At 37.2% G+C, this 56,724-nt stretch overlaps 1 protein-coding gene across 1 annotated transcript; it reads right to left on the bottom strand.

The window, feature by feature from the left end:
* Nucleotides 1–8,924: 8,924 nt before the first annotated feature.
* On the bottom strand, nucleotides 8,925–55,694 carry LOC140157709 (uncharacterized). Its single transcript, XM_072180950.1, has 14 exons — nucleotides 55,526–55,694; nucleotides 41,041–41,226; nucleotides 39,454–39,516; nucleotides 38,462–38,661; nucleotides 28,272–28,437; nucleotides 27,869–28,240; nucleotides 22,957–23,030; nucleotides 20,444–20,527; nucleotides 19,035–19,167; nucleotides 18,212–18,334; nucleotides 15,819–15,953; nucleotides 12,078–12,208; nucleotides 9,162–9,415; nucleotides 8,925–9,043 (listed from the first exon to the last, which is right to left on the bottom strand). The coding sequence occupies exons 1-13, from the start codon at nucleotides 55,617–55,619 to the stop codon at nucleotides 9,260–9,262; spliced, it is 1,917 nt and encodes a 638-aa protein (XP_072037051.1). The 5' UTR covers nucleotides 55,620–55,694; the 3' UTR covers nucleotides 8,925–9,043; nucleotides 9,162–9,259.
* Between the last annotated feature and the right edge of the window lie 1,030 nt (nucleotides 55,695–56,724).

Raw genomic sequence — 56,724 nt, 5'->3', positions numbered from 1 at the left:
AAAAAACCTCCCAGGCATTATTGACACCTAACAGGTAATGAGTATAGGTGTGCAACGGAATCCATGTAATAAGGTAAATATGTGAAGAAAACAATGCAGAGTACCCATGTCAATCACATTTTACACTTTTTCCATATGATTAGATAGCATAGGGCTGCTCAAGAGTTGTATTTACACTTTTCAGCCTCTTTCAGTGTTTGCAAACTTTTTTCATCAATGGTGTCACCATTTATCCCAGTGGCGGCATTGGGATTTATTTCCGAGGGGGTGGGAATGTGAAATATTTTTGCCCAAAATAGTAGGATTTCAGGGTTTTTTTTGGTTCTGACTGGGGAAGAACCAAGTTTGGTGGTAATGCCTCCCCCTTGGCACCACCACTAATCTCTCCCATCATCAGCACTGGGGTCCAAAATTATGAGAATGATCTTTTGAAAAGCCAATCAATCTTAAATGCGACTACACACTGCATTCATACAAATTACTCAAAAGCTGCAAAATAATTTAGTAATGGTAGGAACAAAAAAACATGGTACATTTTCTTCCACCAACTGATGAAATTGATAATACAGGCTGTATCAAAATTCGTACCCATCAGTTTCCAATAAGTATGGACAAGACTGTCACATCAAAATACAACAAAAGTTTCATCAAATCAATGTTTAAATAATAAAGGTACAATTTGGTCAAATTACAAATTCTGGTAATTTCTAAAGAATTCATTGCACACTTTGGGATAGATATAGCAGGCTTTACAATCATCAACAAACCCTATGGGTACAAATGACTTAAATTTGATACAGCCTGTACACCTAGCTTATTGTGTCCATTTATGTTTGTAATCCTTGAATGCACTTATTTTACTCAAGTTCTTATTGCTTTATCATGTATTGCCTTATATTTCATTGCTTTTTGATCCACTTACACACAGACATTTGACAGACATAGTCATACTGGCTTACTTTAGGCCAGTGTATATTCCATGCTTTTTCCAGGCATGTTTACGTTGCAATGCGTTTCAGGTTTTGGTTGTTCGTTGCAACCTTCTGTTCTTTCCACACAATTGGTTAGCTTTCATATTACACTCCTATATATATCAAAGCAGCCAATCACAAAAGCGGTTAAAAAAGTATGCAGAGTGCACGGAATAGCACTGTGTACTACGCGCAGTGCTTTCGCACATGTTCATAATCACATAGGATTTCAAGCAGGTTGATGCAGATTTGGTTCAATTTTCCAACATTTTAGTGATAATTTTGTTATAAAAACTGAAAAAAATCATTTTTTTTCTTGTGTATGAAATAGGTTATTAAATGCGTATCACTTGTTGCTCGAGAAATTGCACAAAATAATGCATGCATACTGAGATGTTGATTAGGATTAGATGCATCAACATCTTACTACATGTGCATTATTTTGTACAATTTCACTTCCTACAAGTGATACACATTTATTACCCTATAATTGTTGACAACTTTGTTTGATTTATTGACGTCATCTGTAGCAGACGACGCTACAGACATTTCTAGCAGCAGAAAATTATCTGCTGCATCTACTACAACAGAAAAACTCCTGCAAGATGTCAACCAGACACAAGAGACACAAGCATTTACATCCCCACCCACCCCCCACATACATATACTAGTAATTGCTATCAACATAACATTAACTGTCTACATTGCTTTAACTATCAACATAACATGAACTTTTTACATAACTTTGGCATATAACAAAAGATGAAGAAAAGAAATTTGGAATACTGTCGTAACATTTTCACATGTAAATAATATGTGACACAATCAGGTCCGTGGGGGGGGGGGGGGGCAAAGGCAGCAAATTTTAAATTGAAATCAAGGACAAAAATCTGCAGTAAACAAAACAATCAATTACATAAGAAAATACACATCATCAAACTTCAGAATCAAGTATGCTACACCTTTGGTGTTTTCAGTTTATGATAGCCTAAAGTTTGTATAAGGTAATAATTATTGTAACTCACTTTTCAAACATCCCTCCTTTGCTGCCCCCATCCCCACTCAAATGGAGCAGATTGTGTCACATATGAAATGATAAATATATTCTTAATTTCAATTTATAATTCAAATTGTTCTTTTAGGAAAACATTTCAGGATTTCATATTTGGTATATATATTTCATAATTTGCCACTGATCAATATTAAATAAATACAAACTAATTTATAGAACTAAATACCATTTTAAAATATTTGATATAAATTATAATATACCTCATATATAGATTTTATATACACAGTGCATAATTAAATTTATGATAAATTATATGGTATACCTGTACATGTAGGTATAAATAATTAAATAACAATATAAATGTTGCATTAATTTCAATAATTACACATATAGGAATTTTGAATTCTTTGCATGGTCCATAATCCTTAAAGGCCCATTCAGTGATTTGCTCATCCGGACGATCGTAAAAATCATCAAAATTCAGATTTTGGTACCTTTGTAATTGGCATAGATGTGCTAACATAGCCTGCTAGTGGTTCGGTCGAAAGCCGTGTATTTTAAACAAAATAAAGCATTTACATGAATCTGGACTTTTGATACTGACAGTACAAAAGTCCGACTCGAGATCGAAAAGAAGCTCACTCTCCACCATACCAACACGCGCTATGTATTGTTTCTACTACTTATTACATAAATAACTACTATTTTAAACAAAATACACAATTTTAACTGTTTTTCATATTTAAATTGACCGTTAGTTTGCCTCGGTGACGTTTAATTGCTTATTTTGTTTTCTACTACAAAAATTAAGCGTCTGTTACTCTGTTTTAAATCAATTTAGACTCTACTTCCCCGTGTTAGAAACACTGGACTAGGAAGTTTTTCCAGTCGATTGGTGGCGACTGTACTGAAAATCTCGATTTTTCTCGAGTCGATCTGAGTTGAAGTAGAAAACCTTTCTAAAACTTCTGTTTTTGACTAATTTGTCGATGTATTCAGGGGAAAAGTGGTTTAATGAAATTCTGTAGAATTATTCTTTATTTCTAAGCAACTCTGACAAATTTCCATTTTTTTAATGTTCCTGTGAAATCACTGAAAGGGCCTTTAAAGAACAAACAAAAATAACAGCATGTACAAAAAAAGATTATCAAAAAATAATTGCCACGTACAAAAACAAAACAAGATACAAAACATAAAAAGAAAACAAATCAGACCCAGTATTCTGTCGGTCCGTGCCACGTCACTTCCGGTTGATGATGCGACTCACGGTCGAGTGAAAACAAGTCCCTGATTCGATTTTTGTTGATGATTTCTGTCATTGGTGTTATGTAAATTTCGATCGCAAATAGTCAGTGGAATCAAACAACCGTTTCTAAGTCTAAGTGGAAGAAACTTACTTGATTTACCGTTTATATACTGACAAACTTAAAATTAAATTCCATGGTCGAGTGTCGTTTTTTCGAAATTGAATGTCACTCCAACAACATCGTTATTTAGCCTCCTTCACAGCCGGTTTCTGTTGTTCATAATAAACCGTGAGCCACATGCAGTTTGGGCCCGAGACTAGAGATAGCCCGGATGTTGGACCGACAGAATAGGGTTATGGGATCAAACCAGAAGTTTGATGACGTCTTATACAATGTAAGCAAAAATGCTTTCGTTAGGATGCTGACACCCACACTCCTCCCTGAAACATAAGACATAATTCCAAAAGATCAACTATTTAAAAAAATGTAATCAGACTTTTTGACCCCGCTAAGGAAAGAACTTTTGGTTTGTTCCCTAACCAAACAAACAAGTTGTGTTTGTGTTCAATTTTGCTTGAAGGAATGTAGAAAATATTACTTTTAATTTATAATACAATTTAAATGCATCAAATGCCTACATATAATTTTCTTCCTATAGTGTGTTTACAGATGAGATGCAATCAATAACCTTTTTGTGCGTTTCTTGACATATTAAAGTGTTACATGCATTTTGTTACGCCCATGCTTTCAGATATCATAATTATTGAGCTATTCCATTCAATCTTTGACTTTTAATTGTGATAACTATGTAATTCAGCCTTTTGCTGCTACTTATGTGACATGAATAAATATACCTGAAATGTACCTGAAATAATGTTTCTAACCTGTTCAGGGTATTAGCTAGCCACCAGTCCCACCACCAGTCAACCCACCATTTTGGACAGGCAGTTTGCTCCTGAGACAGGCAAATTATTGGCTGACATATGCTTAATTCTAAAAATTATGCTTGAATAAGTTCTGTGAACTCAAAAAAGTTTTGATTTTGAACTTTGAACCTAGAATCTGGGGAACTTATTCTATACCTATTCAATTTTAGTTGCACTTTACTCCCAGAATCTGGGGAACTTATTCTATACCTATTCAATTTTAGTTGCACTTTATTCCCAGAATCTGGGGAACTTATTTCGTACCTATTCAATTTTAGTTGCACTTTACTCCCAGAATCTGGGGAACTTATTCTATACCTATTCAATTTTAGTTGCACTTTACTCCCAGAATCTGGGGAACTTATTTCGTACCTATTCAATTTTAGTTGCACTTTACTCCCAGAATCTGGGGAACTTATTCTATACCTATTCAATTTTAGTTGCACTTTATTCCCAGAATCTGGGGAACTTATTTCGCCTATTCAATTTTAGTTGCACTTTACTCCCAGAATCTGGGAACTTATTCTATACCTATTCAATTTTAGTTGCACTTTATTCCCAGAATCTGGGGAACTTATTTCGTACCTATCAATTTTAGTTGCACTTTACTCCCAGAATCTGGGGAACTTATTCTGTACCTATTCAATTTTAGTTGCACTTTATTCCCAGAATCTGGGGAACTTATTCTGTACCTATTTAATTTTAGTTGCACTTTATTCCCAGAATCTGGGGAACTTATTTCGTACCTATCAATTTTTAGTTGCACTTTACTCCCAGAATCTGGGGAACTTATTTCGTACCTATCAATTTTTAGTTGCACTTTACTCCCAGAATCTGGGGAACTTATTTTGTACCTATTCAATTTTAGTTGCACTTTACTCCCAGAATCTGGGGAACTTATTCTGTACCTATTCAATTTTAGTTGCACTTTATTCCCAGAATCTGGGGAACTTATTCTATACCTATTCAATTTTAGTTGCACTTTACTCCCAGAATCTGGGGAACTTATTTCGTACCTATTCAATTTTAGTTGCACTTTATTCCCAGAATCTGGGGAACTTATTCTGTACCTATTCAATTTTAGTTGCACTTTATTCCCAGAATCTGGGGAACTTATTTCACTACCTATCAATTTTTAGTTGCACTTTACTCCCAGAATCTGGGGAACTTATTCTGTACCTATTCAATTTTAGTTGCACTTTATTCCCAGAATCTGGGGAACTTATTCTGTACCTATTCAATTTTAGTTGCACTTTATTCCCAGAATCTGGGGAACTTATTTCGTACCTATTCAATTTTAGTTGCACTTTACTCCCAGAATCTGGGGAACTTATTCTGTACCTATTCAATTTTAGTTGCACTTTATTCCCAGAATCTGGGGAACTTATTCTGTACCTATTCAATTTTAGTTGCACTTTATTCCCAGAATCTGGGGAACTTATTTCGTACCTATCAATTTTTAGTTGCACTTTACTCCCAGAATCTGGGGAACTTATTTCGTACCTATTCAATTTTAGTTGCACTTTACTCCCAGAATCTGGGGAACTTATTTCGTACCTATCAATTTTAGTTGCACTTTATTCCCAGAATCTGGGGAACTTATTTCGTACCTATTCAATTTTAGTTGCACTTTATTCCCAGAATCTGGGGAACTTATTTCGTACCTATCAATTTTTAGTTGCACTTTACTCCCAGAATCTGGGGAACTTATTTCGTACCTATTCAATTTTAGTTGCACTTTACTCCCAGAATCTGGGGAACTTATTCTGTACCTATTCAATTTTAGTTGCACTTTATTCCCAGAATCTGGGGAACTTATTCTATACCTATTCAATTTTAGTTGCACTTTACTCCCAGAATCTGGGGAACTTATTCTGTACCTATTCAATTTTAGTTGCACTTTACTCCCAGAATCTGGGGAACTTATTCTATACCTATTCAATTTTAGTTGCACTTTATTCCCAGAATCTGGGGAACTTATTTCGTACCTATTCAATTTTAGTTGCACTTTATTCCCAGAATCTGGGGAACTTATTCTGTACCTATTCAATTTTAGTTGCACTTTACTCCCAGAATCTGGGGAACTTATTCTGTACCTATTTAATTTTAGTTGCACTTTATTCCCAGAATCTGGGGAACTTATTTCGTACCTATCAATTTTTAGTTGCACTTTACTCCCAGAATCTGGGGAACTTATTTCGTACCTATTCAATTTTTAGTTGCACTTTACTCCCAGAATCTGGGGAACTTATTTCGTACCTATTCAATTTTAGTTGCACTTTACTCCCAGAATCTGGGGAACTTATTTCGTACCTATCAATTTTTAGTTGCACTTTACTCCCAGAATCTGGGGAACTTATTTCGTACCTATTCAATTTTAGTTGCACTTTACTCCCAGAATCTGGGGAACTTATTCTGTACCTATTCAATTTTAGTTGCACTTTATTCCCAGAATCTGGGGAACTTATTTCGTACCTATTCAATTTTAGTTGCACTTTATTCCCAGAATCTGGGGAACTTATTTCGTACCTATTCAATTTTAGTTGCACTTTACTCCCAGAATCTGGGGAACTTATTCTGTACCTATTCAATTTTAGTTGCACTTTATTCCCAGAATCTGGGGAACTTATTTCGTACCTATCAATTTTTAGTTGCACTTTACTCCCAGAATCTGGGGAACTTATTCAGTACCTATTCAATTTTAGTTGCACTTTATTCCCAGAATCTGGGGAACTTATTCTGTACCTATTCAATTTTAGTTGCACTTTATTCCCAGAATCTGGGGAACTTATTTCGTACCTATTCAATTTTAGTTGCACTTTATTCCCAGAATCTGGAGAACTTATTTCGTACCTATCAATTTTTAGTTGCACTTTATTCCCAGAATCTGGGGAACTTATTTCGTACCTATTCAATTTTAGTTGCACTTTACTCCCAGAATCTGGGGAACTTATTCTGTACCTATTCAATTTTAGTTGCACTTTATTCCCAGAATCTGGGGAACTTATTTCGTACCTATTCAATTTTAGTTGCACTTTATTCCCAGAATCTGGAGAACTTATTTCGTACCTATCAATTTTTAGTTGCACTTTACTCCCAGAATCTGGGGAACTTATTTCGTACCTATTCAATTTTAGTTGCACTTTACTCCCAGAATCTGGGGAACTTATTCTATACCTATTCAATTTTAGTTGCACTTTATTCCCAGAATCTGGGGAACTTATTTCGTACCTATCAATTTTTAGTTGCACTTTACTCCCAGAATCTGGGGAACTTATTTCGTACCTATTCAATTTTAGTTGCACTTTATTCCCAGAATCTGGGGAACTTATTTCGTACCTATTCAATTTTAGTTGCACTTTACTCCCAGAATCTGGAGAACTTATTCTGTACCTGTTAATTTTCAGTTGCACTTTACTCCCAGAATCTGGGGAACTTATTCTGTACCTGTTAATTTTCAGTTGCACTTTACTCCCAGAATCTGGGGAACTTATTCTGTACCTATTAATTTTAGTTGCACTTTACTCCCAGAATCTGGGGAACTTATTCTGTACCTGTTAATTTTTAGTTGCACTTTACTCCCAGAATCTGGGGAACTTATTCTGTACCTGTACATTTTTAGTTACACTTTACTCCCAGAATCTGGGGAACTTATTCTATACCTCTTAATTTTTAGTTGCACTTTACTCCCAGAATCTGGGGAACTTATTCCGCACCTATTAATTTTCAGTTGCACTTTACTCTCAGAATCTGGGGAACTTATTCTGTACCTATCAATTTTTAGTTGCACTTTACCCCCAGAATCTGGATAACTTATTCTATACCTCTTAATTTTTAGTTGCACTTTACTCCCAGAATCTAGGAAACTTATTCTGTACCTATTAAGTTTCAGCTGCAGGGCCTAGATTTCGATGAGAATCAGAGAATTGATTCTCATAAGATTCGGTTGCAGTATGGTAAGTGCAGTGACTATGATTGATCTTGATTCTCACAAACCAAGATGAAATCTAGGCTCTGAGTTGCACTTTACTCCCAGAATCTGGGGAACTTATTCTGTACCTGTTAATTTTCAGTTGCACTTTACTCCCAGAATCTGGAGAACTTATTCTGTACCTGTTAATTTTCAGTTGCACTTTACTCCCAGAATCTGGGGAACTTATTCTGTACCTGTTAATTTTCAGTTGCACTTTACTCCCAGAATCTGGGGAACTTATTCTGTACCTATTAATTTTAGTTGCACTTTACTCCCAGAATCTGGGGAACTTATTCTGTACCTGTTAATTTTTAGTTGCACTTTACTCCCAGAATCTGGGGAACTTATTCTGTACCTGTACATTTTTAGTTACACTTTACTCCCAGAATCTGGGGAACTTATTCTATACCTCTTAATTTTTAGTTGCACTTTACTCCCAGAATCTGGGGAACTTATTCCGCACCTATTAATTTTCAGTTGCACTTTACTCTCAGAATCTGGGGAACTTATTCTGTACCTATTAATTTTTAGTTGCACTTTACCCCCAGAATCTGGATAACTTATTCTATACCTCTTAATTTTTAGTTGCACTTTACTCCCAGAATCTAGGAAACTTATTCTGTACCTATTAAGTTTCAGCTGCAGGGCCTAGATTTCGATGAGAATCAGAGAATTGATTCTCATAAGATTCGATTGCAGTATGGTAAGTGCAGTGACTATGATTGATCTTGATTCTCACAAACCAAGATGAAATCTAGGCTCTGAGTTGCACTTTACTCCCAGAATCTGGGGAACTTATTCTGTACCTATTAATGTTTAGTTGCACTTTACTCCCAGAATCTGGGGAACTTTTTCTGTACCTATTAATTTTTAGTCGCACTTTATTCCCAGAATCTGGGGAACTTATTCTGTACCTCTTAATTTTTAGTCACACTTTACTCCCAGAATCTGGGGAACTTATTCTGTACCTATTAATTTTTAGTTGCACTTTACTCCCAGAATCTGGGGAACTTATTCTGTAGGCCCCCCTACCTCTTAATTTTTAGTTGCACTTTACTCCCAGAATCTGGGGAACATAGTCTGCACCTTTGAACCAGCTAGCCTTACAGATTTCACTTTTTCCTCAGTACTCAGGCTTCCACATCATCTTCTGTGGCATTGATCAGCAGTGGTGCTGTTTCATCGTTGCTGTCATCCTGAGATGGTACCAAGTTGGCTTTAGCAGCCTCCTTCTTTGCAATATCAGCAGGAGCTTCCAGTTTGGACCAAGATAGTGCCATCAAAATCTAGAATAGAGAGAGACAGGAATAATGGTATAGAGTAGAAGGTGGTGAAGATATGTTGTAACCACAGAGTTAGAGGAGAACTGGGCCTCCCTATTCCGCCACGTCCAATCGCACTGCCAGCTATGGGGAGAAAATTGGGAGTATTCGGGTCCTTGCCGACAGTGCGCAGAGAGGAATTAAAACAATTCTCACTCTGTGTCTCATCTTAGCATCTTGCAATTGACATATTTCACTATGAAGCGGGTCAAATTATGCTTAGTATGCAATGTCACCAAGTACCCTCAATTTTTGCTCCATGCCTGTATCAAGATGGCGTCCCGGTTCTCCTCTAATTCTGTGGTTGTAACCGACATGAATTATAGACCATCCATGCTAACTCTAATATTTTGATTATATGTAAACAGCCCGACCTATAGAAATACTGTGATTCCGATAATGTTTCAGTTTCAGTTTCAGTTTCAGTTTTATTTACCATATAAATTTATCATATAAATCGAAACAAGCGCAATTAATGGAGGGATGACCAAAAAGAGCACAAGGCTCGTATAAGTTTGGCCACTCTGAAAGAAATTTATGAGAGAGCTAACTTAAATACTACGTGCAGAGACAAGAGACATTATAAAGCGACAAAACTACAATGTGCAAAACGAGACAGGACAACACAGGTGAGACAGACAAGTATGTTGGCAATGGCAGTATAATCATGATAATAAATATTGAATGGTTTACGAGACACAAATCAAGAAAATATTGATTAGAAATCAACATGATCAATATATAAAACCCCAAGCAATCTGATTACAACTCATATTGTGATACAAGATCATCTTTATACAGGTTACTAAAGCATTTAAAACGGTGTTACAGTTACGAATATTGAGATCAATAACATTCCATCTTAATGGACCCTGTCTTTTAATTGTGTTATTTGCAAGATCTGTTCTGAAGTTGTGAGGTCTATACAGATCAGATGACCTGGTTCCATAAGAATGGAAGGTATTACTCTTCTTAAAATAATCAGTGAAAATATTTGGGAGTAAGCCGCTTTTGAACTTATACATAAAGAGGGAAATTTGATATTTGTAAATATCAAAACTGTAAGTGTATTTAATCTCTTAAACAAAGGTTGTGTGTGTGCAAGGTAATGTGAGTTGGTACATAAACGGACAATTTTCTTTTGTTTGAGATAAATAGGTTGTAAATTGCAATTATTCTTGTCGGCCCAAATGATATTACAATATTGAATATGTGGTAAAACCAAACTAGAATAAAGAGAAAATAACTTGAGCCAGAAAGTATGTGTTTAATACGATAAAGGATACCTGAATACTTTGAAACAATATTTGTAATATAAGTGTTATGTTGATGCCATGTTAGAGAATCATCAAGAATTATCCCGAGAAATTTTGTGTGAGAGACCCTTGAGATAGGTTTGTTTTCAATATTTATTGAAATGGTGTCTGGATATGTTAAACGTGTGTTGTGAGTATAATGTGAGATAAGCCCAACCTGCGTAAATCTTTGTAATGTTTAAGCATTATGACACAAATGATTGTTTCACTGAAAAATGTCACAAATAGTTTTGGTCCTGATGAGTCACAATCCAATATGGCATAATTTTCCAATAGCCCTATGCCAAGTATGCATAGGGCTGTAACATTTCCTTTGTCTCATTTCTTTTGGGTACTTTATAAAGGGCAAGCCTACATGCCTCAATACTTATTTGGTTTAGGTTCATCCCATGTTAAGTAAATCACACAATGGCGTAGCTGGGATTTTTTCCGGGGGGGCAAGTCTGTATGGGGCGGGGCCCAAATCCACCAAACAAATATTTTGCTGCTCCTTCCTCAACAGCCCGAAAAGGTTGACCCAATTTTTTTCCGTGGTTTGAAAAAGTGAAGAGCAAAAAAAAATAATAAAAAAGGATTATAGGCGCTAGCGCCCTAAAAGCAACACATTTTGATATATAATACCATTTTTCCCTCCTCTCCTCTCTCCTCCCTTTTTCCTCTCCCCCTTTTCCCTTTTTTTCCTTGCGCTTAGGGGCGGTGGCCCAAATAGCTTAGGGGCAGGGGCCCAAACAGGCCATTTTTGCCAATTGCCCCCACTGCCCCCCCGGCAGCTACACCACTGAAATCACACCTTACACATATGTCTAGTAAATATAGGGGCATCCAGGTATGTTCTGCACTTTCCACAATATTTTGCTCAAGCAAATTTTCAACAAGCAAGACTAGGTCAAGTTGATCATAATATAGCCCAAATATATGTCCCAAAACATTGCAAATTGGTTGTGCAAGTAATAATGACAGTATTTCTTGTTCATGTTGTATGTTAGCCATGGATTGAGTCCAGGGTTGTCTATTCTTCCAGAAAATCTAAATTATTCCCTCACGCTATCGTGCTGTGGCCACATCCTTCCCTAGATTCTTTCTCAACCTGAATCCCACAGAAACAGCAATGGACCCAAACAGGAAAATAGATCCATTAATTTGATGATGGGGTGACAATCAATATCATGCATGTCTTGACTTCACTTTCCATATTTATTTACAACCCTTCTTAATCTTGCTTTCGTTATATCATAATACAATGTGATATTGATGTTCACCCCATCAATGGCAGGAAAGTGCCAATTATAGGAATGGTCTATAACACTTACTAAGATGAAGGTAAAGAGAAAGGTCATGACCCCAAACATGACATATCCCATCAAAACAGTTCCACCTGCCCACAGTGGTCCCAAGATGGTAGCCAGGCCTCCTACAGCTCTTCTGATACCCTGACTAAAACCTATAGGAAACAAAAGCACAACATGTAAACAAAAGATTAAAATGTAGTGTGCACTGGGCAACGAGGTAGAACCCAAGAGTACAGACTCCACCATGTTTGCTCGTCACTCATGGAGGGCAAATAGTGTACCTCCGGACAATTCCGCTATGTACCCGGCAAACTTTGATTATGTGTGAATGCACAAACTTTTGTAACACTCAAGCTTAAATACATAAGCACACAATTCATATTGAAGTTTGCCTGGTGCATGGTAAATAATCTGGAGGTACGTGCCGCAAATATGGGTAGCATTTTCAGCCCTCTGGTATATCAATGGCCCCCTTTTCAAGCCTATTTTGGTATATGAATGGGTCCTTTTTTCAAAATTTTCTCAATATTTTCGGAAAACAGCCCAATTTTTCCTTAATCTAGCCAAAATTTTCAAAATTTTCCCAAAATTAAAAACTAAGACAATTTTGGGTAAATTCGGCCGAAAATTTTGACTTTTGGTATATCAATGGGTCCAAATTTCTTGAAAAATTGGTATATTTATGGGTCTACTTCCAAAATCTCAGCGGCACGTCCCTACCAAAACCAAACTTGAGTACCCCCCCCGGGTATTTTGTTCTTCGTGATACACGGATATGGCAAATGGTCCAGACTCTTGGGAGTCTAATAATCTCTTTGGCCATATGATATGTCATTGGTGTTGTTCAAAGCCAATATACTCACCTTGTTTAACTGTGTTACATCTTTTATTTTACTTGGTTAGTATGCATGCAGTGCAAGCAGTTAAATAGGTGTTTTGCATACATATACGTAAGCATACATGTACATAATGGTGCGCACAACTACATAAGGGCTCATATTGAAATACCCTACCATGTTTTCACACAGAAAGAAGGCAGGATTCCCCTCGCTAAGTGCGCGCCTCAGGAAAGCTCGGTCATAAAACGGATGGATTATATGCATCAGTGATACACCCTGCCCAGGATTTTAACAAAAAGAAGGCTAGCACAGGAAAGCTGCAGGATGGCGCACACCTTCCTGTGAAAGAGAATTTCAATATGAGCCCTAAATGGGAATATTCCCTTCTGCACATCCAAGATGGCCGGCATGGCATGAGCATCTTTGATGTTCAGTAAGGCAAATTTAAAACTGTTTCTGAGTAATGTGGAATAAGCATTTGAAATGTTTATGAAGTAAATGTAGTATTATGTTTTCCTCACTCGCATATTCTAGATGGCTGCCATGAACTTGTGTCATCGGCGCAATTATGGACTGTGAGTGAAGGATGTGGTCAAGGCAGCATTATAATTGTTCAGAGTTTGATACAAACTTGCAACAATCATGACTGACAGTGTACTTGCACCCCATTGTTTAATACAACCACATACACAAAACACGCTCAACACAGTGCAACCCAGGAGTGCAACCACCTTTGAACAATTATAAAAAGATACTGTGAAATGAATGCAACAAGCAACTAAAACACATCTTCCGATCTTAAAAAGTAGATTGAAAGTACTGATCATATATCCAACTGGTACCTTAGGATTAGGGCTGCTCGTGCTTAAAGGTTATGGTTAGGATTAGATTAGAGTTAGGATTACTTACTATCATGATGCAGGTATAATAAAATATTCCAATGCCCATTAATTAAACATTTCTTCTATGCAAGTCCAATAGAAACATTTACTGTATGGGACATTTCAAGAGCTAAGGTCTGCTCTTTTCATCAGCCAGGTGATGAGAGTGTTACTTTAATCAATACCAACAAGAAGTCAACTGGTAACAACTTAAGCAGATCAGTGCATCATCTGGCTGATGAAAAGAGCAGACCTTAGCTCTTGAAACATCCCATACAGTAAGTGTTTCAATTGGACTTGCATAGAAGAAATGTTTAATTAATGGAATACTCGTCCTGAAGAACTTAATCAAGAAGTCCAATGCCCATTTATAATCCCAACACCTTATGGTAAATAAAAATCCAGAAATTAATAAAAATCCAACTACATGTATAATCCAATCCACAATTTTGCCTCAAACCCTCTATGTGTTCAGTTGTATACTTGCACAGTGCAAATTAATCCGAGATGGAATTAAATGGTTTTGTTCCTTTGCTCAGGGGAATTTTTGGCCAATGTGCACATGGGTAATCAACAAAATGCAAATAAAATTTAAAGCAAAACAAAACAAAAATTCTGGGGGAGGGAGGTGGGAAGATTTGTACAATCATCCTGCTGACTTGCTACCAAAAATGACTTGTGGTATGTCTTTTGTGGTATTGTCACCTTTTTGTAAAAATCATTGTTGTTTGTGCTTTTAATATTGTTATAAATTGTCTCAGGGGCTGAGACATTACGGATTTAACAAGTGGTGTACCAGACAGGGGTAGCATGAGCATAAAAAATCAAGGGGTCCAATTAAATTTTTCTGGACCCTTTGGTACCTGCAAAACCAAAATTTAAGGGGTCCAATGAGAATTTAAGAGTCCATCTGTCCGAAATTCTTAGCTTTGGAACTTGTTAAATATTCCAGTGAAATTATTATTATCATTGGCCTATGGTGATTCGGAAGATTTACTGATCTTTTTATTTTTTTATTTTTAATTGACGATTCTTGTCGCCGCCGTGCATCGTAAATAAGGAGTCCATACAGTTTTTATCGGACCCTTTGGTCACTTTCAACTTGCAATTTAATGAGTCCAAACTGGCCAAAATCAAAAAATAAGGAATCCCTGGACGCGCAGACTCCTTAAATGCGACCCTTGGTACCAGACAAAAATTCCAAGGGGGCAAAATTGCAAACCATCCTACTGAGCTACCAAAAATGACAATATGACAAATGCACAAAAAGTGAGAATAACAATGGCAAAAAACAAGCTAAAAGGAAGATGCGCATCACAAATTTGGGTGAATTTTGTCCCAGTATTTCCAGCCACTGGGCAGACAACTTACACTCCACCCCATTGGTACACTACTGCACTATACCCTTCACCTTTGATTTGTACAAAATATACAATACCTTGAGTTTCCTTGGATGTGATCTTTGAATAAAGTGATATGTTAGCCACAGCAAGGAATGGAAGTCCAGAAATTTGCACAGGTATGCAGGTAGCAATGAATATGAAGTTTGCTTTTCTGTCATCTAAGAAAAGCAATATAAATAATGGAAATATACAAATAATGTGCACTTGGTTAGCTATGTCGTGCAAACAATCCCAGGTTCAGCAAAGTTCAACTAGAATACATTCAAGGGAAGTCACAGAGGTGCAAGATGCAGTAAAAAGTTGAAAATCGACTGTTGTTGGCAATATCATGGCTGAATGTTAGGATAGCATCATACTTAGTTTGATAAATCGTGTGAAGTCAATCAGTTTTTGTAAAGAGTGAAATTTGTTATATTTTGATCAAAAAGTACAGTGTGCATGAACATGGTTGGATTCTACAGCCACCTCAACACACAAGGTGATACTACTAATATCAATATATCATCTTATGTCAAAGCATTGCCATTGATTGATTAACTGATTGATTGATTGATTGATTGATTGTTGATTGATTGATTGATTGAATAAGTTGAACATTGCTCTGAATCTGAGATTGCTCCAGTAGTTAGTACTTGATACCTTGTGTATCCATAGATGTTACTTTTGAATAGAGTGAAATTACGGACACTGCTATAAATGCCAATCCAGATACTTCTACGATTACACCAATGGAAAACCACATCAAGTTGAATGCTCTTGCATCTACAACAAATTCAAATCATTTCTGGCTCAGTGGTTAGTTTGTTATAGTGGACTTTGTAAGATAACTGACTACCCACATGCAACAATTGTGTTGTACCAATTAGCTGCTATTCACCCTCTGCATGGTTCCGCCATATTGGGTAGAGCCTCAAACTGGTAACAGACATGAAACAAACAACTATGTCACTTTACACAATCAGTGACGTACCGTGGCCGCTCCTACCCCAGGGGGCTGAAGAAAATTCAATTTTGCCGCCCCTTCATCAACAGCCTAAAAAGGTTGACCCAATTTTTTTTACGGTGGTTTGAAAAAGTGAAGAGCAAAAAGATATAAGCGTTAGTGTCCTAAAAGCAACACCTTTTGATGTATAGTACCATTTTTTTTCAAAATTTATTATGATTTTTCAAATTTTTTGGCCGCCCCCTGCTTATACCCCGGGGCTGGCAATGTTATATGACTGGTTTAATTCCCATTCATGCATGCTGCCAGATCGAGGCTCTACCTTCAAACTTGATGACCATACAAGAAGTGAATTCATAACTGCCGAAAGAAACTTGATGATCATGGGTATTATTGCAACAGATATTTAGCTCTGAATGCTTCTGACCAGCAAGTAGTTTTCCCAAAAACAATTTTCTGTATTTAATGTTCAAATTTTGAGTGTGTTTTAAAGGATCATCCATTGCAAACATTCAAAACAAACATCTTTTGGAATATATAATGCTGTGGATACAAAATTAGTTGGTAAACGTACATATGTACAAGCTTAAGCAAAGTTTAAGGTAAGCCAGCAGAAATTTACTAATGGATGTAGCCTGATAATTAAGTCTTGATTTTCTTCTGTGTTTTGATTACTGGTATACCAAACATATATTTCAATGTAACATGTAATCAATAATCATTTCAATTATAGCTTATTTACAACTTTGCAGCAAAGCTGACACAATAATGATGTGAAGTTAGTGATTTTGTTATTAATATCTTGTATTCTTTTATCATTAATTTGGAAAAGAGTGACATTAATGGAGTGTTACTGCAGGTAGACCAGACACTTGTACTACAATGCCATATACTTTTGAAAACCACATAATAGGCCTATGATCTGGGAGGAAATAAAAAGAAATTTCAATTATTTAGTTGTTATTAAGTTTCATGACAAAAGTATGCTTAGATTTGGCAACACGCTAGGATCCACAACATGCTCATCTATCAGGGAACAGTTCTTTAACTCCAATACATTTGTCATTCATTGAATGACCTTTGAAAATTTAGATACAAAAACTCATACTCTGCAATTTGAGGTCAAATTTTGCACTACCAGTGTTTAATTGAGGTTATTGAATTATGGTATTGGGATGAGGCCATTGTGGTCCATAGTGACAGCATCATTCTGTTCCATGTGAAGTTAATGGTTATTGACAAACTGCTGACAGGTGTATTCAGGTTGGCTGTATTCAATGTTGGTTCTTCATGCTATAGTTTTCGGCAAGGTTCTTCAGCGGTATGCACATTTTGCACTGTTTAGAGTATAAACACAGAAGTGGGGTTCTGATTGGCTTATTGAATCACGTCATCATCACATCGGCACCTCATTTGCCGATATAGCTGCATAGCTTTGAGTGACCCAGGTGTGACCTAGTTCTTTTTAATCGATAATCAGGAAGAGCAGTTGGACACCGCTGAAGGACCTTGCAGAATACTATAATAGTTGGTGCAACGGTTTCCTGCAGACTGCTACACTGCCACCTTATGGTGGTCTGGGGGTAAAGTTTTAAATGTATAAATGTTAGCTTTGTGTGATTTGGTACCTTTATGTATTGCAATTGATATCTTGGGATTTGTGGTGCATACTTGGGGTCAGGGTTAAGATCTTATGGTTAGGTAGGGTTAGGATTTAGTGTTAAAGGTTAGGGTTAAGCTTATGGTATGAAACTAGAGTTGTACATATAATACATATAACACCAAAACTTACACAAACTGACAAAGAACTTTCTTAAAATCTGAATTCCAAGAATTTCTGAAGATTGCCCTCAGACTGATGAAAGTAAACCTATTTGACTTAAATCACATACTGATCAATACCATGTTGACAAAGTAATAATAAACCTAGACAAAATTGTTAATCAAATAAAATGTGAAAGACAACCAACTTTAATCACATAGATTTGTTAACTTAACAGGTTTACGATGTTATGTGCTACCAGGCAACATTTATCTTTTGTGCAATACATACTGACTACAGGACTGACCAGCCAGTTTTAACTACTACCTTGGGTTTCAAGACTGGTCAGTTTGGAATACAAAGATATACCGGACACCATAAGGCAAGGTAGGCCTGCAACCACAGACAGAACACCAATCAATGCCCACGATAAGTTTTCATAAGGCTCATCTGATGAGGGAAAATATACATCATAATATTTCATTTCATTTGTATGAATATTGTTAGATAATAAAATAAAATAAATTTCGGATTTATATAGCGCCTTTTTTCAGCTAGATCTTGAGCGCTGTAATTTCGCTGCCATGGTGAATCATCACAATCAGATCGCATCATCTAGGCCAGTTGCAGCCGAACCTGCCGCAGACCTATCCGCACTAAGATTGTAACATCCACCAATTATCTGTGCAGCTCCCCAAATTCCATCAAGTTTTGATTCCATGAAGATTTTTTTGAAAGCAGGAGGAAACCGGAGATCCCGGAGAATACCTGCGAGAGCGAGCATGGAATTGGGATAAACCAAATGCACATACAGTCTTTGGGCACGGCCGGGGCTTGAACCCGGGACCTCAGTGGTGCAAGGCGAGGGAACTATCGCTGTGCCAACTTGCTCTCCCTTAGGATTCATCTCAATGTTTTCAGAACAGTGAATGTCCTAAAGCTGAATTCCACTGGGTCTCTTTTGGCAAAAAGTATTTGCATGCATCAAAGAGAATTGAGCCTAAATATTGATCCGTAATTGTTGATTTTGTCAAAGCAACATTGCTTCTCTGAGTTGCACAAGAATTTTATGATTCGGGCCAAATAAGTTTATAAGCAAAATAACAAAAAAAGTATGACAATAAATCAACCTTATTCCAATAAACCTTACCTGGATTAGCATTAGGGTAGAATATAAGAAGCCACACAACTGAAATAAGTTCGATAATAAATCCAGCCAAGAGTAGAGCTCGATCTGATGTAAACTTGCTTAGGTATTTGACCACTATAAAACCAAGAACGACCTGTACATGTGTGAACAGTAAGAGAGACACAATGAGGGAACAAATAGTGGCAAAATGGAAATTCATCAAACAGGTGCTTTCAAGTAAGGGAACAAACAATCAATACACTTTAACTACAATCCCGGTCATAATTGTTCGAACACTGTAACACGGGTACTTCAAATATGCCCCCCCCCATTCCTCCGATCAATGTTGGTAGTTGTTTTTATGGCCATGCACCCCTAGAAACATCCAACATTGATTGGTGGGGCAGGGGGAGGGTTCAGGGCCGTTCCTAGGGATTTTGCCTAGGCAAAGCCTCTCCTTGTCGCCCCACCAAAGCATACCAATAAAGTGTTAAGGGGGGTTACCCCCAAAACTCATCAGTTTTGACTAATTTGTATACTGCCCACGACTGTTTTCATTCTTTTTCTGCCCTAATTTTTCTTCCCTTTTCTTTCTCCATGCCCGTTTTTTTTCTTTTTTCGCTTTTTTTTTGCGCCCCTCTGTGTTTGCCGCCCTAGGCGACCGCCTTACCTGGCCTAATGGTCAGAATGGCCCTGGGAGGATTGTAGTAGTAGGGAAGGGTTCAGACTTCACACCAAAGACACCAGTCCTACTTTGACACATGTGTTCGAACTACTTATGACCGGGATTGTAGTTTCTTTACAAAGGCGACCCCTCCTTCCTTACTGAAACACAAACAAGGGGGGAAATAGATAGTCCCATGGGGGATTACCTGGGTCGTAGAATCAGGTAGTCTATAATGAAAGACAGAGATAAAAAGACTAGTTCGAGTCTGACATCAGGGCAAATGCCCGCAGTGATTGGTTGCCGACCCGCACAGTATGGCATTTTCTGTCTAGTTGTCAGAGTTTTAGACGCGATTTAGTCTTTTTATCTCTGTCTTTCATTATATTAATATTTTTGTTTTGGAAGCCAAGTACAGAATATCCCAGAAGTTATTTTACCCATATCTTTTATTATAACTCAGGTAAATAATTTCAGATTTCAAACATTTCTTGAAACTATATATATAAAGAACTATTTGTTATAAATTATTTGATCCCAAACTTCACAAATATATGGGTAAAATGGCTTTTGGTATACCCTGACCCTGTACTTGGTTCAAGATGTGGTGCCAAATTCGATTTGCAGCCAGAAAAGCATAAAAAGACCCTAGTTTTCTTTTCTTTTTTAATCTGACATTTGCTCACATTTGCTGAGTTCCTAGAAAGGCAAATTTATATCTATGGCCTAATGCCATTATAGCATTATTATTGATGATGATACTTACTTCTACACCACAGATGCAGTACAAAATACTGTTTTCCAGCTCTCCAAAATTAAGAAGTCTCTGAGTCATTGGAGTAAGAGCAGTCTGCAATTTACAACAAGAGAGAAAAGTAGTTGTATGTGCTGAATTCATCATAACAATATTTTTTTAATTGGTGAACAATTTTCCAACTAAAACCCTAAAGTCTTCAGACATATGATTGTATGGCTGCATAATACCCGCTCACCAGACAGTTTACTGTAAAAGTCAATATTTTCGCGAGAAGATATATTCGCGATTTTGAAGATTTTGTCAATTGCGCGAGAATTAAATTTCGCGGTTTTGATATTGATACAATAGAAACCTAATACAAAAGGTTATTTTTTTTTGTTTTATTTTCGCGATTTTATGTCCACTCGCGAAATTCGCGAAAATAAAAACCTCGCGAAAATTTCTACTTTTACAGTATTTGTTTGATTTGATTTGTTCAGGTTTTGACAACCCTGGATAACCCAAGAAAGCCTCTATTGAAGCCTATTTCCATTGGGGTCCATTTGAAAACCGGAACGGTCAGGGGTTAACACCCTATTCTTTCTTTTCGAAACTGGCTGCGAGATACATGTACAGGTTTGGCTCTCTACACATGGGACCGACGGCTTAACGTCCCCTCCAAAGGCGAAGTACTTTCATATGATTCACTTGCCCAAATGAGGAGAGCGGAAGTCTGAATTTAATCTACAGAGGTTGCTGCCAATTATCCCAGCAAATCGCCACCGCCGGGAATTGAACCCGGGACAGTGGAGGGTAGCTTTAGTTATATGGCACATGGCAAGTAACACCTTAGAACAGGGTGTGTAATTTCAATGTTTGGTACGTTTGTAGTCTGACTGGTGTCTTTATCCATGAGAACTAAGACTAAATTATCAACCTATATTAAAGCCATATTATAACATTTGCTGAGGAGGACACCCTCACTGATTTTTTAAAATTCATTTTTTTACACGATTATATTGTACTTTATTAAACCAATATACCCTGCAAAAATCAAGAATCTAGGTGGTGTAGTTTTGTCAAAATCCGAGATATTGAATAAAACGCCGAATCAGCGTTTTATTATTACGATGGAAGTATTAGTCGAACGCATACACGATGTTCATAACACATAGTACGTACACGGCGTGTGGGACGGTGATCTACACAACAAAGGGTCGTACCATAACATGACCGAAGGAGTGGTATGTATTGGCGACATATGCGCTGGTAGTAAATTCCAATTTTCTTTGCTTTGCCGTGGTTGTTCGGCTCAAAACTAAAAGGGGATATATCTGACAATAAGAAATGCTAATCTATTTTGGATGAAAATGTTATAAAATGACTTTAACTATCTCAGCTGTACTATGTAGCGAGTTTTAATAGATTGTACATGGTGAATTTGACCCTATCAATGCACTGCATTTTTATATGAAACAATGTTAAATGAATAACAACGAGATCTGATTGCGTTCGCCTGCGACCGCGAGCATGCACAGCCAGCAGTGACAAATGAGTTATGACCCCGAATCTGTGAGAACCGGAAGTGATCCCTACCCAAAAAATATTACATAGTGCTTAGGATGTCATAAGGAATATTCCTGGTGAATTTCAGCTTAATCGGAACTTATACATGGATTTTGATTTTTTAAATTTATGATTGACCTTTTGACCCCTTAATGACCTTTGACCTCAATGAAAAAAAAAAACCTTATGTACACCGACAAAATGCGTTGTTCCAATTTTAATTAAAAAATTCTACTATGTTTAGTTGTTGAGATAAAAATTCTTGAAGTTATTTAGCTAAAAACAGGAAGTGACCCCTTAATGACCTTTGACCCCAAAATAAAAAATACCATGCATACATCAGGTAACACTGATTCATGTATGATGGTTATATTACTCTGGTCTGTTTATATTTTGAGATAAAAATTTTTTAAACATTTTTGATAATTTTGGTTTTTGACCGGAAGTAACCCCTTAATGACCTTTGACCCCAAAACTGTAGGCATCCTAAAGACCCTGGCTAGTAACGATGCATGTGTGCTAATGGCGACTCTCTGCTATGTAATTTGTTAAGACAGTGATTTTTTGAATATTTTTTACAAATTTGTCAGACTTTTACCGGAAGTGACCCCTTAATGACCTTTGATCCCAATTCTGTGAGTAACTTTTAGACACTGGTTATAGATGATGCATGTGTGTAAGTGACGTCACGGTGCTATGTAATATGTGGGAGGAGTAGCATTTTTAGTGAAAATCCAAGTTTTGGCCATTGACCGGAAGTGGATGACATTTGACCGGAAGTTGATCATGTGACATCTGTGGCACCACCAAACGGTTCTACTGACCAAGTATGGTCATCATGCCTGAAAGCATGTGGCTACAGAAGAAAGAAGAAAGAACGCGGTAAAAACAATGCACAGTGCCGATGGCCGCTGTGCAAAAATGTTTAATTTTGTTAGTGTGGGCAATGTCATAGTAATGATACATAAAATACATACCTCTAAAACTGTCTGATTGAAGAAAAATATGAACTGGCTTGCCAAAAGTACAACTATTTCCTCTCTTAAATATTCTGTAAAATGAAACAAAGACAACTAGACTTAGCTGTGGTCTAAGACCACGAACACAGCCGTGTTTTGACGCCTTAATGACCTTTGACCTCAAAATATATAAAACGCCCACAGACATTGGCTAATGTCAATGTATGGGTCCAAGTGGCACCAGTTTGCTATGTTATTTGTGGCAGAAAGGGGGCATTTTGAAGGTTTTTCGTCTCAGACCGGAAGTGACCCCTTAATGACCTTTGACCCCAAATGAAAAAATACCACGTGTACAATATGTAAACACAATTCACGTGTGAATATACCATCACCCTCCAATGTTTTTCTTAGCAAATAAAATTTTTTTGAAGGTTTTTCGTTTTATACCGGAAGTGACCCCTTAATGACCTTTGATTCCAAATTTGTGAGGACCCCATAGACACTGGGTAATAACAATGCATGTGTGCAAGTGGCGCCACTGTCATACGTAATTTGTGGGAGAAGAAGCATTTTAAAGGAATTTCGTTTTATACGAAGTAGCCCCTTAATGACATTTGACCCTAAATAAAAAAATACCACATATGCACAGAGTAACTACAATTTATTTGTGAACATACCGTTACTGTCCTATGTTTTTCTTAGCAAATAAAAATTTTTGAAGATTTTTCGTTTTATACCGGAAGTGACCCCTTAATGACCTTTGACCCCAAATCTGTGAGGACCCCATAGACACTGGATAATAGCAATGCATGTGTGCAAGTGGTGTCACTCTCCTCGTAATCTGTGAGAGAAGAAGCATTTTGAGTTGAAATCACGTTTTTGACCCCTATGACCCCTGCTTGACTTTTTGACCCCACGAGTTTCATATGACATGTAGGGGCATGGTCAATGATGGTTGTGACCAAGTTAGGTCAAAATCGGTACAAGCATGTAAGTGCTAGAGCAAATGTAGTGGTCGGCAGAAAGAAAGAAGAACTAGACTAAGCTGTGGTCTAACCCACGAACACAGCCGTGTTGTTACCCCTAATGACCTTTGACCCCAAAATATATGAAACCGGCCATAGACATTGGCTAATGTCAATGCATGGGTGCATGTGGCACCACTTTGCTATGTTACTCGTGGCAGAAGGGGCATTTTTAAGGTTTTTCGTCTCAGACCGAAGTGACCCCTTAATGACATTTGACCCCAAATAAAAAATACCACATATGAATTGGGTACCCACAATTCATGTGTGAACATACTCGTTACTGTCCTATGTTTTTCTTAGCTTATAAGACTTTTTGAAGGTTTTTCGCTTTATACCGGAAGTGACCCCTTAATGACATTTGACCCCAAATAAAAAATAACACATATGAATTGGGTACCCACAATTCATGTGTGAAAATGCCGTTACTGTCCTATGTTTTTCTTAGCAAATAAAAAAATGTTGACGGTTTTTCGTTTTATACGAAGTGACCCCTTAATGACATTTGACCCCAAATAAAAAATACCACATATGAATTGGGTACTCACAATTCATGTGTGAACATACCGTACTGTCCTATGTTTTTCTTAGCAAAAAAAAAAAAAAATTGAAGGTTTTTCGTTTTATACCGGAAGTGACCCCTTAATGACCTTTGACCCCAAATCTGTGAGGACCCCATAGACACTGGGTAATAACAATGCATGTATGCAAGTGGTGTTACTGTCCTACGTAATTTGTGGGAGAAGAAGCATTTTAAAGGTATTTCGTTTTGTACCGGATGTGGCCCCTTAATGACCTTTGACCCTTAATAAAAAAATACCACATATACACAGGGTAACTACAATTTATATGTGAACATACCGTTACTGTCCTATATTTTTCTTAGCAAATAAAAATTTTTGAAGGTTTTTCGTTTTATACCGAAGTGACCCTTGATGACCTTTGACCCCAAATCTGTGAGGACCCCATAGACACTGGGTAATAGCAATGCATGTGTGCAAGTGGGGTCACCGTCATACGTAATCTGTAGGAGAAGAAGCATTTTGAGTTGAAATCACGTTTTTGACCTCTATGACCCCAGCGTGACCTTTGACCCCACGAGTTTCATACGACATGTAGGGGCATGGTCAATGATGGTTGTGACCAAGTTAGGTTAAAATCGGTGTAAGCATGTAAGTGCTAGAGCAAATGTAGTGGTCGGCAGAAAGAAGAAAGAAGAAGAAAGAAGAAGAACTAGACTTAGCTGTGGTCTAAGACCACGAACACAGCCGTGTTTTGACGCCCTAATGACCTTTGACCTCAAAATATATAAAGCGCCCATAGACATTGGCTAATGTCAATGTATGGGTGCAAGTGGCACCACTTTGCTATGTTATTTGTGGCAGAAAGGGGCATTTTGAAGGTTTTTCGTCTCAGACCGGAAGTGACCCCTTAATGACCTTTGACCCCAAATGAAAAAACACCACATGTACAATAGGTAAACACAATTCACGTGTGAATATACCATCACCCTCCAATGTTTTTCTTAGCAAATAAAATATTTGGAAGGTTTTTCGTTTTATACCGGAAGTGACCCCTTAATGACCTTTGATTCCAAATTTGTGAGGACCCCATAGACACTGGGTAATAACAATGCATGTGTGCAAGTGGCGTCACTGTCATACGTAATTTGTGGAAGAAGAAGCATTTTAAAGGAATTTCGTTTTATACCGAAGTAGCCCTTAATGACCTTTGACCCTAAATGAAAAAATACCACAAATGCACAGAGTATCTACAATTTATTTGTGAACATACCGTTACTGTCCTATGTTTTTCTTAGTAAATAACAATTTTTGAAGGTTTTTCGTTTTATACCGGAAGTGACCCGTTAATGACCTTTGACCCCAAATCTGTGAGGACCCCATAGACACTTGCTAATAACAATGCATGTGTGCAAATGGTGTCACTCTCCTCGTAATCTGTGAGAGAAGAAGCATTTTGAGTTGAAATCACGTTTTTGACCCCTATGACCCCTGTTTGACCTTTGACCCCACGAGTTTCATGTGACATGTAGGGGCATGGTCAATGATGGTTGTGACCAAGTTAGGTCAAAATCGGTGAACGTATGTGAGGGCTAGAGCAAATGGAATGGTCTGCAGAAGAAGAAAGAAGAAAGAAAGAAAGAAGAAAGAACCTGTAAGAAAAAGACACAGCCGTGACTAACGTCCACGGCTGTGTAAAAGAAAGAAAGAACCTGTAAGAAAAAAGACACAGCCGTGACTAACGTCACGGCTGTGTAATCATATTACATGGTACCTCTACACAGTGGAATTTACGAAGTGTGGGATTACAATCAATAGGGTTAATGACTGGATAAATTACATTAGCACTCTTGTATCAAAGTTTCACCCAGGTGGGAGCCTGGGTTTGTGGGGCCACATACCCTAGAAAGAAGCTCTGTGGTGGTGCCCAGGGCAAGAATAGGTAATGGCACCCTTCTTGATGGGGGAAACAACAGACCTGCTCTCATAATACCTCGTCCTGAATAGATTTTGGCCTAAAACGATCTCATGACTATTTTTGTTGAAATGCATGCACAAATTTTAGCTTTCACTGTTTGAAGGGAGCACTGATATACAGAAATAGCACTTGCGCCGCGTCACGGGAGCCGTAAATGCTGCATGCCTGTGATACTGGCGTCGCGTAAAATGGATTGAAGGCCCCAGCTATGGCTGCCAGTGAGGTGTAGGAATGTGTCAAGTTGGATCCGTGTATACTCACTACTACCAGTACTAGATTCTTACAGTGCCGTCCTCAGAAGTGCACTGCACACAGCTACTTTTGGCAGGGTCTTAGCTAGAAATTCAGGTTTGCCCGTCATTTGAATAAATGTGCCTGTCCCAATATGACCTTCAAAACATTTACCAGACTTCTACAGCCCACTGGGGGGTTGTAGAGTTCAAATATGTGCTGCTATAGCCTTGTTTTACAAACCTGGATTACTAAAAAGGTCAACAGACTTTCTAAACACCTACAATTATAATGTGGCATCTGTCAAAGGGATTAATTTTGCCCGTCCCAGGAGCAAATTCCCCGTCTAAAATGACGGCCAGACGGGTGGCTAGCTAAGACACTGAGTACCAGTGAGGGTACTGAAAGTACACACATCGGAATCACACATACAGTACACACACTGGACAGCAGTGTACCTCTGGCCCGGGGGGATCACTCACATACCAAAGTGGTACGCATGCTCGTCCCCAAAAACGGCGAAAAAGGGGTGATTTTTGGCCTTGTGGCGGCGTCGACGTTTTGAGAGAAAAGGGTGTTTTTCAGGTAAAGTTTCGACATTTAGGGTATATTTTCTCAACTTCAGTGGGTTTGTTTTAGAATTTACGCCATTTAGGGGTCCATTTTAGTTTTTTACACCGAATTACGCCATATTTTAGGGGCTAAATTTCGGAGTCTTACGCCAATAAGGGGTGAAATTGTGCCACACTGATTACGCCATTTAGGGTCCATTTTTAAGGTGCTGGGACGAGCATGCATACCACTTTGGTATGCGAGTGACCCCCCCGGGACCTCTGGGGGCAGTAGCAATAAAAATCTGGTAGTGTTATACTGGCTATTACATAGACGAAAAAGATAACAGACCGCATCCAAGCAGGCAAAGTCTCAGAATCACCCGATAATGAGGGCCGATTGTTCCATGAAATGTGACTGCCAAAACGCATATATTTACGGGCACGCAATGCTCTATCACTATATGATGTACGTGAAGACATGCAATGCTGGCATGATTATTAGACACGGTACGATCAAACTATCGGCCCCCATGAATATGCGAGAATTAACAGCATACAATGCATAGGGACTTTGACTGAATACATGGTCTGTAGTAGTCTGTGGGCCATTATATAATTTACCTTCTTGCCATGTTCTAACAGGTCGTTTCTCATCACTCAGTGTGCCCGTACCCTGTCCGGTTGACCCGTAGCCAGAACTGCCATTTTGCTGATCCCCATTTTCTTTCACGCTATCAACCTCAGGTGGATCATAAAGATCATCTTTTTCCAAGTCTACATTCACCATTGGATCATGCTTGATATCCACATGATCTGTTGGATAGGTCAGCTCACGATTCCACGATGTTGTGGAAAACGCCCTCGATCGAGCATCGGCGACTACTGAATTCGATCCCCACATGGGAGCGATATTGATGATACCACCTTCTTCGAAGCTCCCAGAATACCCACCGTTTGCAGGTAGGCTTTGAGACAATTTTGATTTGTTACTGTTTTAGGACGACCACTTATAATAACGTTGTACTGTTGCTTAAACGTCTACTTTCTTGATTTTCAGACTGTGAGTCTTCACTTGATGATTCTTCACCTTCTTGTGAGTTTTTCCTTTTTCCTTCTTCTATCGGCGGTAAATCAAAGTAAAATAGGAAAATAAATATTTGGAGCAGAATCCACAGAGCGCACATGAATAGCTGGAAGTAAAAGAAGCAATTTACTAAATCAGAATAACTCACATTTGGGCATTTACACACAAAACATTGCCAATTTTTAATGTATATCTAGAAACAAATTTATAACTTCAGTGTACTTGGTGTATCCAACGGGCCCAGCACACTATGCCTCTCCATCCTCCAACTGAAAATGTCAGAAGAAAAGAAAAGGGGAAAAAGGAGAAGGAAAAGGGAAAGGAAAAGTGCACTCTATGTCTAGGAGCATCATAATATGGGATTATAGGCCTCCAATAAGGTAGCCATTTGCCTGAAACTGAGCATGCATGGGGTGTGATTATTAATTGTGTGTGAAAGCTTTACTACCCATATCAACAAGCCTAGGCCTATGATTATGATGCTTTAAGGATCATTTCAACATCTTTGCCATTTTTCCATGTACATTATGTGATCTGATCATCAAGCAATGAGTCGGATGTTGGAAATATTGATTTTGCGATATAGCCAATAATAGTATTCAGCTTACTTTGTATTTTATTGTTCTGAGCAAAAAATGGTCATATCTCTGGAACCGTAAGTCTAATTCTGACTGGCATTTTCAGCAAATGAGGAAGGGAGGGAGGGGGCAAAAAATCTCTGGTGTTGCATGTATGAAAAATTGTGCACTTTTAAGTGAAAGAAACAAGGAAAACATGTTTTAATCCGAAATTTCGTAAATTGGACAGAGAACAAGTATTGTCAGAACTGTAATCAGAAAAATAAAAATGTCTGTGTTATAATTCATTACATTTATCAAGTTCATGCATCATAATACTAATCATGGCGTGTCCATCCGTCCCTCTGTCCATGGCGCTATCGGCGCGCGTAGGCTCACTAACACGTGCTTTCAAAAGCGTATTGTGTCTTGGCTTATCGCGTAGTCTTGCTGGAGTATACCAACAGGCGCAGTCTGAGCATCGAAAGCATTACAGTGTGGTTAATCGTGCACTGCAGGTGCATCTCATCGGATTCCAAAATGGCAGACATGCAGAGGCCTATTAGTAGTTTAAAAGGTCAGGGCAAGTAGGCCTATATGGGTAACGGGTGTTGGGTAATTAGAGATAGTCACAAGAACCACCCAACCCGAGGACCGCAAAATCTAGTCTATCTATAATATCAACCAATATGAGCGTGAAAAAGTGATAAACTGTTTCAATTGAATGCACCCCAAAAATAATTTACAAGTGGGTTTTAGTGTTAAAATTATATGATTTACTTTTATTATTAGGGCTCATATTGAAATTCCCTTACACAGGAAGGTGTGCGCCATCCTGCAGCTTTCCTGTGCTAGCCTTCTTTTGTTAAAATCCTCGGCAGGGTGTATCACTGATGCATATAATCCATCCATTTTATGACCGAGCTTAGTGAGGGGAATCCTGCCTTCTTTCTGTGTGAAAACGTGGTAGGGTATTTCAATATGAGCCCTTAATAATATAAAGCAAAAATTTAATTTTATTTGTACTATAAATATCTTTATTATGTGACAAGTAACCCCTGAACAGTTTGCTTGAAATGAAACTGACATTTCTGTTTTGATTGAAATGTTTGAATACTTGTGAAAGTAAACTTTCTTGCTAAATTATATAGAACTTGTATCAATAAACAAACGCTATTTCTGAAGCGTGCATCAGTTACAATGTATCGTGGTCAGAAGCCAAATCTTTAAAATAACAGAAAATTTATCTTTAAAGCCATAATGTTCGATTTCCGACAAATTTAATTTTTCAAAGTTTAGGGGCCTGAGCTTTCGATCCTAGCAGGATCTTTATCAAAGGTAAAGTGACAAGACAACACACAAACACGCATATATATAGTGACATGGACATAAAGGAAAAGGAAATTAGCAAGACAATAGAAGACATAAGTGGTTCCTGGGAACTATCAATTAGGGCAGGAAGTGGGATGTCATGAATGGAGATGAGAGGGATAAGGAAATGAATGAAGACAATGGGCTGAATAGAAAAATGAAAATGTGTGGTAAAAATTTTGTTATTCTTTACCCCAAATGCTAAATACTATTAGTAATAACTGCCAGGAAGGCTTTCTGTTTTTAAGCTTAAATAACAAGGGAAAGTGAAAGCAACACCACCGGCTATTTTGGCTGTTTAACACAGAGTTCTATTGGCGGACAAAAAGTCATAATTACAACTTTATGTCAAAATTGTTCTGTTGACCTACAAACACAACAAATTTGGCTGATTCCATTTAGTTGTTTGGGACATGGATAAACATTACAAATATGCCAAAAAATATGCCAAAAAATCAGGTTTGAAAAAAATAAACCAATTTCACATTATAAGATCGTACATCATGGCTTTAAATAATAAAAAATAATATGCCAGGTCTAATTGCATTCTTTTGATTTCAAACTCGAAAGAATTAGATTTTATGATTATCATAACATAAAGCTTCCTATGGAACTTCATATTAAATTCCAACTTTGGTTACATGGTGATCAGCTTATCACATATTTTATCAGTTTCCTTCTTGTCACTTCTCTTTCTTCAACTGGAGGTAGGGCACTCACTTAGTATGGTTATTTATTTATTTATTTATTTAATCTTTCTTTAACCAGGGTAGCCCCTTCAGTAACTAGTACTGATCTCCAAGGGGGCCCTGAGTGACAATTCACAATATACATATACATTGTACAATTTCATGACAGAGGTTAATATAAATTAAATTAAAAGCAATGCATGGAATCAAAAGTTACATGATACATTATTTACATTGTACATCAGGTTCATTTTTGCATCAGGTCTGGTAACACAAATAGTTACATGATTAAATACTAATAATATTATAACAATGTACATGTTTGGCAATCAGATATAAAGAAAAGACAAAAAGTTGAATAAATTTGTGGAAATTGATAAAATTTTAATCACAAATCTGAAATACAGTTTTTAAAAGTATTAAGGGTCATGGAAGAAAAGTTTCTACGGATGTTGTGTGCTTCCATCTTTAGGTTCTGATCATATGCTCATTGACTGTGTAATTAATTGTGCAAAACCTGCACCTTTAAGAGTTACATCATCTGTAAGAAATTTCAAATGTATGGACAAATCTGAATTCACTCAAAATCTTACTTCTGAAATTGAGGGTCTGGATCTTCGAGGTACTGCTGATGAGATGCTTGGGCAGCTCGAATCGTCTGTTTCTAGTGTTCTTGATGCCCATGCACCTTCTCAGACACGTTCTCGAAGCTTGAGACCCCGCTTTCCGTGGTATAATCAAGAAATAAATGATGAAAGGTGCAAACGAAGAAGGTTAGAACGTAAATGGCGTAAGACAAGAACTGATCTTGACCATGTTGCTTATATTGAACAATCTAATAGAGTCAACAAACTCATTCAAAGTGCCAAAGAGGTGTATTATAATGAAGCACTTGAATCATCTGACTGTAAAAATATGTTTGTTGTGCTAAATAGACTGCTAAATAAGAATTCCAAGTCTTTACCATGTTGCGACTCAGCCTTAGAGTTGAGTGATTCATTTGCCAGATTTTTTATCAACAAAGTTGCTAAAATTAGACAAGAATTCTGTGTCAATAGTGGCACACGTAGTAGTGTAAGTAATCCTAGTGACATTCTGTGTGATGATAGTGTACAGGTATTTGACAGTTTTAAGCCTGTTAGTGCTGAAGTCATCAAAAAGACTGTTCTAAACTCTGCTAACAAGTCATGTATCCTTGATACACTTCCAGTGTGGCTCTTTAAAGATAATATTGATGTTTTGTGCAATGTCCTTACAGTCCTTGTTAACAAATCGTTCAGTAGTGGTGAGTTTCCACACGCACTGCGTGAGGCTGTAGTTTGTCCGGTCTTAAAAAAGCCTTCTCTTGACAAGAATGTCTTACAGAATTATCGTCCTGTCTCCAACTTAAGCTATTACTCCAAAATCATGGAGAAAATTGCTTCTGTTCAACTCAAAGAACACCTTCAGTCTCATGGTCTCCAGGAAGAGTTTCAGTCGGCGTACAGGGCTAGGCATAGTACCGAAACGGCACTGCTAAGGGTCAAAACAGACATATTGAAAGACATGGATTGCGGCAGAGCGGTGTTTGTAGTGCTTCTTGACCTCTCTGCCGCTTTAACACGGTAGACCACGTCATCCTTCTAAACCGCTTGTCACGCACATTCAATATCACTGGTATGGCTCTTAACTGGATTAAAAGCTATCTACAGAGCAGAAACTTTCGCGTTTCAGTAGGTGCTGTATCATCTGAAAAATATGATCTGAATTACGGACTACCACAAGGATCGGTCCTTGGACCACTCTTCTTTGTTCTTTACACCTACTGCATTGGACATATTATCAGAGAGTTTGGGATTTGCTATCACATTTATGCTGACGACGTGCAGCTGTACTTTTCCTTTGACCCAAAGATTGATGGTGCTGCTGAACTTGCCTTATCCAGATTATCGTCTTGTATCAATGCTATTCGACAATGGATGATGGCGAATTTGTTGAAGCTCAATGATTCCAAAGCGGAGTTTTTGTAGCAGGTTAGTCTCATAATCTAAAGAAGTTACAGACTGTATCTATCAAAATTGGTAATATGGACATTAGACCCTCTTCGACCATTAAGAACCTTGGAGTTGTCTTCGATCAAACAATGTCCATGAATGCTCATGTGAAATCACTCACTAAATCAGTGAACTTTCATCTCAGAAACATGTACAGAATTCGGAGGTATATCACAACAGAAAGCTGTCACCATCTTGCTAGGTCTCTCATTTTGTCTAGACTCGACTATGCGAACTCACTTCTACTTGGCATTTCGGCAAAGGATAGGAAACAACTGCAGAGGCTTCAAAATAGAGCCGCCAAAGTTGTCTACAAATGCAATAGACTGGAACCATCTGCACCTTTGCTTAGAGACCTTCACTGGCTGCCAGTTGCGAAAGGATCATCTTCAAAGTGCTGCTGATAGTGTTCAAAGCTCTGCATGATGTAGCTCCGCCTACTTGTCGGATCACCTCGTCCTCTCGTTCCTGGTAGAGATAACATGCGATCCAGCAATAACTATTTGCTTCATGTTCCGCGCACTTCACGATCCATGGGTGACAACGCCTTCTGTTCGGCTGGCCCACGCCACTGGAACGCACTTCCAGGTCATCTTCGTTTTGCACCTTCTGTCAACGTGTTTAAGAAGCACCTAAAAACGTACCTCTTCCCACCTGAATAGGGATTTGTTTCTTAAATACGTTGACAGAAGGGGTTTGCCTCATTTTCCCCAGGTTTCATGTTTATTTTGATTTTCTTGCCACACTCATTAGTTCTTTGGTTTTACTTAAATTTTTTAATGTGTATTTTTCATGTGATTTTAATATGTATATCATGTATATTTCTTAATAATTATGTACTTTTTAAGATATAGTTTGATGTATATTCTTGTATCTGCATTTTAATGTTTTTATTGTAAAGCGCTTTGACAATTTTAATATAGCGCTCTATAAGTGTCGTTTAATAATAATAATAATAATAATAATGTCTTGAGGGAGTTCATTCCAAGCATAACATGATCTGTAGTGAAAAGTTCTCTTGCCAGGATTTATGTTCCATTTTGGAATGGCAAGAGAATTGAAAGTTTGGCTTCTGGTACCATGAGTATGAAGAGATTGCATATAAATAAATTGAGAGGATAAGTAAGATGGTGCATTATGGGTAAGACACTTGAACACAATTATCAGAAGTTGTTTTTCCCATCTTGTATGTAGTTTATCCCAGTTAAGAGACTCCATCATATCATTAATAGGAGTTCTTATATCTGCTGACAAAAGAGTACGAGCAAGTCTATTATGGTGCACTTGAAGTGAAGTTAAAAGGGTGTTTATGCAATTTGACCAAACAGGACTACAATAGTCAAAGTGTGGCATGACAAGGGCATTGGCAAGCATTTTAAGGGTATCATTTGGAAGATAATACCTAAGTCTACGGATTATGCCAATGCGCTTTGAGATATTAGAAGAAATATGGCTTACGTGTTCATTCCAAGATAATAATTCATCAAATACAACACCAAGATACTTGAATTTATCAACTCTTTCAATATTACTACCATTGTATGAAACATCAATATCATCAAATGTATTCACCATATAACTTGTGCCAAAAATCATGAGTTTTGTTTTCTTGATATTCAATGTGAGATTGTTTTCATTCAACCAAGAGGCAACATTAGACAAATTATCATTTAATTCTGCTTGAAGAATTGATGCATCATTAGAACTACATATAAGAGTTGTGTCATCTGCATACATTATAGTTTTACAGTTAACAGAGTTTGGAAGTGAATTTACAAAATGATAAACAATAAAGGTCCTAAGATTGTACCTTGCGAATACCAATATTCACATCTTTAAAGTCAGACATAGTAGAAGAAATATTAACAGCTTGTGACCTATTACTAAGATAAGATATAAACCATTTTAGACATGAGCCAGAAATACCACATTGCTTTAATTTGTTAATTAGAAGACTATGATTGATGGTATCAAAAGCCTTCTTGAGGTCAAGGAAAATTGCACCAGTTAATTTTCCAACATTCATATTTGTAAGAATGTAGTCAGAGGTGTCAAGAAGGGTTGTAGTGGTTGAGTGGTTACTCCTAAAACCAGATTGAGATGAATGAAGAATACCATGTTTAGATAAATAAGAATATAATTGATTATGAACAGCACGTTCCAAAATCTTAGAAATAATGCTTAATACAGAGATAGGTCTATAGTTACTTACATCTGATTTGTCACCATCTTTATAAATAGGTGTGACTTTTGCAAGTTTCCAATCAGAAGGAAATACAGAAGTGTACAATGACAGATTACATATATAAGCAAGAGCGTCACATATAATTGGTGCAGAAAGTTTCAAAAGTTTCACATTGAAATTATCAAGACCAGAAGATTTCTTATTAGAAAAATTACAAATTTCGTCAAATACAAAAGAAGGAGTAATAAAATCAAAATTGAAATTACTACTCTCTGTTCAATTAGCTTAGATTCTTGAATTTTTAAGATATTTGAAAAAATAAAAACTTGTGGTCAAAGTCATCAAAGAAAAGTGTTAGCACAGCCTTAGACCTAACGTGATTTATACTTTTCAAATTCTAAAGTTCAATTTAAAACCGCATTTCTTTTCAATTTTGGTCTTTTCCCACGATATTTTTATAAAAAGCCGTAGAACGTCGGGTACCATAAACTTTTTTGAATCAATCCATTTAGAGCAATGGGGACGAATGTCACAATGCGCAGAGATAGTATTTATTCGACCATCCGCATCCGGAAGTATAATTTGTCCAGCAAAATATTTGCCAGTAGGCCTATGCCTAATTTGTGTTGAAACCCTACTGTTGAAACATTAAGTTATTATTTATGAATTAAGGTTTTCTAAAATAGGCCCAGCTTATATAAATACATTCCTTGTTTATTTATTTATTTATTTATTTATTGATTTATTGATTTATTTATTTATTTATTGATTGATTGATTGATTGATTGATTGATTGATTGATTGATTGTTTGATTGTTTGATTGATTGATTGATTGATTGACTGATTGATTGATTGATTGATTGATTGATTGATTGATTGATTGATTGATTGATTGTGCGAATGGGTCTGAGAATGGGTCTGAGAAGGTGTAGACCTATAATAGGCCTATTATAAACTACACATTTATTTTATATTTGTTATTTCGTTTTGTTTGTTGAATAGGCTGAAAAACTGTGAAATAAAAGAACTTTTGTACAAGAAAATATTATTTAAAACAAACAGGTTACAGAAAACAATTCTTGTAAAGTCATTGTGTCTGAAAACATCAAGCGAATGATGATATTCTTGGGAAGGAATGGTGGTATTAAACAAAACTCAATTTACATTGTAAACCAGTTGAAATAAGAACGAAATTCATAATTCTAATGTCATTGTTTAGGAAAAAATAATGCACAGAATAATGTTATGCATAAAACGTAATCGCGCCATATAATTAAGTATAACAAAAACCGGTGGACCATCATCACCTATAGAACCTATCCAATAACCGGAACGGTATAACAATTGAAATGACAGGACAGATTGGTGGTCAGATTGTTTTGCTAAATTGGATAGGGTCTATGCCCTAACTTGAGAATGGACCGTCCCACTCGATTTGTAAAAAGGTCGCGAACCTTTTCGGTGGACCCAAGTAACTGCCTAAAATGAGGCAAAATTGAAAAGAAATGGGGTTTTAAATTGGACTTTGGAATTTGAAAAGTATAAATCACGTTAGGTCTAAGGCTGTGCTAACACTTTTCTTTGATGACTTTGGCCACAAGTTTTTATTTTTTCAAATATCTTAAAAATTCAAGAATCTAAGCTAATTGAACAGACAGTAGATACATCATCATTATTACATTCATCATTAGTAACATCATTAGCATCATCACTTTTATTTACATTATCAAATTTTTGAGCTAGAGTAATTCCAATTGATGTAAAGAATGAGTTGAATTCATTGGCAATGTCTTTATTACATGTTGTAAACCCATCATCAGTTTGAACAGATCTGACACTTGCATTATTTCTTGGAATAAGTTTTTTTATTGTTTTCCATAACTTAGTAGAATTATTTACATTTTCTTCAATGGCATCAGTACAATATTTCTTTTTTAAGTGTTTATTTAAGTTATTTACTTTGTTTCTTAAAGACTTAGCCATCTTCCAATCTTCTGGATCATTAGTTTTATGTGCTTTTGAAAAGAAGTAATCTCTATCTTTAGTCAGTTTAATGTAATCCCCATTAATCCACTCAGGAAGATGACCTTTAATTCTTTTCTCTTTAAGTGGGGCATGTTTGTCACAAACATCATTAAATTTTTGCTTCCAAACATCCCAAGCACAATTAACATCATTATAATTTTTGATTTCATTCCAGTTTATGTTCTTGATGTTTTCAACAAAGTCATTAGGATTAAATTTTGTGAAAGAACGAGTTTTAATTGTTTTTGGAGGAAGTTTAACTTTTTTATTTTTACGTATTATATAAATCATGCAATGATCACTAAGACCAAGATTATGAACTCCTGAAGATGATATCTTATCTGGTTTGGTAACAAATGCTAAATCAATTTTAGTTTTACTTGTTTCAGTTATTCTTGTATAATCTTTAATAAGTTGTTTCATGTTACTGTGAGTGGCAAGAGTATTTACTTTACTTGCCTCATACCTTTTACATAAGTCTAAATTAAAATCACCTACAATTATTACATCATCATATATGGAGGTGTGGTTTTGAAATACTTGATCTAATTTGTCAATGTAATCTACCTTCGAGTTGGGTACTCTGTAAACTGTACCAAGAAGGAGAGGCTTTGTATGTGGCAAATTGATCTCGATCCAGAGTGCCTCAATACTATCATCATGCAAATTAGATTTTTCTTTAAAAACAACACCTATGGCCTATGCATGATGCATTGTATGTCACAAAACAGATGATTTTGATTCTGCTGTCACCCACAGACACCATGTTTTTACACTAAATTTTTCACTAAATGCCATTATGCCATATGTTTTTCTACTTTTATCACCCAGAGACCCATTTTTTATGAAAGCTTATCATCATGATGATGCATCTTTATAGATATATATAGACCTATTTTTTATGAAAACTTATCATCATCATGACATATCTTTCTGAAGAATAATACATCAAGGTTAGAGATGTGACACATTGTGATTTAAGGCTTTCTGGTTCTCAACCCTCGATATGGCATTCTTATTTCCAATAATATTCATATTATAGAAAGTTTGTATAATTATCGCTAACAGGAGTGGATCCAGGAATTTTCAATAGGGTGGGGGGCACACAAAGTCAGGTGCAGTTCTGCAAAAATTAGAGGGACTTTGATCTTGGTATATGAACCATGAGGTCATGTGATAATACAGATCTTCGGAGTCTGATATCTGGGGAAAGAATGTGTGGAGGTAAGGGGCAAGGTAGCTCAGGAGCCTCCTGTTAGTAAAACTTACCCCAGCAGATGAGTATGCATCCGCCTTCCATGGACCTATCCAGAAATCAAAATGTTGTAGAAAGAGATTCAGACCTGGCCCAAATAGTAGACCAACCTGACGAGCTGCCATTGCCACAGAGATAGCTGCTGCCCTTTCTGCTTCGGTTGTTGTTCTGGCAATTTGAGCAAAGAGTGATGACCCTACCCCAGCACCAATACCTAGATTGATGGAGAAATCAACATAAATTAAGTATTAACCCCCTGGACACTACTGAACATCTAACAGCATTTCTGATTGGTTGATATTTCAATTGCCTATTATGACTAGGCTTTAAACTATATATGGTCAAACTTGGATTTGCAGATGATCTTATTAATACCCTCCTTGATTGGTTCAAAATTGGACAAAATGTTCATTTTGGCCAATCGGCAGGTAGTTCTCATTTTCTGTACTTTTAACTTGTTTTCTTAGACTAGGGCAGAGGTGTGATCCTTCTTAAAACACATGTCAATATTCTCATTTCTCAAGATTTCAAAATCAGTGTTTCCACTCTGTCATGTAAAAAAGTATTAACAGTATTCCTTAGCAAGTCGGTATTCTTTACAGTAATATCAGTATAAAACACTAGCAAAATCATTACTATATAGTTAGCAGCTCTTCTAGGGATAAAATATTGTCAATCAAAACTTTTCATTAGCTTTTTTTTACATTATGGCTTGGCTTCCTTTGGACACCAAATCACAAAAAGGTTTATTTGCTGCACACATACAGTAAACTTGTTTAGCTGTATCCAAGTAAATTTGTTAGAATCTTGTACTACCTTTTAAAGTAATTTTTGTTGCGATAGTCTCAAAATTGACATTGTTTTAAAGCTTAGAAAACATTGTGCTACAGCCAATATCGTGATAATTTTTTGCCTGCATGCAGCCGTTGTGAGATATACAATTGTTTTGCTTTATCTGTCATCAAACCTATCTTGAAATTAGTCTAAGTAAGTTTTATATAATTACCTGCTATTAATCGACTCCCCAACAGCATCATTAAGTTGATACCCATGAAGTACATAAAATTACCTGCAAAAAAGACAGCAATTCAAGTTACATGATTTATGAAGAATGTATGAATAAATAAATTCTTTATAGTGTGGATTATTCTTTAAAATACATCCCCAAATTACTAATACATTTACAGATCTTAACTGATTTGAAAACCAAGAAATCAGCAGCTACAATCATGACAATGACTCGGAAGTCGGTATATTGGGGGTAAGGTACAGTCATGACAATGGGCCATTTCTAGTTCCTGGTTTTTGTTTTGGTTCTGATCGATGATCATTGTCGTAGCTCACAGCAGCTGAAAGGAGTATCCCATCATGCATTGCAGTATAATATATGCATACCCCATAGCAAATGTATACAAAATATAAACAAGAGCCGCTTAGATATTGAGAGCTATGGATAGTTTCACAATAGGGGTCATATTTTTTCAAACAAAAGTCTAAGCTTCCCTGATTTAAGCGAGTTATATGAAGTGAGGGATTTTGTGTACATTTTCTATGGCATATTCAGTTCTGTTATGGTACCGCAAAGCATAATGGGATAATCCCTTCAGCTGCTGTGGTCGTAGCTGAAAGGATATTATCGATAGCTTTGTCTCTATCCTTTGAACTATAGCTGAGCACATATTCATGGGAAATGGGGGGAGGGTTTGAAGTTTGGGCACCATTGAAAATATAGTACCATGCTACCCAAAGGTTTGGGTGGAATTGGGTTCCCCTATGTGTTACTCAACCCCTCTTTTTGAGGTTCAGGTTGGGTTATTTTACTTGAATACCTTCAGCACAAGGCTTATATTAACCAGGCACCCAGGCTTTTTTTTATCCCCCAGTGTCATCGCCCCGATATCTTCATGGCAGAAATCGCCATGGTAGGTTGAATCCACAGTCACGCATGGCCATTTTGTTCCGACCTTTGAGACGCATAATGAGCCGAGGGACATCCGACTAAGGCTACTGACAATAGCCTGGTAATTGACCTCTCTGTGTGTGAGTGAGCATGTATACGCCATTATGAGGTCAATGGTCATATGCTTTTAGACTGCTTGCAGTGAGTGCAGCTAGCCTACAACTGCACTATAGTTCGGCACATATAAAATCAGAATATTTTTGTCAGTTTTTGAGTTCAAGACGCAATGGTTCTTTCTCAAGATGCAAGCTAACGACTATCATTTCCATTGAACACATATATTTAAGTGCAAGGAACAAAATCTGGCTTCTTTAGACTAAATCAATTACGGGAGATATTCATCATTTTCTACCCCGGTATCCAAAGATTTATCGTCTGAATATCACGTGTATCGATCCCGGGTATTCATTTCAGTGCCTCTGCTGTATAATGTAATTATTAACCGGGCAATGTCGGTGTGCCCCATGGTTGCCAAGTTTTGGCTCCTGGTGAGTTCAATATTTTTCACTACAAACTGTAGGACCAGGAGCCATCTTTGGGACCAGAAGCTCATTTTAGCTCCTGGTCCTGTCCCGGGGGTCCTGTCATATAAGGCCTGCTTCAGCATTGTAAAAAATTAGTAAAAACTCTTACCTATAATTTCAAACATATTAGCAAAAAGGACTAGAAACTTAGTGTTGTGGTACTTGTCCTGTAAAATTCCAAAGATAGGTGCTGCTATAAGACCAGTAAAACTGAATGCTGCTAAAACGACACCAAGGAAGGACGGATCGCCACCTAATTCCTGGATGTACAGGTACACTGTAGGCATAATAATGGCTGCAAAAGAAAAACAGAAAAAAGGTCATTGATAAATTGCAAATATTGAATCTGATAAAAGATTTTCAGGTTTTTTTTATACAATTTTACTGGATTTTTCAAATAAAAAAAACCAAAAGGTACAAAAACCCAAATATGCACAGCCTACAGGAAATGAACCTTTTTTTATTGCCTTGCATGTATGTGTAAAAGTGTAGAGAGGATATAACATTTCTTTTTGGTATAAGATCTAAAAGTGAAGTTAAATTCAAATTATAAAAAACAAAATTACAATCCAACAATTAAAAGGCATAATGTACAATTTTTAATGAATTTGGTAAACTTTTTCAAACTTGATTTTTTTTGGGCATATTTGTAATATTTACATGTCTCAACTGGAATCAGCCAAATTTATTGTTTATGGGACAAAAGAGCAATTTTAAATTAAAATAAAATAAAGACATTAAAGCCCTCATAAAACACTACAGTTACATGTATACACCTATCCGACTTCGCCATTACTGCGGTGTCCCCGATGTAAAACTGCGGTGTCCCGAGGTTGGGGGTTCCATCCATTATTTAGTGTGCTATACAGAATTATACCCGGGAATTGTACACAACAGTGATATTCAATACACAATCATGAGTATTGAATTACTGAATTAAATCTCCGCTCTGGTACATCTGTGTTGCCGTCAATAGAGGGCCAAATACAGTAAACGCTTCTCGGATTGGTCTATAGGTATGCGGCCAAGATAGGTGTGGGGTTTCTTTCATTTTAAATGTACCTCGTTATGTTGGCTTAAAATTACCAGAAAAAACCTTCCTGACCATTTGAACAGTTGTAAAATGTTACTAATATTATTTCATAATTTTTTTCAAAGAATAACAAAATTAAAATTTGCCCCAAATCATATAGTATGGCTTTAATAAGGCCAAAAAAAGAAACAAGTTTGTTTCCTGTAAGCGCCACATTATGTTTTTGACGGCTTATTTTATGCATTAGAAAAAAATTTCAATTAAAATAGAGAAAAAAAACCCAAAACCAGAAAAAAATCACATAAAATAATATAAAACACTACTGGAGTAACCATTTACACATCACACAACAAACTAGCATAGTGAAAAACTACTGGAGAAAACATCACACATTTTTTTAATACCTTTTTTGTTGAAAGGGGATCATAAATATTCTTGAATGAAGAAATATGATTTTTTTGTGTGTGTGTCAGAGACACCCACTGTAAATTCCCATTCCAATTTGCAGCAAAAAAGGTATTTTTTTCATTTGAAGACCTGGATAATAAAAAAATAATAAAAATAAAACCCGCATTTCGCATGAGACTTTTTTGACCTGCTACATGAAAGTTATATTTTTTTTTTTTTAACTGTACTAGTTTGTTCAGCTTAAAATTGGTGAAAAAAATGAGACTCATAACATTGTGTATTGATATGGCCAGTTGGGCGCAACACTTACACAGGTCACACTTACGCAGGTCACGCATTGCGTAATGCTTGACTGGTGTGCCCTTATGTGATCTTTCAAATGACCTGATAATAATCTGCTCACTAGTCATGATGCCCTACTATGTGTAATCATGCTTTATCAGTGTCACAGGAACCAAAGTATCCATCGGTGCATGCAGCCAGGGACAGTCTAATACTGTCCCTGATGCAGCAATGTAAAGACTGATAGCAAAGTTCACCATGTTTATCAATAGTAAAGTAAATAAACAATGATCCAGTAGAGTAATGGTTACATCAAACTATATTTAATCACTAAATCAAAAACCTTCAATGAAAAAGATCACAGATAATGAGCCAACCTTACTGATCACACAAACTACATGTAATACCGTAAAAACTCAATAGTTAGCATGTGCTCTTACTATTGAGCGCTTTTGAAAACATGAAATTGTACCAAAGTCTGTCGCTTTACCAACTGAGGTAATGGGGTTGAGACACACATTTGCAGGTTTACTTGTTCGTATTATAACTATGTGTATCAATGATTTGCTCAAAACCCTTTACACTTTTGTTGATGGGGCTCTTCATGTTTGCATGTTTTAAAAGCCCTCGATATATAGTAAGCACATATTATGCTAACTATCAAATTTTACAGTAGCTAACTAGTTCTTTAAAAAAAATTGGGAAACTGTAGCTAGCCAGTTTTTTTCCAGTTTTCTACATGTACCATTTGGGTAAAATAGGTCTTAAAATAGGGGGATAAAAGTACATTAAAGTACATAATTAGGTTTACAAAGTTTACTTTGAGGACTGATAAATATCAAAAATAAAAAAATAAAAAATATATCAATTTTAATAATTTGCCATAAAATTTGTATTATATCCCAATTTAAAAAAAAATCAAAATGATTTGATATCAGAAGGACATGCTACACACATTTCTGCTTCTCATATCAGTGGATCCGGAAACATCATTCTTGTGAATCACAGCTTATTAACACCATGCCAATTTGACTTCCGCTGCTGATACCAACAAGCAAACAGACATGATTATCATGGATTTCGAAAAAGCTTTCGACAAAGTCCCATATCAACGCCAAGTATGGAATTACAGGAAAGCTTTACACCTGGGTCAAGTCATTCCTGACAGAGAGAGAGCAAAGAGAGAGTTCAGTCTGGATTAAAGTGACATCTGGTGTACCCCAGGGTACTGTGACAGGCCCACTCTGGTTTTTAATTTTCATTAATGACATACCGGCCTCACAGAATTCAGTCATCTACACGCCTTTTTTCGTTGAGGACGGCATCGTTTATCGCACCATAACAGGACCGCAAGATGCCAATAAGTTACAGGAAGATCTCAACAAACTCAATGAGTGGCAAAATCGCTGGATGATGAGATTTTATGAGAAGAAATGCTATGTTATGAGGATTTCCCAGTCCAGATCACCACGTCAGTTTGAGTACTCAATTAACAGTCATCAACTACAACACACTTCTTGTCACAGTCACAGTTACCTTGGAGTGGACATCTCCAGTGATCTAAAGTGGAATCAACATATTTCACGTTGCTGCAAAGGCCAACTGCACCCTTGGATTTGTTCGTAGAAACTTGAAACCATGTAGCAGGCGCATCAAGCAATTAGCGTACATAACTCATTAGACCTATTCTTGAGTATGGAGCCGCTATATGGGACCCATATACTTAAATTCTTATTGATAAGCTCGAATCTATTAAGAGGAGAGCTGTTAGGTTTTATGAATGATTATGGCCGTTACAGCAGTGTGACAGATGATGTCCAATCTAGACAGTTAACCGTAGGAAAATTGCTTGACTCACTAATTTCCACAAGGCACGGGAGGGTCTCCTTGCAATCCCGGTACAAAAACTACTTTGCCCGGTCACTCGATTCTCACGCCGCTCTAACATCAGCAGCTACATTCCATTACAAACCAATAAAGACTATTTCCTGAACTCATTTATACCACTATAAACGACAAGAGACTGGAATGTACTACCTGTACCTCAACACATCACCAGCATCAATGACAGCAACCTCTTCATGCAAGCAGTAACAAACCTCTACCTCAAATAATTTACCTTATAGCGCACCACACACCGTCGACATCCCTATATCTTCGTGTTAAAAATTGCCGTGGTAGTACGATAAATCCTCACGTTTTTCAACAACTACGCATGGTGATTTTGAGCTATTTTGTTCGAGATAGGCCGTGCGACTCAGGCTATGCATACAATTTGAGATTTTGAGAGCCGCCACACTGTTTCTATTCTATGTTTCTGATTTTCGCATGATCAGTATATGGCTGGCCGTAACCGCCATGGCGTGGTGCTGCTACTGGCAGTAGCTTACTTTTTAAACAGCGGAGCTAAATTGACCAATCATGTTAGATCTTTTCATTACGCGGAGCCAGTTGATGCCATGTGTGTGGCGTGTTTGTTTGTTTGTTTGTCTACTGTGTCAGGCCAGGATCACTGACACCCACGGTACTGATACTGTCATACTATCACGGTGATCATATTGTTGAATGTTGTTGACTTTAAAATAATCATGATGCAGTCATGTCTACAGTAGAATTCACCACGACCTTTGAAGGACTTAAACCCCATTAAAAGCTATTAAACCAAGATAACACTCAATGAAAACAGCTCAACTATGTTACATCAGATCTTCTCTGGTTAAATACACACTGCACTTGTGTCTGTTTTACCTGTGCAATGAACAATGAGCTGGTATTATAGTTTCAGTTGGGTGAATGATTATAAAGCGAACGCAAGGTAACAATACTGTCTGGGCTTTTGTTTACGAAATGAGACAATAGTCTGCTTATTGTTAACCAGCGTTCTTGAAAATAAGAAGCATAATGGTTTGCAGACTTAACACGGTTTAGAAATAATTTGTTCATATTTTTTGGTGTTATCTGTCGTTTACATATCCTTCCTAAAACACAAAAGTACCAATATTTCCAAACACCTAAATTAGCTAAAAATTTAGGAAATGTTACAAAACTATATTTTCTAGAATTTCAGAGAATACTTTAAATATTGACTGGTTATTTTTTTACACAGTGACGTCATATAGGCAATGGCATAATACTTCTAACATACACTAGGTCACGCGTCAATGGTGGCGCACTGAGTATTGTGTATAGGAAAAGCGGGCAGTACCGTAACTACAGTATGTATGGCCTACTACTAGTATATAAAGTAAATCCGAACTGGTTTGCTGAAGGTCGAATTCCATGAGGCCACGCCGCGCAAAGATGTACAAATCAGCTCCCGCGATACACTGCAGATCGCAGAATTGTGTGCATGGTTTACCACCACTCTGCCTAGCTATATAGTTGTGTACAATACTGTATGAGTTTCTTGTGAGTGCATGTCCATCTTAATAATAAGTCGGTTCGTACTTTTCATAAATTACTTTTTGAATCATAACTATCGTGACCGAGGATATCTTGCAACTTCATTGAAGCTCGTCTGGCAAATTCTTAATGACTAAATTAAGCTTCACGTAATGAGTAAGTCGTACTTGATTGGTCAGTTTTACCTCCGAGTAATGAAAAACTCTAACATGATTGGTCAATTTGGCTCCACGGAACAAAAAGTCAGCTACGCGTAGCAGCTCCACGTTGTGGCGGTTGCGGCCTACCATATCAGTATCCCATATGATATTTCTATTGTAAGAAAATTTTATTTGTTGTCACGTAAATCACAGGTTTCGTTTAAATGTACTAACTGGAAATTAAATGTACTAATTAGTGAGGACCGTATTTTGCTGTGGATATGTTTAACTGCAATTTGCGGGTAAAAATTTGAAATCCTGGGTAAAAATTTTGATAATATTCAACTCTTTGAGAAAATTATTTTATAAAGGAATGCTGGTAAAACCAGGTGCAATACAATGTACATTATTGACACACTATCACGCTCTTTATCTTCGTCAATAATAGAATAATCGATTTCAATCGAATTGAATGCATGAGTTTGTAGTTGACTACTGAGCGACCTAAGCGATCGATTGCTAGCCAATCAGATAGAACTCCTTTTCTTGCGTTCAGTGAAATACCACTCGCCTGTCGCTCACTACCACTCGCCCGTCGCTCACCAACGGAGTATTGAATTTATATTTATCGTATAGGACGTCGACGGTGTGCACCACCAACCCTATCCAAATTACCCCTTCACCAAGGGGAGTTGGATAGTATACTACAAGCGAGTGGCGTGGCTGAGTGGTTAAGGTGTTGAACTGTGAATCCAAGGGTTACAGGTTCAAATCCGAGGTCTGCCTGAGCTCGGCTGGCTCTTTGTGTCCTTGAGCAAAGCACTTCACTCTACTTGCTTAGTGCTTCGGAGGGCACTTTAAGACGTCGGTCCCGTGTACATGTATTTCTGACATTAATGCAGTGTGCACGTTAAAGAAAGTCACAAGCTATTCGAAAAGAGCAGGGGATCATCCCAGTACTGTTGACTGTACTTCAAAAATACACTCATCTACTCTGGGTTCCAGAGTAAAAATAAGTACAGATTGTCTGTATGCAGTGCGATAATACTCATACAATAAGGAAGAAGAAGAAGCAGACAAGATATCGCACTGCATACAGACAATCTGTACTCATACAATAAGGAAGAAGAAGAAGTTTCGGGACTTAAGCTTGGATAACAAATGACACAAATCAAACAAATGATTGTTTAAATGTCTGCCATGTTGTTAACAAAGATTTACCGTATCATTGATGCATAACTATACCGTGCACTTGATGTTTTACTTAAGGGCGCACAACACTGGATATTACATTTCTCCCTTTTTATGAGAATTTGGCTTCCAAACAAAATGTTAACTTTAACATCACATGCCTGTTTAAATTTGGTTCCAAATACATTTATCTCACAATCCAAATTCTGGTTCTGTATGTATAGTCAATAACAGTAATATCTATACTGTTTTAAAGTTCTTGATGCTTTAAGACAATGTTTTGTCTTGTTAAATGTTCTCAATAGCTTGGCTTGATTATCTAAAAGTTCTTCAAACTGATAAATGTTTGAATTTCAAAATGTTCATAACTTTTAAGTATCAAAGTTTAACATGTAACTTCAAATGTTCTCAACTTTTAACTGTTAAATCAGCAAGTAATTTAAAGTTCTGCTTTCTTTAAAGTCTCTGTTTGTCTTGGGTTTTTTCAAGACATTTCTTATTTCAGTCTTTAAACATGTGTATTTTCACATGTATCATTGTGTATTTTCACAATGTTTACATTGTTATAAACTGAAAGTAAGTTTCAACTTAACTTGATTGTCTCTTGTATGATTATTTCACTTTTCTGGTTATTTTGATGGCTTTTCAAAATATTATGAAAATAATTATTTCCTGAAAACTAAATTTCTTTTTCCTTTTAAAGAAATTTCCAAAATATTTGCATATTTTAGCAACAAAATAAATTCCAAAATATTTGCACATTTTTTTTTTTTTTTTTTTTTTTCCTGATTTTTTTCAGGATTTTATGATGAAGTAAGTGTCCTTTCACAGTTCATAGTTCTTTCAGTGTCCTTTCACAATTCTTCATCCAACAATCTTCAATCTTGCACTGATGATTCTCAGGTTTCGTAGTCACTCAGGTATGCTGGTTTCCGTCGACTCCTTTGTAGCCTTGGTGTCTTTGTCGTAGCCACTGGTTCCGGATCTGAAGTTAGTTGTGATGGTTCTTCTGTTGTTTCTTGTGGTTCTTGATTTTGCTGAACCATGTCTTGAACAGGTGCTTGAATATTTGCCAACATGTGTTCTCTCCAATCTGGCGTTAACTCAGCTTGAACTTCATCTTCTCTGTTTTGCACTACAGCATTTGCCAACTTAAATCTAGCTGCATCACGATATATCTCTCTTCCATCCGTGACTCTTCTGGCTGCAATAGATGATCCATCAATTCTATAAATAACATAGAATGCTGGTTCATAAGCTGTTGTCTATTTAGTCTTCTTTGTTTGCTTCAGCAATACATAATCTCCAACAACAAATGTATGCTGTTTAGTGTTCTTGTTTTCTGCCTGGTGTTTCACTTTGTCTTTGTAATCTTGATCTCGCTTGTTGATATCTTGTTGAATATCTTCTTGATCAGGATTTGTGATTATCTGATCTAGCTTTGTTCTGACTTTTCTGTTCATGAGCGCTTTGTATGGTGCTATTCCAGTTGCTGGGTGTGGTGTTGAGCGATACCCAATTAACATATCTTGCATAGCTAGAATGCTATTTCTTCCTTGTAACTTGGCAATTTGTTCAGTCTTATTCACCATCTTCATGAAACTCTCTGCTTCACCATTAGCTCTAGCATGCTCCGGTGTCACTTTGTGATGTGTGAACCCCTCTTCTTTTGCAAAATCTGCAAATGCTTGTGAGTTGAGCGGTGGGCCGTTATCACTTTCGACTCTTCTCGGAGTTCCGTGCGTTGCGAACATCTTCTTTAGCGCTTTCTTGGTAGGTTCCGCACTTGTCGAATATGTAACTTCCACTTCAGGATATCTGGTTCTCTTGTCAATGCATACAAAATTGTAATGTCCATCTGGATATGGTCCTCCGAAATCTATCGCAACAACATCCCATGGTTTCTCTGGTATCGGTGTCATTTTGACAGGTTCGGTCTTGTGTTCTTTAGTTGTAACTCTACACTCGTAGCATTGGCCTATAATCTCTTCAACCATACTGTTCATGGTCGGAAACCAGTATTTATCTCTCAGTAGTTTCTTGGTTTTAGTCATGCCAAGGTGTCCTAGACTATGTGCCGCCTTGATCACCTTTCTCTGAAGTACTCTTGGAATTACAATCTGACTCATTCTGAAGATTATATCTTCCTCGATGTACAACTCATATCTGACGTTGTGGAATGGCTGTATGTCTTGATCTTTCTTGTAACAATCCCAGTCATTCTTCAGGATTCGCTGCTTCACCTTCTGCAGTTGTTCATCTTGTGCTGTCTCTTCTTTGATTCTATCTATCACTACTGCATGATCTTCTTCAATGTGCTTAACCATGTGCTCTGTTTCCTCGCTTTCTGTTTCTGGCAAAGGATGTCTTGATAAGAAGTCTAACGGATCTTGCTCATCTCTACCTGGCTCATAGATTAGTTCATAGTCAATGTCTTGTAGATCCATAACCCACTTCTCAATTCTTGGTGGTAGCTTAGCAGTTGCCTTATTGAACATTGGAATTAATGGCTTGTGTGCTGTTATGATCTTGAACTTGGTGCTCCTAACAGGTACATTCTGAATCTGTTCTTCGCCCACTTGATGGCGAGAGCATCTTTCTCTGTCTGACTATATCTCTTCTCAGCATCTTCCATTGTTCTACTGATGAAGTGTACAGGCTGAACTCCTTTATCAGTTTCTTGAAATAAGCCAGCTGATAAACCTTCATGGAAACTAGCCTCTGCTCTAACTATGATAGGCTTCCTTGGATCAAAGAACGCTATAGTCTCTGCACTTGTGATTGCTTCCTTGATTTCATTGAAACATCTGTCTTCTTCTGGACCCCATTTGAACTTTGCATCCTTATGTGTGATAGCTCTCAGTGGTGCTGTAAGACTTGAATATCTTGGTACGAACTTCGCAGGATACCCGACCATCCCGAGGAAGCTCATCACTGCTTGCTTCGACTCTGGAGGTTTGCTTTCTCTCACAGCTCTCACTTTCTCTTCTGTTGGTTCTAGGCCCTCTTTTGTGAACTTGTATCCATAAAACTCCAACTGGTCCACGCAAATTTACACTGCTCTGGGCTAAATGTAATCCCATATTCTGCTGCTCTTTGCAGAACATTCTTCAGTGCTTCATTATGTTCCTCTTCAGTTGCTCCACCAATCAGAATGTCATCTCGTTGGTTCAGACAATTTGGGATGTCCCCAAATATCCTGAAGATGGTCTCGTCAAACATGTCCTGTGACGGCTTGGCTCAGAAAATTAATCTTTTCGGTCTGTAATTGCCCCATGGTGTACTAAATGTAGCTACCTTCCTGGACTCGGGATCTAGCATTAGCTGGTGATACCCTGCTTTCATATCCATCTTGGAGAAAATCTTACAGTTGTGGAATTTGTACGTAAAATCTTCCACTACCGTTGCTTGCGAAATTCTGTTACCGTCCATATACTTGTTCGGTACTCGTAAATCAACACTTGCTCTGATCATGTGTGGCTCTAGATCTTCTTTCGGTGTTGTCTTGAATCTTGGTTTGGGTTGGACTACCAATGGGCTACACCACGTTACCGACTTCGCCTTCGGTACCCTCTCAAAAATCTCTTGCTTTTCGCTGTCATCTAACCATTTCTTCAACGGTGCTTGCAAATAATATGGTACTTGTCTCGGCTTCTGAGCTACTGGTGCCACTCCAGCTTGCATATTCAGCTTTGCATATCTCCTTGTCTCCTTTAATGTCTCTAATTTTCCCTATTCCATTGAAGACTTGTGGATACCCATCAACGATTTCTTGGATTGATGATCCGCTTGTCTTTGCTGTATACTTCACACTTGAAATTTCATCTGGAATTCTGAGGTTATTTATCTTCCCAAGTGATCCATCTGGTCTTATCTCCAGCATGCCTAGATGATCACGTAGTGTGTACTTGCCAAGGAGTGGTGGTGAATTTATTCTTCCATAAACCATGACGAACTTGGTCTTGACTCCCTGTGTGCTGTTTCTCACCACGGCTTTGAACTCTCCTTTCACTGATAACTCGCTTTGAAGAGCACTCAGTTTGACTGTACTTTCAGTAAGTAATTGTTCATTCTCTGATCTGTGAGTGAATGCCTTGTATTGGTGTTCATCCATGATGTTGACATCTGCACCGCTATCTGGGTCTATTTGTACTTCCACGTCATTGATCATTACAGTTACTGTATCCCTACTATTGTCATTGTCATGTATCTTCTTCACCGGTCTGACTAAGTGTTTTGCTGACTCTCTGAAAAACTCATCATCGAACTGGTTGATTCCGTATCTTGATCGCTTTTCTGACTTTGTGTTTCTTCTTCACACCTTGTGTTTCTTCTTTCTTCTTGCTTGTATCCTTGTGATAACTTGCTTCACAACATATGGCGAAGTGGTTATACTTGTTACACTTTCGGCATCTCTTCCCGTATGCAGGACAATTTTCACCTGGAGCGTGGCTGTCGGTTCTACCGCAGTACTTGCATGCTTGCCCTGTCCCTTGCTTGGGGTAAGACTTCTTGTACTTTGATGTGTATGGCCTCTGGTATTTCTTGTACTTTGATACTTTGGCTGACTTGACATCGCCTTGACTGCGCACCCATCTCTTTCAGTTGCAGTTGAGTATCTTCCAGTTGACCTGCTTCCTTGAGAAGTTGACTCAGGTTCAGGGTTCGGTTTTTGCCGGCAAAAACCTGTTTTTGCCGGCAAAGTTGCAAAAACTGGCAAAAACCTGTTTTTGCCAGTTTTTGCCTGGTTTAAACCGGCAAAAATGGCAAAAAATGGCAAAAACTCACATATAGTCACTCAAATATTAAAAAGTAACATAGAAAGCTCATAAACAGTATCACAAAACTTTTAGTGAATCATTAAATAGTTTTTTGTCTTATCAAGTCCTTAAAAGGAACAAGTTTTAAATTTGATTTTTGCCACATATCGGTTAAATGCACTTGAGCAATGAAAACCCATACCTTTAATTTCTTAATATGTTATTTATAATTACAAAATCTGACCTTGTTACACTCAGGAAATAATTTTTGTAACTTAATAATTTGTTTTGAGATGAAAAAAAATGAACTATAGATCACTTTTTTTAGTTTTTGCCATTTTTGCCGGCAAAAACTGGCAAAAACTGTTTTTGCCAAGTGGTTTTAACCGCGGTTAAAACCGCGGTTTTTTCCACCTGCGGCAAAAACCTGCGAACCCTGCTCAGGTTCCACTTCTTGTTAATTGCTTTCTGTACTAAGCTTTGCTTTTCTATCGTTTGGATTAAATGTTCCAAAATACGTTCCTCGTAGCTATCGCCAAACTCACATTCTGTTGCTTTTTCTCTCAGCCTGGCTGCATATGCCACAACTGTTTCCTTAGGGTTAGGTTTCATCTTCAAGAACAGATACCTGGCATGATGTTTATTTTTCTTAGGAGTGTAATAGTCATTCAACTTTTCTCTCACTTTCTCGTACTCATTACCCTGTGCTGGATCTGGTAGACTCTTTGCTAGTCTAGCGATGTCTTTGCCTCCATAAATTATGAGAGCATCTTTCTTATCTACTGCCTCAGTTATCTTGAAATATCTGAACTCCCTTTCTATCTCTTCTAACCAATCTTGCCATGCTATACCAACGCTAATGGGATCATCCACCGAGTGTGTAAATGGATCTATTTTCAAGTTCCTATTGACTACTGTAACGGTTGCTTCTTGATCACCCATTTTTCTTGTCTTCTTCTTCTCTTATTTTCTCTAATTTCTTAGCGTCGACTCACCCTAACAATGCTTCTGGCGATGGAGGAAATATTGCTTTACCTTCCGCTGTAGGAATTGTTCATCCTCGTCGCCAATTTCGGGACTTAATGTAGGAGCATCGGATAATAGACCCATGCAGGAAAATAGCCACTATTTCAAATCAGAATTATGTATCCATTTCAAATATATAACCAATTGAAGATAAGTCTTTACTCCACTGATTTTTAATGTTTCATGAAAATTTAAACAATTCTTGTGTTTTTCTTTATTTTTGAAAATTCCCTAATTTTTTCTACTAATAATTATTGCTAGCCTAGAGGGAATGTGATATGGTCTCCATAGTTTGTGGGGTGGTTAATAAGCCTAATATCTAAATTCTCTCGCCAGATTTTTTGGATAAAGTGTTTATTTTTTGAGAAAAATCATTTTTTCTATTTTTAAATTAGGGAAATCTAGAAACACCCATAACTTAAAATAGAAACACTTTATTAAAAAAAGCTGGCGAGAAAAGTTTCTAAATTTAATAACCTTTCATATGACACCTTGTTTGTTAAAATTGGCCCTATGGTTAGCTCAGACAATAATTATGAAATTGAGTCACTCAGTGTTTCTAGATCAAATCAAGAAAATTTGAGCAAGTACTAACATTACCTTCAAATATCCCCTATATTACTGACCAATATATTGGAAAAAAGTCACTAATATTATTTGGTAACATTTTTGTAATAAAAAGATCCAAAAAGCAGTTCTATAAATGGGATAGAAAGGAGAAAAAATAATATTTAAACATAGTATCCATTTTCAAACTTTTACCAATTTTAGTGAACGAGGCTTAGTGTCAAAACCACTTTATGTGCAAAGTCAATGGGGCTTTCTAATGATAAAAAATGGCATAACTCAAAAACGCTTTGTTGGCAAAAATTAAAACTTGGCAGGCAAGTTTTTCTCACCCAACTACACATCCTGTATCATTTTAAACCAAATCTGTGCATGACACCGTAGCCGATGTTTCTACCTTAAGCTTGGATAACAAATGACACAAATCACACAAATGATTGTTAATGTCTGCCATGTTGTTAACAAAGATTTACCGTATCATTGATGCATAACTATACCGTGCACTTGATGTTTTACTTAAGGCCGCACAACACTGGATATTACAAGAAGCAGACAAGATATCGAATTCAAAACCGCTGGAGCAACACTACTCAAAATTTGGAAACATTATTTTAATGGGCAGGCCTCAATGCAAGATAGAAAACAGGACATGAAAAGATTGGACCACGCCCTAAACACAATAATCAAGATGATCAAGGTTTTCTTTAACGCACAAATAGCGCATGAGCGGGCGTATTTTAGGTATGAAAGGCAAACCTCAGTTAACACATTTGCTAGCCAGCCAAATTGGCCCAAACACAATACATATTTTACAAAGAAAATTAAAAGAAAAGATAGGTCAAGGAAACCTAGATAAGTTGTCTATACTTCACTTGACCCAAATACATGTAGGCCTATACATATGATTTATTTTTGTGAAGAGATAATCGCACATGGAATTTTCGAGGGATTTTGATAGCAGTTCCACATAGAAAGCTGCTATCATCATGAGACTATCACTGTTTTAAGATCTAGAAACACCACCGAAATGCTGTTTTGTCAGCTGAATCTTTTTGATGAAAGTCAATCTTTGACAAGATGTAACTTTGCTACGAAAAGTGCTATGACAAAACGGTTTTCAGTTTTGGCTTTCTTTACTCGAGGGCTGTAATTTGATATATAAAATTTGAATTCACCTAAGGCTAAGTTCATACCTACATTGTAAATGCATTCACACACTAGCTTTGTGGAATTACGTACCCCGCCCCCTTCAAATGAAACATGCAAAGTCCAACACATGCAAAATCTTAAAAATGTATGCGTTCAAATATATTCCATGATTTGATATAGAAAAACCAATACCGCGTACCGGCTCCATACATTCGTATACAAATATTGACTGCTATGAGGGGCATGGTTAAGATTATAGGCCCAAGGTGATCTCAAAACCATGCTATGACCCGAGGCGCAGCCGAGGTCATATCATGGTTTTGAGATAACCGCGGGCCTATAATCTTAACCATGTCCCGAATAAAGCAGTCAATATTTGTTTTATATACCGAATGGATGCGTGGATGTTGCGATTGCGCAGTTTGATCGGGACGCATGTGACCGGTCCATAGTTCATTTCCATGGACCGGTCCATAGTTCATTTTGAGGGCATAGTTAATTCAATGACTGCACATTCAACCAATCAGATGACAGGAATCTATATATCAGGTATATAATGTAGACTATGGTACGTACATAAAGTCATAACCATTGAAATTTGAATGTACAAAAGATTTGGATTTTAAGCTTTCTTACCATACTCTATTCCACCAAAAAGGAAGAATAGTCCCGTGGAAATATTTGTCCATCGTTTCTTAGTTTTCAAGCTCATATGTATGCAACGATCCATGTTGAATAAAATAAGCAAAAACTCTCAAAAGAACACGTTTTTGTCAGGTTTTGGGGAGGGTCATCTTTATCTTACTCCTTCCTACAGATTTCCAATGTTTGAATAGACTGCCGGGGAAATGCCGCATAGTCTTACAGCGTCATACCGTAATGGAACTATTCACGTTAAAGCAATGAACGTTGACAGAGAGATGATGCTATAAACCAGCTGACGATGAAACCTTTGACCTCGAGACCTCATCAGGTGGTGTGACAATAACAGATTTCGTCCGCAACTCGTAGAACAGGAGCAGAAGAACCTAGTCAATTGGGGAAAAAAACCCTGATGGGTCATGACTTTGGTTTGGGTAGGATGTGCAGCTGCTATTTTGAATTCGAAACTTGGACTGCCAAAAAATAAAAAATACCGGTACGAGACCCAGCCTATCATAATTTTCGAAATTAGGCCTACTGGCAAATTTACCCAAATTTATAGGCCTAGCCCCAATTATGAAAAAAAGCTTTTGGGTGAAATTTAGAAAAATCAACCCACCTTTCTGCTCTAAATCAGACTTTTCTGAAATTGCAACCCAAGTAGGCCTATAGGCCAACAAAAAGGCTCAGAATGCCCGACCCCCCCCTGCACTTTCCGGCACTAAGATAACAAATCCCATCATTTAGGCCTACTTCGAGGACTGTTAAATTCCAAAAATATCAACTTTGCCATAAAATGTGTATTAGGCCTATATCTCAAATTTCAAAAAATCAAAATTATTTGATATCATAAGGACATTCCTCGTATTCAATATGCAATTGACAGCAACGATATGTCTGATGTGCTCTCAGGTCCCACAAAAAATATGTGAAAACATCGCTATCCGAGCCCTTGAGCAAATTAATATATAGGCCTATAGGGCCTATACTAGGCCTACATGCAGCAGTGTTTATTTACACTACATCGGGTAACCCATAGAAGATCCTAGACTTGAGCCACCAGTCCTTCAACTGCTTTCTTGCTTTTAACTGCGCTAATTTCCCTCTTTGCTATAATATATCCATTCCTAATAATGTAAAAATAATGCACCAAATGCCTTCAATTGGGACTTCATTTTTCAAAATTCTTCCAA

The sequence above is a fragment of the Amphiura filiformis genome, chromosome 7 (genome assembly GCF_039555335.1).
Source record: "Amphiura filiformis chromosome 7, Afil_fr2py, whole genome shotgun sequence".
NCBI classification, from domain to species: domain Eukaryota; kingdom Metazoa; phylum Echinodermata; class Ophiuroidea; order Amphilepidida; family Amphiuridae; genus Amphiura; species Amphiura filiformis.
Note: the sequence above shows the minus strand (reverse complement) of the source record. Positions and strands in the feature narration are given on the sequence as shown.

Bases quoted from the DNA above. Each gene is read 5' to 3' on its own strand.
- LOC140157709 (XM_072180950.1), bottom strand. From the start codon at position 55,619: ATGGATCGTTGCATACATATGAGCTTGAAAACTAAGAAACGATGGACA. The intron at 39,517-41,040 runs GTAAGAGTTTTT...TCTTTTTTGCAG, and splicing joins TAATATGTTTGAAATTATAG to GTAATTTTATGTACTTCATG. The intron at 15,954-18,211 runs GTAGTAGTTAAA...AGAAATGATTTG, and splicing joins GACCAGTCTTGAAACCCAAG to AATTTGTTGTAGATGCAAGA.